This window comes from Cornus florida, unplaced genomic scaffold (genome assembly GCF_030987335.1).
Source record: "Cornus florida cultivar Cherokee Brave unplaced genomic scaffold, ASM3098733v1 CherokeeBrave_3.0.0_Hap2_Chr06, whole genome shotgun sequence".
Taxonomy (NCBI): Eukaryota; Viridiplantae; Streptophyta; class Magnoliopsida; order Cornales; family Cornaceae; genus Cornus; species Cornus florida.
The window spans coordinates 33868725-33940813 of record NW_026775576.1 but is presented as its reverse complement, the minus strand read 5'-3'; the positions used below and the strand labels follow the sequence as shown (position 1 = coordinate 33940813).

General features: G+C 35.4%; 2 protein-coding genes across 6 annotated transcripts; one reads left to right on the top strand and one right to left on the bottom strand.

Annotated features, from left to right (window-relative positions):
• The first annotated feature begins 24902 nt into the window (after positions 1-24902).
• LOC132311306 (receptor-like protein kinase FERONIA) lies at positions 24903-29456 on the top strand. The gene is made up of 2 exons (XM_059809179.1): positions 24903-28713; positions 28956-29456. Exons 1-2 carry the CDS (start codon positions 25060-25062, stop codon positions 29094-29096), a joined length of 3795 nt encoding a protein of 1264 aa, XP_059665162.1. The 5' UTR covers positions 24903-25059; the 3' UTR covers positions 29097-29456.
• Positions 29457-30083: 627 nt separating this feature from the next.
• Positions 30084-60966, bottom strand: LOC132311307 (nucleolar complex-associated protein 2). Of its 5 annotated transcripts, none has more exons than XM_059809184.1 (12): positions 60904-60966; positions 60634-60758; positions 59296-59367; positions 58617-59189; positions 57831-58133; positions 44336-44665; positions 44055-44261; positions 43784-43870; positions 42571-42665; positions 42341-42466; positions 41938-42221; positions 30084-30201 (listed from the first exon to the last, which is right to left on the bottom strand). In XM_059809184.1, exons 1-11 carry the CDS (start codon positions 60920-60922, stop codon positions 41942-41944), a joined length of 2217 nt encoding a protein of 738 aa, XP_059665167.1. In that variant the 5' UTR covers positions 60923-60966; the 3' UTR covers positions 30084-30201; positions 41938-41941. The 5 variants fall into 5 exon arrangements, with proteins under 5 accessions (XP_059665167.1, XP_059665164.1, XP_059665166.1 ...); XM_059809181.1 differs by lacking the exon at positions 30084-30201 and adding an exon at positions 31835-32275; XM_059809183.1 differs by lacking the exon at positions 30084-30201 and adding an exon at positions 31835-32272.
• Between the last annotated feature and the right edge of the window lie 11123 nt (positions 60967-72089).

Here is a 72089-nt window from a genome sequence, read left to right as displayed (position 1 = left end):
CATTGGTTTGGACTACTTCTGCACTATTGTCACAATATAGCTCGATAGGCAGGCTAGTATGCTCCACAACCTCTAAATCAGTGAGATCAAACCAATAGGCTTATATTGCCACCTTTAAGGCTGCAATATGTTCCACCTGCAGGTTTGAGTCAACAGTTGAAATCTGTTTGACAATCTACCAACTGATTTCCCTTCCATTAAGTGAACATACACTAAGTCATGAACCTCATAGTATCTACTTCTGATTGAAAATCAGAACTAGCATACCTGACTAGGACCATATCATCACATCCATAAATGGGTATGATATCATTGATTCTCCTTAGGTACTTAATGATATTTTTCACAATAGACCAGTTGTCAAGTCCAGTATTGGACTGATCTCTACTGACTATCCCTACCATGTAGCGGATGTCCTGTTTGGTATAGACCATGGCATATATGAGACTCTCATATGCTGAAACATATTGTTCCAGTCTCATTTGCTCAATCTCCTCTGCTAGTCTTGAAAAACTACTTACTAGAGAGAGCGATCCATATCAATAAAGCAAGAACTCATTCTTTGAGTTATGCATACCAAACCTGGTCAAAACTTTGTCAATGTAGGATTATTAAGATAAGCCTATTTTCCTTTTAACCTGATCTTGCAAAAGCTTGATCCTAGGAATATAGCTTACATCTTGAAAATCCTTCATTTAAAAGTAATTGAACAACTACCTTATAATTGATGACAAAACTTCCACGTCATTATAAATGAGTAGGATGTCATCAATATATAGAATTAAGAAAAATATTAACATTCCCTTGTATACTCATGATTTATTCACTAAGAAATCTTCTGGTATCTTTTTGTAGATTAACTTGCCTTCCATAGGAATCACCCTACTAGAAAGTTCTACAAGATCCCAGAATTTATTAGAATACATAGATTCCAACTCTGATTTCATAGTAACTCACCAAAACGATCTGTATCCACATCAGTTCACGCTTCCGTGTAGCTTACTGGGTCCAACTCATGTTTAACAGGGATGTCCATAATGGTCTCACCTAAAAACATGATTCTGTCGAATTGGATGACAATCCTCCCACTACATCAATGTACCGATGCAAGAATCTGTGTAGTAGATGATGCTAACGCATCAATAGGGAATTCATATATTATTCTCAATCTCTATAATAAGTGTGTTCACATGTGGTACACCTGGTACTCATACCAAATTCTCTAACATTATGCTACTAGGTATGTGATTCATAATATGATTCTCCTATAGATAAACAGCGAGTGAAAACAATCAACTTTTATCTTTGAGATCATAAAATAATCCATCCTAGTGACATTTAGAGTAGCTATCAAATCTAGCATGCCTATGATCTGCTTCCAACTTACTTGTCCATATCAAGCGCACATGTGCAAGACTACCCCATATGTGCATATGATTCAAACTAATATTTAGTCAAAAACACAGCTCAACGGTATCCTTGAGACAGACTAAGATGGAATGCAGTTCATAATGCGCATCGATGTCATTAACGCTAAACTCTTAAATGAAAGAGATAATGTGGCATTACTGATCATAGATCTAACCATGTTAAGTGGAATTCTGTTATTCCTATTTGACACCTAAATTAATTTAGCGTCAATTGCGGAAAACTGGTACACAACACCCTCATTGACCATATAGTCTTTGCACTATCCCAAGAAATACTCAAATACTCGATCAGATCGAAAGTGTCTTGATAAGTTTACCTAATCTGAGCTCCACATCAGTCTTGACCCTCTCAGAATATACCAAAAGTATAAGACTTGTGTCGCAACAGGTAAATTTATCCAGAACGTGAGTAATCGTGATTGGATGTTCATAAGACTACACGTGTACGTGTGTACCGACTCCAATTGTTCTTTATGTCTATTTCATTTGGCTGATTAAGCCCTTAGAGTTATCTATCCTTCAAAACAAGATTCACAAGTTTGGTTTAGGCTCCTCTGCCTCACTAGGTAATAAACCTTCTTTAACCAATCTTTAAATCTCATTTTGATTGATTACAACCCAAAAATAGACACCAAAAATACAATGAGTCAGGAATAACAAATTTTCTCTTAACATTCAATCTAGAAGATGCAACATTAGTTTCTACATCCTGCAAATCTTAAGAGCTTGTGATTATAGTATATTAACCATCTTTCAATACACCAGAAGCAATCACATATCTATTCAATTTTATAAAACCAGTTTTACAAAATAACGATCTAGTTTTTATAAGCCAAAAGTGAAATAAGAATGAGATTGCGTTTCACTTCTGTGCATAAAGATAGTTCTCTAATACTAATATCCTCATACTCTCTAATTTCAGATGTAATACTCCCACTGACTTAGTTACAACCTTGGCATCAGGTCAAAAGATAAATATATACCCATATCATCAAGGCTTCTGGATTCCTGAAATCCTTACAATAAATTGCAAACATGTTTAGTGGCTCCAGAATCTATCCATCAGGAATTAATAGATACAACCACATAACATGGCTCAATGATTAAATATATATTTTCCTATGCCACGTCATTGCTTAGACAGTTTGTCCTTTAGTGTCTTAGTTAACGGCAAAAGAAACAGTTTCATTCGCCCTCAACATACACTGCCTTATTCCCTTTAACCTTTTAGATACCTATGTTTTGTGCTAGCCTAGTCCTATTATCATCCTTCTTCTTTGCTTTGCCCATCCACTTGGGCCTAGAAGAAGATGGTATAGACTAGGTTAGATTGATAGGAACGCCCATACTCTTGATTATCCCTTCTTCTGTTACCAATTCTATAAGAATATCAGCGAGTGTGAACTCAAACTGATTCCTTATTTAGTTCACTCTAACAGAGTCGAATGAGTTTGGTAACAAGGCAATAATCATGTCAACTTGAAACTTACCACCCAAGTCAGCCTTATTGATCTCCAGCTAATTTTTAAATAATAAACAATCATTTTCCAAAATTTGATTTCAAACTGGAGTTCATCAGGCTATCTTGATGGTATTTAAATTTGACACAGTACTTAGGCATATGCTCTATCTAATCTCACCAAAATATCTCATTGACATTTAATATGATGCTTGAAGAAAATAAAATAATACAAATGTTAGCTTTGGAGTATATTCGAGCTAAACTCTAGAATATTGCACCAAGTCATATCATTTGCCTTATCTAATTTATTAAAAGCATTAATGTCAAATTTGGTATCTCAAAGTAAAAGAGATAGGTATAGGAGTAATAAACACATTTTGTACCCTTACGTTGTGAATAAAATATCTAAGTTCATTTTCCAGTCATTATAAATAAGGTCCAATATCATAGAATATGTAAGCAAGTAGATAAACTGGATTAGACATAATTAATCTGAATATAAATGCATTCATACAATATGCAAGGTGAATTATTAATTCTGTCATGCATATTTAAAATTAAAATGAGTTTGTTAACCACATAATATAATAAATCTCAATCAAACAAGAGATCATTATCATTATTGGTGAACAATCCCTTTTAATTAATGCGGGTCCCTCAACTCTGTAGCATAATAAATCAACCAATCAATATGTCAATAACTTATCCTGTTGGAGGAGTTCATTATTACTATTGTTGAGATTCATTTACTATTAGGTGAGCACTTCCATTAAAATAGTATGTGGGTCCCTTAACCACTGCATGAAAAATCGGATAACCAATACACCAATAACTTATTCGGTTGGCGAAGTTCATTATTGCTATTGGCGGGCAAATCCCATCATCTCCATATCTCTTAAAACAATGCCTTGTCTATCTATATGAAATGACTCCCGATTATGTTTAGCCTTTCTAAAATCACCTAGTGTAGACCACTCCGTTGGGGAGCTAACACTATTGATTTTAGATTGAGTGTATAACATTATTAATGCTCTAATGAAAAATAAAACATTAAATATGTTGTCATTATAATCTAGACTCTTTAAATCATGCGTAGGGCCTTATTTTTAAAGATCTAATTACAATGAACATTTAATATTTTTATTTTCATGAGACAACCATTCTTGTAATATTAAGACTCTTCAAATCATGCGTGGGGCCTTATTTTTGAAGATCTAATTACAATGGTTTTAATAACGAAGGCCATGGGGCAATGTATAAAAATCCCCGCTCCCACTCAATTTTTAATCATTCATAATTAGGGTTTTCATTTTATTCATTTACATGATATAATGCATGCAAAACGTCTTGATTTTAATCCAATTAAATTTAGAAAATATTTGGACTTTAAACGATTCACTAATATTTAACTTGAGGCACACTTCAAAAATAATTTATAAAAATAATTTTTCGTTTCCCAATAAGTGCCCTCTAATTAATTAGTAATCAAATCCAATTAATTTTCATAATTTAACTAATATAAATCAAGCCATTTAAATAAATATCATGGATCCAATGCATGAACAATAATAATTAGCAATTAATTATTTCATGCATCTCATACAACAATAAATGACAGATAAAGCAAATAAAATGGCCAATGGAATCAGCTTTTAACATTTAATTGCTCTAATCACTGCGCGAAGATCTTCCATCAGCTTGCAAACACCCACATAAGGTTGGTACGCACCTATAGAAGCAAAACACGGCTTGGAACGCGACTGGAGGGCCCCACACGCGCTCACACGCGCCTGGGGCATGCTGCAGGTGAAGCCACGCGCTCCCACGCGCTGGCACGTGCCTGGGGCGCGTGGGACGCGCCCCCACGCGCTGGCACGCGCATGGGGCGCGTGGGACGCGTCTCCACGCGCCTGCACGCGCGTGGAGGCCATACACATTTGGCTGGCGCGTGCAATGCACGCGCCAGCAGATGTCACCTCCTGGCGCGTGTTCCTCACGCGCCAGGCTCACCCCAGATGCACTACACTTGATTCTAGCCTCCTCCGACGTCTCTTCTCGCCGCCGGTGATGCTCCGGCCACCGGAAAAACGCCGAAAAATCCAGAAAAATTAATAAAAATTTCCAGAAATTAAATTAGGCCTTAAAAAATTCCAGAAAAATTCCGAAAAATTGCTAAAAAATCCCAGAAAATTTCTGAAGCCTAATTTAACCCTCTTGGACCTTCTTGAAGCTTCATAGCATCCTTTGACGAAGATTACATGGCTTTAAAAATATTTACAATTTGAAATACAATGGAAAAAATTAAATTACATCATTGAACTTTCAAACGGCTAAATCAAAGCCTTAATTACATTCATCCAAAGATAAAATTACATTAATTTAACCTATAAGCTTCATCCATGGCCCAACCATACATCATCATTCATTCACAATCATTCATACATCATTATGTATCAATATATATCAACATATTAAATCATACATCAACATACATCAATAAAAATATATATGAATATAATTTTGGATCCATGAATGATGATTTTCATAAAATCATGATCTCTAATAATGAATCAAACCATGCTCTGATACCACTGTTGGGAAACGTGCTAGTTTTAAAAATTTTCCGAGGGATTTAAATTCATAGATCTTGATTCATTACATAGAGACAAGTTTCATGCAAAAATAAAACATGATGTATCATTCAATTAAAAGATTGAATACTTACATCAAGGTTTGAGTAAACCTTAGATCTCTCCTCTAAAGTGAATGTTCTCACTTATTGTAGATCCCTTTTGCTAGACACCTTTTCCATGGATCTCCATCTTCTTTGCCTTTAGGAATCACTCATATGCCTCCATGAATGACCTTGGAAAACTAGGCTTGTGGGAGCCTCCATTAGATGAGAACATAAACCCTAATTTTCTAGAGAGAGAAAATTTATTCCTTTTTTTCTTCTCATCAAAATCACACCCTAAAATATACATAGACCATGTATATTTATAGGCAACATAAAAATAAAGAAAAGGAAACAACAAATCCTTCTCCATCTCTAATTCATATGTCTCAAATCTAATATGATTCCAATATCAAGTTGGGCTATGAGTGAGAATCCATTGGGCCTATTATTTTATTGGCTACAATGAATTAATAATTGGCCCGGTCCATGGACCCAATTCAATTAATTCATAAATTAATTTCTACTCCACTAAAAGAAATTAATTGAATTCCAATTAAATAATAAATAACCTCTAAGTCAATATTGCACTTTGACCCCTCTATGCATAATTAGTTATCGGATAAATATAGCCATCAATCCGACTACTTAATTAATATATTTATTTTGGTACCTTTGATTATTTCTGGCTCGATCACAATAAAACATTTGTTTGACAAAAATAATAATTTAAATAAATAAATATATAATAAATCATTTTGTCTAAAAACACACGAAGGCCTTCGAATTTACTTTGTGATCAACCATAATCAATACAAAATAAATACAAGTAGCAATGATGCAAATATTGAAAATATAACCCTCTAACTATTAATTACATAACTACCCAAAGTGTCGGTCTAAGGATCCCGAAGAATCCGCCGAACAAATCAAAGTAATTATTAATTAATAAAAGAGTCTATACTTTTTTCATGCTTAAGAGTCAAATGCCATGACGGTGATAGGGAGTAATTGCATACGACGGCTCTCGCAATATATCTCAACCTAACGCGGATCCAGTTCAAGTCTTCATTAATTATGAGTCCATCCATAATTACCGACTATGAACAATTTATAATTACTATTTATATATCATGCATTGATTGTCATCACATACATATATATAAATATTTCTTGTAATTAACTGGACACTATCAATTTCATAGTGAATTGAAACATAATACATTGAATTCACCAATTATATAAATCATAAATATTTCAGATATGTCAGGAACATATGTCAATACAATCCAGATAGGAATTTGCTATGCCAGGGCATATAAATCCCAACAGCTCCCACTTGCCCTCATAGCCAATTCAAATTGCACCTAACTTCAATGTTATCCAGATGATGATCAAAATTATTGATCAATCACACCTTTGATAATGGATCAACAAAGTTGAAACGTGCAAGTTTTAAAAACTTTTTGAGGGATTTTGATTCATAGATCTTGATTCATCACATAGAGACAAGTTTTATGCAAAAATAAAAATAAAATATGATGTATTATTCAACTAAAAGATTGAATACTTACATCAAGGTTTGAGTAAACCTCAGATCTCTCCTCTAAAGTGAATGTTCTCACTTATTGTAGATCCCTTTTGCTAGACATCTTTTCCATGGATCTCCATCTTCTTAGTAATGGTCTTGCCTTTAGGAATCACTCATAAACCTCCTTGAATGACCTTGGAAAACTAGGCTTGTGGGAGCCTCCATTAGATGAGAACATAAACCCTAATTTTCTAGAGAGAGAAAATTTATTCCTTATTCCTTCTCATAAAAATCACACCCTAAAATATACATAGACCATGTATATTTATAGGCAACATAAAAAATAAAGAAAAGGAAACAACAAATCCTTCTCCATCTCTAATTCATATGTCTCAAATCTAATATGATTCCAATATCAAGTTGGGCTATGAGTGAGAATCCATTGGGCCTATTATTTTATTGGCTACAATGAATTAATAATTGGCCCGGTCCATGGACCCAATTCAATTAATTCATAAATTAATTTCTACTCCACTAAAAGAAATTAATTGAACTCCAATTAAATAATAAATAACCTCTAAGTCAATATTGCACTTTGACCCCTCTATGCATAATTAGTTATCGGATAAATATAGCCATCAATCCGACTACTTAATTAATATATTTATTTTGGTACCTTTGATTATTTCTGGCTCGATCACAATAAAACATTTGTTTGACAAAAATAATAATTTAAATAAATAAATATATAATAAATCATTTTGTCTAAAAACACACGAAGGCCTTCGAATTTGCTTTGTGATCAACCATAATCAATACAAAATAAATACAAGTAGCAATGATGCAAATATTGAAAATATAACCCTCTAACTATTAATTACATAACTACCCAAAGTGTCGGTCTAAGGATCCCGAAGAATCCGCCGAACAAATCAAAGTAATTATTAATTAATAAAAGAGTCTATATTTTTCTCATGCTTAAGAGTCAAATGCCATGACGGTGATAGGGAGTAATTGCATACGACGGCTCTCGCAATATATCTCAACCTAACGCGGATCCAGTTCAAGTCTTAATTAATTATGAGTCCATCCATAATTACCGACTATGAATAATTTATAATTACTATTTATATATCATGCATTGATTGTCATCACATACATATATATAAATATTTCTTGTAATTAACTGGACACTATCAATTTCATAGTGAATCGAAACATAATACATTGAATTCACCAATTATATAAATCATAAATATTTCAGATATATCAGGAACATATGTCAATACAATCCAGATAGGAATTTGCTATGCCAGGGCATATAAATCCCAACAGCTCCCACTTGCCCTCATAGCCAATTCAAATTGCACCTAACTCCAATGTTATCCAGATGATGATCAAAATTATTGATCAATGACACCTTTGATAATGGATCAACAAAGTTGTGTTCCAATGCAATGTTCTAGCTATAAGTACATTTTCTTGCCGGACAATATCATGTAGAACATGATACTTCCTATCAGTGTATTTTGTTCATCTATGGAACCTTGGGTAATTGGTTTGGACTACTTCTGCACTATTGTCGCAATATAGCTCGATAAGCAAGCTAGTATGCTCCACAACCTCTAAATCAGTGAGATCAAACCAATAGGCTTATATTGCCACTTTTAAGGCTGCAATATACACCACCTGCAGGTTTGAGTCAACAGTTGAAATCTGCTTGACAATCTACCAACTGATTTCCCTTCCATTAAGTGAACATACACTAAGTCATGAACCTCATAGTATCTACTTCTGATTGAAAATCAGAACTAGCATACCTGACTAGGACCATATCATTACATCCATAAATGAATATGATATCATTGGTTCTCCTTATGTACTTAATGATATTTTTCACAATAGACCAGTTGTCAAGTCCAGTATTGGACTGATCTCTACTGACTATCCCTACTATGTAGCGGATGTCCTGTTTGGTATAGACCATGGCATATATGAGACTCTCATATGCCGAAACATATTGTTCCAGTCTCATTTGCTCAATCTCCTCTGCTAGTCTTGAAAAACTACTTACTAGAGAGAGCGATCCATATCAATAAAGCAAGAACTCATTCTTTGAGTTATGCATACCAAACCTGGTCACAACTTTATCAATGTAGGATTATTAAGATAAGCCTATTTTCCTTTTAACCTGATCTTGCAAAAGCTTGATCCTAGGAATATAGCTTACATCTTGAAAATCCTTCATTTAAAAGTAATTGAACAACTACCTTATAATTGATGACAAAACTTCCACGTCATTATAAATGAGTAGGATGTCATCAATATATAGAATTAAGAGAAATAATGACATTCCCTTGTACACTCATGATTTATTCACTAAGAAATCTTCTGGTATCTTTTTGTAGATTAACTTGCCTTCCATAGGAATCACCCTACTAGAAAGTTCTATAAGATCCCAGAATTTATTAGAATACATAGATTCCAACTCTGATTTCATAGTAACTCACCAAAACGATCTGTATCCACATCGGTTCACGCTTCCGTGTAGCTTACTGGGTCCAACTCATGTTTAACAGGGATGTCCATAATGGTCTCACCTAAAAACATGATTCTGTCGAATTGGATGATAATCCTCCCACTACATCAATGTACCGATGCAAGAATCTGTGTAGTAGATGATGCTAACGCATCAATAGGGAATTCATATATTATTCTCAATCTCTATAATAAGTGTGTTCACATGTGGTACATCTGGTACTCATACCAAATTCTCTAACATTATTCTACTAGGTATGTGATTCATAATATGATTCTCCTATAGATAAACAGTGAGTGAAAACAATCAACTTTTATCTTTGAGATCATAAAATAATCCATCCTAGTGACATTTAGAGTAGCTATCAAATCTAGATGCCTATGATCTGATTCCAACTTACTTGTCCATATCAAACGCACGTGTGCAAGACTACCCCATATGTGCATATGATTCAAACTAATATTTAGTCAAAAACACAGCTCAACGGTATCCTTAAGACAGACTAAGATGGAATGCAGTTCATAATGCGCATCTATGTCATTAACGCTAAACTCTTAAATGAAAGAGATAATGTGGCATTACTGATCATAGATCTAACCATGTTAAGTGGAATTCTGTTATTCCTATTTGACACCTAAATTAATTTAGCGTCAATTGCGAAAAACTGGTACACAACACCCTCATTGACCATATAGTCTTTGCACTATCCCAAGAAATACTCAAATACTCGATCAGATCGAAGTGTCTTGATAAGTTTACCTAATCTGAGCTCCACATCAGTCTTGACCCTCTCGGAATATACCAAAAGTATAAGACTTGTGTCGCAACAGGTAAATTTATCCAAAACGTGAGTAATCTTGATTGGATGTTCATAAGACTACACGTGTACGTGTGTACCGACTCCAATTGTTCTTTATGTCTATTTCATTTGGCTGATTAAGCCCTTAGAGTTATCTATCCTTCAAAACAAGATTCACAAGTTTGGTTTAGGCTCCTCTGCCTCACTAGGTAATAAACCTTCTTTAACCAATCTTTAAATCTCATTTTGATTGATTACAACCCAAAAATAGACACCAAAAATACAATGAGTCAGGAATAACAAATTTTCTCTTAACATTCAATCTAGAAGATGCAACATTAGTTTCTACATCCTGCAAATCTTAAGAGCTTGTGATTATAGTATATTAACCATCTTTCAATACACCAGAAGCAATCACATATCTATTCAATTTTATAAAACCAGTTTTACAAAATAACGATCTAGTTTTTTATAAGCCAAAAGTGAAATAAGAATGAGATTGCGTTTCACTTCTGTGCATAAAGATAGTTCTCTAATACTAATATCCTCATACTCTCTAATTTCAGATGTAATACTCCCACTGACTTAGTTACAACCTTGGCATCAGGTCAAAAGATAAATATATACCCATATCATCAAGGCTTCTGGATTCCTGAAATCCTTACAATAAATTGCAAACATGTTTAGTGGCTCCAAAATCTATCCATCAGGAATCAATAGATACAACCACATAACATGGCTCAATGATTAAATATATATTTTCCTATGGCACGTCATTGCTTAGACAGTTTGTCCTTTAGTGTCTTAGTTAACGGCAAAAGAAACAGTTTCATTCGCCCTCAACATACACTGCCTTATTCCCTTTAACCTTTTAGATACCTATGTTTTGTGCTAGCCTAGTCCTATTATCATCCTTCTTCTTTGCTTTGCCCATCCACTTGGGCCTAGAAGAAGATGGTATAGACTAGGTTAGATTGATAGGAACGCCCATACTCTTGATTATCCCTTCTTCTGTTACCAATTCTATAAGAATATCAGCGAGTGTGAACTCAAACTGATTCCTTATTTAGTTCACTCTAACAGAGTCGAATGAGTTTGGTAACAAGGCAATAATCATGTCAACTTGAAACTTACCACCCAAGTCAGCCTTATTGATCTCCAGCTAATTTTTAAATAATAAACAATCATTTTCCAAAATTTGATTTCAAACTGGAGTTCATCAGGCTATCTTGATGGTATTTAAATTTGACACAGTACTTAGGCATATGCTCTATCTAATCTCACCAAAATATCTCATTGACATTTAATATGATGCTTGAAGAAAATAAAATAATACAAATGTTAGCTTTGGAGTATATTCGAGCTAAACTCTAGAATATTGCACCAAGTCATATCATTTGTCTTATCTAATTTATTAAAAGCATTAATGTCAAATTTGGTATCTCAAAGTAAAAGAGATAGGTATAGGAGTAATAAACACATTTTGTACCCTTACGTTGTGAATGAAATATCTAAGTTCATTTTCCAGTCATTATAAATAAGGTCCAATATCATAGAATATGTAAGCAAGTAGATAAACTGGATTAGACATAATTAATCTGAATATAAATGCATTCATACAATATGCAAGGTGAATTATTAATTCTGTCATGCATATTTAAAATTAAAATGAGTTTGTTAACCACATAATATAATAAATCTCAATCGAACAAGAGACCATTATCATTATTGGTGAACAATCCCTTTTAATTAATGCGGGTCCCTCAACTCTGTAGCATAATAAATCAACCAATCATTATGTCAATAACTTATCCTGTTGGAGGAGTTCATTATTACTATTGTTGAGATTCATTTACTATTAGGTGAGCACTTCCATTAAAATAGTATGTGGGTCCCTTAACCACTGCATGAAAAATCAGATAACCAATACACCAATAACTTATTCGGTTGGCGAAGTTCATTATTGCTATTGGCGGGCAAATCCCATCATCTCCATATCTCTTAAGACAATGCCTTGTCTATCTATATGAAATGACTCCCGATTATGTTTAGCCTTTCTAAAATCACCTAGTGTAGACCACTCCGTTGGGGAGCTAACACTATTGATTTTAGATTGAGTGTATAACATTATTAATGCTCTAATGAAAAATAAAACATTAAATATGTTGTCATTATAATCTAGACTCTTTAAATCATGCGTAGGGCCTTATTTTTAAAGATCTAATTACAATGAACATTTAATATTTTTATTTTCATGAGGCAACCATTCTTGTAATATTAAGACTCTTCAAATCATGCGTGGGGCCTTATTTTTGAAGATCTAATTACAATGGTTTTAATAACGAAGGCCATGGGGCAATGTATAAAAATCCCCGCTCCCACTCAATTTTTAATCATTCATAATTAGGGTTTTCATTTTATTCATTTACATGATATAATGCATGCAAAACGTCTTGATTTTAATCCAATTAAATTTAGAAAATATTTGGACTTTAAACGATTCACTAATATTTAACTTGAGGCACACTTCAAAAATAATTTATAAAAATAATTTTTCGTTTCCCAATAAGTGCCCTCTAATTAATTAGTAATCAAATCCAATTAATTTTCATAATTTAACTAATATAAATCAAGCCATTTAAATAAATATCATGGATCCAATGCATGAACAATAATAATTAGCAATTAATTATTTCATGCATCACATACAACAATAAATGACAGATAAAGCAAATTAAATGGCCAATGGATGCAGCTTTTAACATTTAATTACTCTAAGTATTGCGCGAGGATCTTCCATCAGCTTGCAAACACCCGCAGGAGGTTGATACGCGCTAGGAGAAGCAAAACACTGCTTGGAACGCGACTGGAGGGCCCCACACGCGCTCACACGCGCCTGGGGCATGCTGCAGGTGAAGCCACGCGCCCCCACGCGCTGGCACGCGCCTGGGACGCGTGGGACGCGCCCCCACGCGCTGGCACGCGCGTGGGACGCGCCTGCACGCGCGTGGAGGCCATACACACTTGGCTGGCGCGTGCAATGCACGCGCCAGCATATGTCACCTCCTGGCGCGTGTTCCTCACGCGCCAGGCTCACCCCACTGCTGCCACACCTGATTCTAGCCTCCTCCGACGTCTCTTCTCGCCGCCGGTGATGCTCCGGCCACCGGAAAAACGCCGAAAAATCCAGAAAAATTAATAAAAATTTCCAGAAATTAAATTAGGCCTTAAAAAATTCCAGAAAAATTCCGAAAAATTGCTAAAAAATCCCAGAAAATTTCTGAAGCCTAATTTAACCCTCTTGGACCTTCTTGAAGCTTCATAGCATCCTTTGATGAATATTACATGGCTTTAAAAATATTTACAACTTGAAATACAATGGGAAAAATAAATTACATCATTGAACTTTCAAACGGCTAAATCAAAGCCTTAATTACATTCATCCAAAGATAAAATTACATGTAATATTCCTATAAGCTTCATCCATGGCCCAATCATACATCATCATTCATTCACAATTATTCATACATCATCATGTATCAATATATATCAACATATTAAATCATACATCAACATACATCAATAAAAATATATATGAATATAATTTTGGATCCATGAATGATGATTTTCATAAAATCATGATCTCTAGTAATGAATCAAACCATGCTCTGATACCACTGTTGGGAAACGTGCAAGTTTTAAAAACTTTTTGAGGGATTTTGATTCATAGATCTTGATTCATCACATAGAGACAAGTTTTATGCAAAAATAAAAATAAAATATGATGTATTATTCAACTAAAAGATTGAATACTTACATCAAGGTTTGAGTAAACCTCAGATCTCTCCTCTAAAGTGAATGTTCTCACTTATTGTAGATCCCTTTTGCTAGACATCTTTTCCATGGATCTCCATCTTCTTCGTAATGGTCTTGCCTTTAGGAATCACTCATAAACCTCCTTGAATGACCTTGGAAAACTAGGCTTGTGGGAGCCTCCATTAGATGAGAACATAAACCCTAATTTTCTAGAGAGAGAAAATTTATTCCTTATTCCTTCTCATAAAAATCACACCCTAAAATATACATAGACCATGTATATTTATAGGCAACATAAAAAATAAAGAAAAGGAAACAACAAATCCTTCTCCATCTCTAATTCATATGTCTCAAATCTAATATGATTCCAATATCAAGTTGGGCTATGAGTGAGAATCCATTGGGCCTATTATTTTATTGGCTACAATGAATTAATAATTGGCCCGGTCCATGGACCCAATTCAATTAATTCATAAATTAATTTCTACTCCACTAAAAGAAATTAATTGAACTCCAATTAAATAATAAATAACCTCTAAGTCAATATTGCACTTTGACCCCTCTATGCATAATTAGTTATCGGATAAATATAGCCATCAATCCGACTACTTAATTAATATATTTATTTTGGTACCTTTGATTATTTCTGGCTCGATCACAATAAAACATTTGTTTGACAAAAATAATAATTTAAATAAATAAATATATAATAAATCATTTTGTCTAAAAACACACGAAGGCCTTCGAATTTGCTTTGTGATCAACCATAATCAATACAAAATAAATACAAGTAGCAATGATGCAAATATTGAAAATATAACCCTCTAACTATTAATTACATAACTACCCAAAGTGTCGGTCTAAGGATCCCGAAGAATCCGCCGAACAAATCAAAGTAATTATTAATTAATAAAAGAGTCTATATTTTTCTCATGCTTAAGAGTCAAATGCCATGACGGTGATAGGGAGTAATTGCATACGACGGCTCTCGCAATATATCTCAACCTAACGCGGATCCAGTTCAAGTCTTAATTAATTATGAGTCCATCCATAATTACCGACTATGAACAATTTATAATTACTATTTATATATCATGCATTGATTGTCATCACATACATATATATAAATATTTCTTGTAATTAACTGGACACTATCAATTTCATAGTGAATCGAAACATAATACATTGAATTCACCAATTATATAAATCATAAATATTTCAGATATATCAGGAACATATGTCAATACAATCCAGATAGGAATTTGCTATGCCAGGGCATATAAATCCCAACAGTTTATATGTTGTATATCGTGTTTTAGCATCGTTTTGTATACCTGAGTATGTATACTTATATGTTGTTGTTCGTTTCAATTGCATGAGTAGCTTAGGATGATCCCTGAGTCTCACTTATGACATAGACGTTAGGAAGCATGATCCTTGAATTGCTTCATGTAAATGTAATAACCTTATAAAATGCTAGGTCGATGCATGCTCATTTCCTACGAGTAGCTTTATGTTACTCACCCTGAAGTTACTGGGGATTTGTTTCAGGTATGAAGACTTGGTTCGTGATGCTCATCATTCCTTGGATGACTTGTAACTTATGACTTAGAGGACACTTATCCACGTACTAGAGCCAAACCCTAGCCATCAAATACTTGCTTGGTCTAGCGACCGCATGTCTTCGTCTTTCCACTATTTGATTTCGCGTTTAATTCCAAGTTGTTAATCATGGATTACTTGTAGCTTGAAATTTGATACTTGCTTTGGGTATTTGAATCTTGTTTAGTATACTTGAACTTGTATACTTATTCCATAAGTTTAAGTAGCATTTAGTATACTTGTGTTATGTACTTGATATACGAGATTCCACATTAAATGTATACTTGTGTGAATATACTTAGACATTGCATGACTTGTCTTAATATAGTTTAGTATACTTGGAAATGTATGCTTATATGTTGTATATCGTGTTTTAGCATCGTTTTGTATACCTGAGTATGTATACTTATATGTTGTTGTTCGTTTCAATTGCATGAGTAGCTTAGGATGATCCCTGAGTCTCACTTATGACATAGACGTTGGGTAGCATGATCCCTGAATTGCTTCATGTAAATGTAATAACCTTATAAAATGCTAGGTCGATGCATGCTCATTTCCTACGAGTAGCTTTATGTTACTCACCCTGAAGTTACTGGGGATTTTTTTCAAGTATGAAGACTTGGTTCGTGATACTCATCATTCCTTGGATGACTTGTAGCTTTTAAGTTTCCATTTCATGCAAATGTTAGCATGAAATATCATTTTGCAGCCTTATACGTCAAAACTTGTATTTTTTTATTCCATACATGTAATGTGTACATGAGTACACTCTTTACAATGTATTTGACATGTATAAAATGAGGCCATAGGCCAATGGTATCTAGTTTGTATCCTATGTAACTTTCAATTTCATGAAATATTATAAAAATATTGAAAAATAACAAATCTTTGCTTCACTATGTTTGCATCGGGTGTGAGAATTCCATTTTTATTCTTTCATAGGGTCTCATTAATCATGTATGAAGTGTGGCCAAGGGCCAAACGGTAATTTGAAACCATTTGTTAATTTTGGTTTTCAAATTTCCTATTTCTTATTCATTTTCGCCTTTTTGGCCGTCGGGGGGTTGAATTTTGCATCAGCGGTATTTTTGAGCCGTGGACCATTGTAGTGCATCCTATTAGGTAAGTTACGTTTGCGTGCAGGATCGTTTTCAAGTTTAGAGTCATATTTCACAAAAATGAGTACTCTATGGATTTACTTTTGAGTTTTTAAGCCTCTACTGATCTAGGGGCATTTTGGCCATTTCACAGTATTTTTTTTTCATTTTCTCTTATGCTGCCGGGTAGAAAATTTGATTTCGGGAGGGGTTTCTTTTCTTTTTTGTGTTTTTCCAAAAAAATTTGTTTGATGGCCCGTTTTTGCTCTCAGTTGCAGACAGATCCTGTAGCAAGCTAGCAGCTTTTTGACCCTCTTGACATCTTCTGATCTAGGGGCATTTTGAGTATTTCAAAATGAGTTTTTTTTTTCATTTCCTTCCGCGTAGTTGGGTAGAAAACTCGATTTTAAGGGGGGGGTTTCTTCTTTGTATTTTTCCAAAAAAATTCGTTTCGGCTTCCGTTTCAAGCCTCAGTTTTGGGCAGATCAAAAAATGTGTTGCAGCAGCCAAGGACTGCCACCAGCCATGCCCTTGGGCACTGCATAGGGCACTCATGCCCCCGCGCATGGGCTCCGGGAGCGCATGGGGCTGCCATGGCCTTCGTCGCGCCACCGCGACGTCTCAACTTCAAACCTCGTTTCTCCCTCGTCCGGACTCCAAATCGAGTGAACTTTTTTTAGAACTTGACTAATTTTTCACTGTCTTTCCAACGGTGTGCTCGGTTGCACCCGAATCTTTCTGGATAATTACTAGTTTACCCTTTTAGCCTTAGGTGCTCGTTTTTCTTCGTCTTGCCATTTCTCCTTCGTCCGGATTTCGAATCATGCGATTCTTGAGTCCATCTTGATTAGTTTTTTGTTGCCTTTCCAGCGATGTGCTCGGTGGCACCCGAATCCATAATTTTAAAAATGACTATTTTGCCCCTGGGGGCTTAATTGTTAATTTTTTTGATCTTAACTTCCGCATTTGATTCCTTTGAGTTCCGTGACCTCATGGAAGGTCATCAAAGTGTCTTAGAGGTGTGTTGTGCCTTGGGAGACCGTTATTTTGTTTCTTACTTCCGCATCTGGATCTGCTATCGGGTCAATCTTCGGTTCATCACAGGACGCACTGGTTTGAAAAACCAAAGTCGTCACATTACAAAGTTCTTCAACAAACACATTTTATCATTGTATGTCATTTCTGTTTTTTGGTAATAAATTGCTACTTACTTCTTGAGATATATAAATAATAAAGTTCCAAACTAGTTTGAATAAAGCTATGATCCATTTTAGTTCCACTCCACAGATCCAGTTTGAAGAGAAATGTGTTAATTTATCTAATTAATGATAATTTTTTCTGATGATTAACATTGCTCGAATTCCAGGCGTTACCAAATACCAAGCTTACTGCCCTAACAGCGGACACATGTCCATTATAAGGACATAGCAAAGAGATTGCAAAGAGATAAGGTTAGCATTTGGCAATACGATAAGGTGACACGATTTTTTAAAGATAAGGCTTCCAAATTTGATTTGTATATTATTAATTTTTTATTTTTTAAAAATAAGTTGATGCATTTTAGAAATCTATATGTTCGTAAGAGTTTGCAATTTACAATGTATACGAGCCTTATATGAGCTTTGTGTTCACGAACACAAACGAGCTTAAAATGAGCTCATGTTCACGAGCTTATACGAGCCGAGTTCAACACTGTTCGGGCTCGGCTCGTTTAGCAAACGAGCCTAAAAATTGAGCTCGAGCTTGGCTCGTTTGGTTAACGAAAGAGTCTGAGCCGAGCCCTTAGCGAGCCGAATCTGAATTGTTCATAAACAGCTCGGTTCATTTTTAGTCCTACTGGAGACATATGTAGATGTACTATTGGAGCAGAACAAAGTTTCACATGATCCAATAAGTTTCCCCGAGTCCTCATAAGAGCCAAGTGGGTGTGTGAGTTTGTTGCTGCTAAGTTAAAAAATGAAATTAAAAAAAATTGACAAAGCATTAAAGATGGAAAGAAATTGATATATAAAGACTGAGAATTTTTTTATTTTTATTTTTATTTTTAGCGTAAACATAAACACCCATGATCACATGATGTCCTTAATGGGACTCAAACTGTAAAATCTCTTTACTAATTAAGTTTAAGTTATAGGAAAATGCATATATTGATTTGAGAACTTAGTTTTTATGTGGAATTAAAATAACATGGTCCAATGAGTTAATTGAAATCCATGCTAGCAGGGATTATGCTAGAAATAAATTATGTAATAAAATTTGTGTCCCACCATAATTTACCCACAATACACGCATCATTTAAGCATTAAGCATACGATTCGAAAATAAGATCTAAAGAATTTATCTCTCAAATTCTTATCAACACCTCTATGCCTTTTATTTCAATTTGGATCCCTTAAATCTTTTCGGTTAAATTTCTATGAATATACATAAACCTGGTATGTCATGGGCGTAGTAGTCGGTCAATGGCTAATTAATATAAGGCTGCTTCTGCGAAAAAGAGACGATCGAGGAGGTCCTAATTTCCAAATCAAGTGGGTCTACATGTGGACTAAAGATACAAAGTGCTGCCAAAAAACTAGTATGTGTGGTCTTCCTAATCTTTGTTGTTTTTGGTGGAAAATCTGCCACTGACTTTTCCAAGTCGTCTAAGTCTTCGTTCCATTGGCCCAGTAAAAGGGACCCACAACATTATTTTGCGATAATAATTTAATTTAATTATATTTGTCGCAAAAGACCGATTCTACCCTATGACGAAATAAATCTGTATCGGTTATATTTTTTGAGCGCAGCTTATTGAAATTATTTAAGTTGAATATTGTAAGATGGATGATCAATTGCCACAATTTTTTTTATTTTTTGGTGGGCACATTTTAAAGAGAAATTTGGTAGGGCTGGTAATGAAAAAGCAAGTTCGGTACATTATTGTCCAAGTATTTCATATAATGTCTCACATTATTGTTGTAAAACTCAAGTTCGATACACTATTGTCCAATTATGAAAAATCAAGTTCGGTAAATTTGAATATTGTAAGATGGATGATCAATTACCACACATTATTGTTGTCCGGGTTAGTCACTTAAAGGGGTAATTCAGTCCTTTTAATATTGTAAGGACATTATTGTTCAAGTATTTCATAAACTGTCTCACATGACAAACGCATGCCCAATTAATGGCCATAAATGGATGGACGTTTGCTGGGGTAATCTGCAACAAATTTTAATAATTGAAGGGATTTCTTGCAGGTTTGTCGATAGTTTAAGAGGTTTATTGCATTTTACCGGTAAAAAAAAAATAGTCAAGTGATTATTATTAACAAAAAAGAACACACATTAACAAGACATCGGCTTACTGTATACATGGATGTGCTTACTGTATGCATGGATGAAAAAAATAGGGCTTAATGTGCTTACTATTTCAAGATATCTGCTTGTGCAATGAAGTTTGATAGTGATGTAAAAGAATACTCCCTTCCAAGCCTGCCAAAGACTTCCGAAAGTCTTCTTTCTACGTTTTTAATACACCTTGACAAGTCTACACAACACACACGTTAAGCTTCTCTCTCTCAGCTTTGGAACAGTCTCTTTGATTCTGATGATTAACATTGCTCGAATTCCAGGCGTTACCAAATACCAAGCTTACTGCCCTAACAGCGGACACATGTCCATTATAAGGACATAGCAAAGAGATTGTAAAGAGATAAGGTTAGCATTTGGCAATACGATAAGGTGACACGATTTTTTAAAGATAAGGCTTCCAAATTTGATTTGTATATTATTAATTTTTTATTTTTTAAAAATAAGTTGATGCATTTTAGAAATCTATATGTTCGTAAGAGTTTGCAATTTACAATGTATACGAGCCTTATATGAGCTTTGTGTTCACGAACACAAACGAGCTTAAAATGAGCTCATGTTCACGAGCTTATACGAGCCGAGTTCAACACTGTTCGGGCTCGGCTCGTTTAGTAAACGAGCCTAAAAATTGAGCTCGAGCTTGGCTCGTTTGGTTAACGAAGGAGTCTGAGCCGAGCCCTTAGCGAGCCGAATCTGAATTGTTCATAAACAGCTCGGTTCATTTTTAGTCCTACTGGAGACATATGTAGATGTACTATTGGAGCAGAACAAAGTTTCACATGATCCAATAAGTTTCCCCGAGTCCTCATAAGAGCCAAGTGGGTGTGTGAGTTTGTTGCTGCTAAGTTAAAAAATGAAATTAAAAAAAATTGACAAAGCATTAAAGATGGAAAGAAATTGATATATAAAGACTGAGAATTTTTTTATTTTTATTTTTATTTTTAGCGTAAACATAAACACCCATGATCACATGATGTCCTTAATGGGACTCAAACTGTAAAATCTCTTTACTAATTAAGTTTAAGGTATAGGAAAATGCATATATTGATTTGAGAACTTAGTTTTTATGTGGAATTAAAATAACATGGTCCAATGAGTTAATTGAAATCCATGCTTGCAGGGATTATGCTAGAAATAAATTATGTAATAAAATTTGTGTCCCACCATAATTTACCCACAATACACGCATCATTTAAATATTAAGCATACGATTCGAAAATAAGATCTAAAGAATTTATCTCTCAAATTCTTATCAACACCGCTATGCCTTTTATTTCAATTTGGATCCCTTAAATCTTTTCGGTTAAATTTCTATGAATATACATAAACCTGGTATGTCATGGGCGTAGTAGTCAGTCAATGGCTAATTAATATAAGGCTGCTTCTGCGAAAAAGAGATGATGGAGGAGGTCCTAATTTCCAAATCAAGTGGGTCTACATGTGGACTAAAGATACAAAGTGCTGCCAAAAAACTAGTATGTATGGTCTTCCTAATCTTTGTTGTTTTTGGTGGAAAATCTGCCACTGACTTTTCCAAGTCGTCTAAGTCTTCGTTCCATTGGCCCAGTAAAAGGGACCCACAACATTATTTTGCGATAATAATTTAATTTAATTATATTTGTCGCAAAAGACCGATTCTACCCTATGACGAAATAAATCTGTATCGGTTATATTTTTTGAGTGCAGCTTATTGAAATTATTTAAGTTGAATATTGTAAGATGGATGATCAATTGCCACCATTTTTTTTATTTTTTGGTGGGCACATTTTAAAGAGAAATTTGGTAGGGCTGGTAATGAAAAAGCAAGTTCGGTACATTATTGTCCAAGTATTTCATATAATGTCTAACATTATTGTTGTAAAACTCAAGTTCGATACACTATTGTCCAATTATGAAAAATCAAGTTCGGTAAATTTGAATATTGTAAGATGGATGATCAATTACCACACATTATTGTTGTCCGGGTTAGTCACTTAAAGGGGTAATTCAGTCCTTTTAATATTGTAAGGACATTATTGTTCAAGTATTTCATAAACTGTCTCACATGACAAACGCATGCCCAATTAATGGCCATAAATGGATGGACGTTTGCTGGGGTAATCTGCAACAAATTTTAATAATTGAAGGGTTTTCTTGCAGGTTTGTGGATAGTTTAAGAGGTTTATTGCATTTTACCGGTAAAAAAAAAATAGTCAAGTGATTATTATTAACAAAAAAGAACACACATTAACAAGACATCGGCTTACTGTATACATGGATGTGCTTACTGTATGCATGGATGAAAAAAATAGGGCTTAATGTGCTTACTATTTCAAGATATCTGCTTGTGCAATGAAGTTTGATAGTGATGTAAAAGAATACTCCCTTCCAAGCCTGCCAAAGACTTCCGAAAGTCTTCTTTCTACGTTTTTAATACACCTTGACAAGTCTACACAACACACACGTTAAGCTTCTCTCTCTCAGCTTTGGAACAGTCTCTTTGATTCTGATGATTAACATTGCTCGAATTCCAGGCGTTACCAAATACCAAGGTTACTGCCCTAACAGCGGACACATGTCCATTATAAGGACATAGCAAAGAGATTGTAAAGAGATAAGGTTAGCATTTGGCAATACGATAAGGTGACACGATTTTTTAAAGATAAGGCTTCCAAATTTGATTTGTATATTATTAATTTTTTATTTTTTAAAAATAAGTTGATGCATTTTAGAAATCTATATGTTCGTAAGAGTTTGCAATTTACAATGTATACGAGCCTTATATGAGCTTTGTGTTCACGAACACAAACGAGCTTAAAATGAGCTCATGTTCACGAGCTTATACGAGCCGAGTTCAACACTGTTCGGGCTCGGCTCGTTAGTAAACGAGCCTAAAAATTGAGCTCGAGCTTGGCTCGTTTGGTTAACGAAGGAGTCTGAGCCGAGCCCTTAGCGAGCCGAATCTGAATTGTTCATAAACAGCTCGGTTCATTTTTAGTCCTACTGGAGACATATGTAGATGTACTATTGGAGCAGAACAAAGTTTCACATGATCCAATAAGTTTCCCCGAGTCCTCATAAGAGCCAAGTGGGTGTGTGAGTTTGTTGCTGCTAAGTTAAAAAATGAAATTAAAAAAAATTGACAAAGCATTAAAGATGGAAAGAAATTGATATATAAAGACTGAGAATTTTTTTATTTTTATTTTTATTTTTAGCGTAAACATAAACACCCATGATCACATGATGTCCTTAATGGGACTCAAACTGTAAAATCTCTTTACTAATTAAGTTTAAGGTATAGGAAAATGCATATATTGATTTGAGAACTTAGTTTTTATGTGGAATTAAAATAACATGGTCCAATGAGTTAATTGAAATCCATGCTTGCAGGGATTATGCTAGAAATAAATTATGTAATAAAATTTGTGTCCCACCATAATTTACCCACAATACACGCATCATTTAAATATTAAGCATACGATTCGAAAATAAGATCTAAAGAATTTATCTCTCAAATTCTTATCAACACCGCTATGCCTTTTATTTCAATTTGGATCCCTTAAATCTTTTCGGTTAAATTTCTATGAATATACATAAACCTGGTATGTCATGGGCGTAGTAGTCAGTAAATGGCTAATTAATATAAGGCTGCTTCTGCGAAAAAGAGACGATCGAGGAGGTCCTAGTTTCCAAATCAAGTGGGTCTACATGTGGACTAAAGATACAAAGTGCTGCCAAAAAACTAGTATGTATGGTCTTCCTAATCTTTGTTGTTTTTGGTGGAAAATCTGCCACTGACTTTTCCAAGTCGTCTAAGTCTTCGTTCCATTGGCCCAGTAAAAGGGACCCACAACATTATTTTGCGATAATAATTTAATTTAATTATATTTGTCGCAAAAGACCGATTCTACCCTATGACGAAATAAATCTGTATCGGTTATATTTTTTGAGTGCAGCTTATTGAAATTATTTAAGTTGAATATTGTAAGATGGATGATCAATTGCCACCATTTTTTTTATTTTTTGGTGGGCACATTTTAAAGAGAAATTTGGTAGGGCTGGTAATGAAAAAGCAAGTTCGGTACATTATTGTCCAAGTATTTCATATAATGTCTCACATTATTGTTGTAAAACTCAAGTTCGATACACTATTGTCCAATTATGAAAAATCAAGTTCGGTAAATTTGAATATTGTAAGATGGATGATCAATTACCACACATTATTGTTGTCCGGGTTAGTCACTTAAAGGGGTAATTCAGTCCTTTTAATATTGTAAGGACATTATTGTTCAAGTATTTCATAAACTGTCTCACATGACAAACGCATGCCCAATTAATGGCCATAAATGGATGGACGTTTGCTGGGGTAATCTGCAACAAATTTTAATAATTGAAGGAATTTCTTGCAGGTTTGTCGATAGTTTAAGAGGTTTATTGCATTTTACCGGTAAAAAAAAAATAGTCAAGTGATTATTATTAACAAAAAAGAACACACATTAACAAGACATCGGCTTACTGTATACATGGATGTGCTTACTGTATGCTTGGATGAAAAAAATAGGGCTTAATGTGCTTACTATTTCAAGATATCTGCTTGTGCAATGAAGTTTGATAGTGATGTAAAAGAATACTCCCTTCCAAGCCTGCCAAAGACTTCCGAAAGTCTTCTCTCTACTTTTTAATACACCTTGACAAGGCTACACAACACACACGTTAAGCTTCTCTCTCTCAGCTTTGGAACAGTCTCTTTGATTCTGCCCAGAGCACCCAAAAAACCATGTACCTTTTTCATCTTAGAATCATTATCAGTGTTTATCTCGTCCACCATCTGTTATTCACAGGCGGCACCGGTGATTCGCATGTCCACTATTACTCGGTAGATGACATCGCCATTAACTGTGGCTCCGCTGGTAGTTCATCTGGTTTTGATGGCCGGGAATGGATCGGAGATATAGGATCAACATTTACTTCCCCAAAAGAAGCAAAACCCATATCAATAAGTTCATCAACAACAGTCCACCAATCACCTTTTGCCGATTCTATTCCCTACATGACCGCCCGGATCTCTCGTGCTCAGTTCACCTATACATTTCGACTCAGCCCAGGTCAAAAATTCATTCGCCTACACTTCTATCCAGCTTCATACACTGGTTTTGCAAGATCCAAGGCACTTTTTCATGTTAAAGCAGGTCCTTTCACCCTCCTCAACAACTTCAGCCCTTCCCTTACTGCTGATGCTTTCGGTGTAAGTTATTTTGCCAAAGAGTTTTGTGTCAACTTAGAAGAAAATCAAGTTTTCAACATAACCATTTCTCCGTCTAAAAGCACTAGTTCTTCAAATGATGATGATGTTTATGCTTTTATCAACGGAATTGAGATCGTCTCCATGCCTACCGGTCTTTATTACACTCCCGATGGTCATTTGGGTGCATATATGGTTGGCAACAAGTTTCGATTCGGTATCGATAACGGGACTGCGTTAGAGATGGTTTACCGCTTAAATGTCGGAGGGAGATCCATTTTGTCGGTAGAAGATTTGGGCATGTTCCGTATGTGGTATGAAGACAAGAAATACTTGCTACAATCAAGTCTTTTACGAGTCACTACAAGCAAGATGATCACATACACAAGCATACCCACATATATAGCACCATCTAAAGTTTATCAAACAGCTTGGTCAGTAAATTCGAACCAACAAACAAACCAAGCTTACAATTTCACATGGAAACTACCGGTCGATTTGGGATTCAGATATCTGGTTAGGCTCCATTTTTGTGAGCTTGAACCCATGATCACTCATGGCAGTCAAAAACAGTTTGATCTGCTAATGAACAATAAGGTCGTTGAGAATGATGCAAATGCTATCAATTGGAGTGGTGGAAATGGGGTTGCAATATACAGGGACTATGCGGTCGTGATGGAAGGAGACCGGATGGAGAGCCAGCGTGATCTAATCATAACGTTGCAGCTCAAGTATGTGTCAAGCACTAAAAGAATTGAGGCGACCCTAAAAGGTATTGAGATCTTTAAGTTGACTAACCCGGACAACAATCTCGCCAGCAGTGCGAATAATGTTTCCACGACACATGCTTCGATACCTAGAATCCCAAAACTCCGAAGATTGGTTTTGGCTTTTGGCAGTATAAATGTGATTGGAACAGGTGCAATTCTCATACTCACTCTATTGAATTTCATTGTTTACCATTTAAGTCTTTCAGAATCGAAGTCTAGCAAAATTAACAACTCATCATCATTGGATGAGAAAGAGTTGCACCGACGGTTCTCACTTGTTGAGATCCAGTTTGCCACCAACAACTTTGATGATGGACTAATCATCGGTAAAGGTGGATTTGGTAATGTGTACCAAGGGATGATAGATAGAACAAGATGTGTTGCCATAAAGCGGTTGAATCCGCAATCCAAACAAGGGGCTCATGAGTTTTGGGCTGAGATCAACGTCCTTTCCGAGCTTCGGCACAATCATCTCGTCTCTCTAATTGGCTACTGTGATGATTGTCGAGAGATGATCCTGGTTTATGAGTACATGACCCATGGGACCCTTGCTGACCATCTCCACAAAGCTAGTAGAAATGGTAGTGGTGACTCTCCTCTTTCCTGGGAGCAACGACTCAACATCTGTATCGGTGCTGCACGTGGGTTGGACTTTCTGCATACGAGTAGCGGTGGCCACCATGGAATCATACACCGTGATGTGAAGAGCTCAAATATTTTGTTGGATGAAAATTGGGTAGCTAAGATTTCTGATTTTGGGTTGTCAAAAATGGACACTGCGAATGCATCGCGCACCCACATTAGCACCAACGTAAAAGGCACATTTGGGTATTTGGATCCAAAGTATTTCATGACTCGAAGACTGACTAAGAAATCAGACGTATATGCGTTTGGTGTGGTACTGTTCGAAGTGTTGTGTGGGAGGAGGGCTGTGGATTTAACACTTGCGGATGAGCAGCATAGTCTAGCCATATGGGCCCCAAAATGTATCCGAAAAGGAACAATTGATCAGGTCGTTGATCCCAGTGTGAAGGAGCAAATCTCGGGTCGTTGTTTACGAAGGTTTGTTGAAATTGCCAACAAATGCTTGCATGATCAACCAAATGAACGACCTACAATGGCTGAAATAGTGGCGAGACTTGATTTAATTATATTGGAGTTGCATAGGAGGGATAACTCTTACACAGAGCAAGAGATTATCGATGTTGGTGGGACTTGCAACGAGCATGTTGAAGAGAGTATTTCATCGGAGGACTCTTCTTTAACATCTAGGCATTACAGTCTACCGCCAAAACGGGGCGTGGTCAGCTTAAGAATACTGAATTCCACAAACAAAAGGATTACTTTCACGGACCATGGTCAGGGTGGCGGTTTTGGGACTTGCTTTGGCATAGAAGACCATTTTCAGTGCCAAAACGGACCATGGTCAGGGTGGCGATTTTGGGACTCGCTTTGGCATAGAAGACGACCTTCACTGCCAAAAGTAAATTGTCATCGCTTCTCACTGGCAAAGATTGAAGCCGCCACGAACAACTTCAGTGATTGCTTCCTAATCGGAAAGGGTGGTTTTAGGACTGTTTATGTGGGTTCCATCCAAGACTTGAAGAAGGTTGCTATCAGTCGATGGAATAAGAAAATAAATGCAGCGTATGATAGTTTTTGCAGGGAGTTGGAGGTGCAGTCCCAACTTCGATGCATCAACATCGTGCCCTTGGTTGGGTACTGCTATGATGGGGACGAGATGATCCTAGTGCACGAATACATGGTAAATGGGAGCCTTTCCGATCATCTTCACAATACCAGCAATAATAATCAATGTCTCTCATGGAAGCAGAGGCTCCAAATCTGCATCGGTGTGGCACAAGGACTGAACTACCTTCACAGATGTGTGGAGCAGACAATTGTCCATCTTGACATTAAGCCGTCCAACATTTTCTTGGATCAAAACTGGGTTGCAAAGATTTCAGATTTCGAGTTAAGCAAGTTGGCTCCCAAGGGCGGCTCATTATCCACCTCTCGAATTTGTGGTACATATGGCTATATGGCTCCAGAGTATGCGATGAGAGGACAAGTGTCCGGAAAATCTGATGTTTTCAGTTTTGGCATCATGGTGCTCGAAGTTTTGTCGGGAAGGAAAGTAAATTCTCATACAGATTCTACAGATTTTTGGCAGGATGAGAGGACTCCTCGAAGGAGGACTCTGAGGGAGTGCATAAAAGCAGGGTCATTTGAGCAGATCATTGATCCAAATCTCATTGGGAATACAATATCGCCTCTTTGCTTGAGCGTGTTTGTGAAGATTGCAAGGAAATGCATATCTGAGAGAGAAACTGAACGCCCTCAAATGAATGATGTTGTGCACATACTCAAGCATGCTCTGAAACTGCAGGAAATTGCTGATGGTGCATTGTTTAATGAGGTAATGAATTGCTCTCTCTATTTTCTACCTAAACAATGCACTTCTGTCTTTTCACTTGTAAGCAAATGTTATTCAAATCGAAATCTGATTGGGAGATGGCTTATAATTTAATACCAAATTTTATGGGTTTTTTTTTTTTTTTTTTTCAAATATATATATGTATCTCCTTCAACTACATGCAACATTAGCAATTTACATAATTTTTAAGTATTCTATTAAGTATTTTTCACTCATCTCCGCAGGAAAGAGTAGAAGGAACCAACATTAATGCATATGAGCTTTCTGACTCCATTAATCATTCTTCATCACATCTGCAAGACACCGACTGGATTACTCCTGACGCACCAGATTTGCAAAACATTGAGCTCTCTGGCCCACGCTAAATACTTTATGTTCTTGTGAAACTTGATAAAGGTTGGATTCCATTATTTAATATATATATATATATATATATATATATATATATATAGAGAGAGAGAGAGAGAGAGAGAGAGAGAGAATTCTAAAATACATATATATATATATATATATATATATATATATGCCATCAGCAAAAGTTTGTACCTGTACACTATTCTAGTGTAACAGAGCTCTGAAGAACTTCGATGTTAATTTCTTCAAGAGAAGCACATGAGTCGTTGAGTCTCTTACATTTTACACTAGATTAGAAGCAGATGTTTCTTCAAGAGAAGCACAATATTTCTGATTTTAAAGCATATGAAACTGTCTAGACATTTTTGGCACATCCAAATTGGCAATACTCGAGCATGCTCTGAAACTGCAGGAAATTGCTGATGGTGCATTGTTTAATGAGGTAACCAATTGCTCGCTCTCTCTGTATTTTCTACCTAAACAATGCACTTTTGTATCCTAAACATACTTAAACGACTTCCATTATTAGTATCAAACCAATAACAATTCATAATCTTCTATGATACCTGGGCTCCCGGGGGAGATTTAAGAAAAATTACCAACTTGACCCTTAGCCCAAGTCTCATACTACTCTCCTCAATACATAATCTTACGAAAAAATTACCGCCTGCCTGCCATTTACTCATTGTTATGTTGATTAAAGATTAGTAAATTAAAGAGAAGCTCGAAATTATGCTTTTTGTCGGTGATTATATCAAATCTATATAGGTCAAATGAGAACACCAATGTATTTTCTTAATTCACATCCATCAAACATTAGGCATGAAGAAAAAACTCAACAATTACACAATCCATATTCTATTTCTTAGGCTATGGTTTGGTTATTACTTCTTAGTAAGTAAAGGCAATGCTCACCCATATAATCAGAACAAGAAATTTTACAGTCATCCAAGCAGGGCTACATATATAGCCAAACATTGGACACCTTTTAAAAACTGGACTCTAAACTGTTGAAATCTGTCGACAACATTCTATAGTATGACAAATATCCTCCCTAGTGGAATAGTAGTTCCTGTCCCGTCGGGATGCACATTACATAAAGTAGAACCACTTTACCTGCAAAGTTGCAGTCAGCAAAGAATAGATGAATGCAAAGCTCAACCACCATGCTGAGTCAAACTTGGAGCATAACCAAGAGGACTGAATTTCAGATTCCAAAACCAGTAATTCACTATTGTGGACCGATCAGTTTTGAGCACAATAAGATGATGAGACAAAAGGCTACAGGGAATTAACAATATTATCATGTACTATAGTTGTTAAAGGCTCAAGGCGCACAAAAGCGCAAATGCCTCCTGGAGCTCGCCGCGCGCCCGACTGAAGTAAGGCGCACGTTGAAAAAAAACAAAACAAAACCCACCCAATAAAGTATGAAGATGCAATAGTATATATAAAGATGCAATAATGTTTGGATGCTGCATTAATTGATAGAAAATTTGAGTTCATCTTGCAAAAATCACACGGATGAGCTATTATTACTTTTAAGTCAAATCAAATTTAATTTTCATTAAGCACAAATAAAACGTTTTTGCAAGCTGCAAGCACCATGTTTGGATGCATTAAATAGAAATTATGAATTTATCTTGCAAAAACCACAAGGATCAAGGATGTGCTATATTTTCAAATCAAATCAATCTAATTTTCTATAAGCACCATGATTGATTCTATTTTTCAAATCATTTTTAGGCAAGTGATTGATTGATTAGGTATATCTCTATTATCTGTTTTAACAAGGAGTAAACAAAATCAATCAGGCGCATCATCAAACACATGCAAGGCAGTAAGGCACTAATCTACAGAAACAACAACTAAGCCACAAAAACCTCAAAAAAAACAGAGGACCAACATCATCTAGATTCTAGACAAGCATAAAAATAAATAAAAAAATCTGCCAAAGGCAAAAGGAAAGAACTCAAAGAACTGAAAGAAGAGAGAGCCGAGAGAGGAAGAAGAAGAAGAAGAGAAAAAAAAAATCTGACATTCTGACGAGAGATTCAGAGAGAAGAGAGAAAAGAGAGAAGAAGAGAGAGGAGGAGGAGAGAAGAAGAAGAGAAGGAGAGAGAGAAGGAGAACTTACCGGCAGATCCGAGAGGACCGAGACTGAGAGATCCGGCAGATCCGAGAGCTTCGCAGATATCGCCTTCGCTGCCGGCAGATCTGTCTCTTCTTTCCACTTTTGTTTTTGGTTTTCTTTTTATTTTTTTGTTTTGTAACTTGTAAGTTTTGTAATAAACAAATAAAAAGTAATAAACAAAAAATAAATATTAATAAACAATACAAAACCAAAAAAATAACAAAACAATTAAAAAAATTCCCTTTTTCAAGCAGGCGCGCCTTTTGTGCACCTGTTATACAAAGGCGGCCGCCCTATTGAACCCCAGTGCCTTAAGCCATTGGAGGCGACATGGTGGCGCCTGGAGGCGGCTTGTGCCTCCGGCGCCTTTAACAACTATGTCATGTACTGCGATTTTCCTGAGAAATGTGTCCAATTTTTTGTGCAAATCACTCATTCAAAAGATAACTAAATCATTCCTAATAAAACAAATGAATTGCTCATTTCAGTAAGGTAGACAAGTCACGGTTTAAGTCAGCACATTTTTCATGCAAACTCATTGATGTTTAAAAACTAAATGAACAAAAAAAATAAATAAATAAATAAATAAAAATAAAAAAAATAAAAAACCTATACACACTTATGCAACTGTGATATTTGTTTCACTCAAAACACACACAATATCAATATCATTTGCTGCAACCAATCAATCATAAACAAAAAAGTGACGCAATCAATCAATCATTGCTTCCAAATAATTCCTAATGAATGTCATTCTCATTTCATGGCCTTAAATTATCCCTTAATCAAGTAAACACAAAAGAAAGGTAACAGAGATTATATTTAAGAAACCTGGACAAAAGCATGCATGCCCGGACTGCAGAGAAACTGTGCCACATATATCCCACGTATATCAAGTAGTAAGTACGCTTGGGATATAAACTGAGTTCGCTGAAAGGAACTGTAATGTCTCCATAATGACTGAAGAAAATGAATGAATATGCTCATGGTTGTGCATTCATTTTTATCTTCTTTCCTTCCTTCTCTTTGTAGTTCATAAATACCAAACTCAGGCTGCTGAAGAGATGGGGAAAAGCATTATACAATGTAGTCATTGTAAGGAATGAATTACCCTATTTTTTATATGTACAAAGACTTGGAAAGAGACAGACATTGACAGCAACCAGACTTAAAAGGAGCAAATTAGGTTTTAGTGACTAAAATTATAAAAAATTGTGTTACATTGACCTTAAACTAAAATATATATATATATATATATATATATATATATATATATGTATATATATATATATATATATATGTATATGTATATGTAAACAGCAACAAGACTTAAAGGGGAGAGAGGTAGAAAAAAGTGCTTTAATTAGAGTAACCAGATATGATAGAAATGTGCTTTTGGAGTGTAGTGTGATTGATGTACACAAAACCAATTGAATGAGAAATATATATAGGAAATTGTGCTTTAAAGTGTAGCATGTTTTATGGTATCACAATGGTGAAAAAAAAGGAAGTGTCTTAAAGGTTCACAATCCCAATTCTCACTGAGAGGATAAAAAATGGAGACAATTAAATATAGACCATCTCTAACTCAGGAATTAATTTAAGACATAAAAATCCAACACTTCAATTAACAAACAAGAAAGAAGTGTTTTAAAGGTTCACAACCCCAAATCTTACTTTCCAAAGCAACCAACATCACATAAGGAAATATAAAACACCACACACTAGAAAATAAACAATCTCATGGGACACAATGGAAGTGTTAATACAAGTGAAATTAATTTCCTTTCTATCAACAGTTTAATATACAACTGAGATACCTAAATTGCAGAACACATAGATAGATGGATGGATATATAAAAATGTTATCATTTGTCATTGAATTAGATCTAGCAATTGTCAGACAGCCTTAGACCCGCCATTTCTTAGACAAAGAAAAGATGGATCGAAAGCAGCACTACAACATTTCTTTAACAATACATATACATATGCACGCACACACATACCGATAGATACATACGTGCATATACAGACACACAGCAAGACAGGAGTTTTAGTTTATATTCCCATTTCTTCTTTTTAACCGTCTTTCTAAAAATCGAATGCATTGAAAGATGCACCAACGATATTAAAAACAAGAGGTTAACATCCAAAACACATTAGGCCTCATAAAGTGACAAAGTTCAACGGCAGCCAAAAAGCAAAATTAATGCCAGTGGGCCTGTTAGAACAAAATTTAACCACCATGCATATTTTCTGTGATTGTCAAAAGAAAAAAAAAAAAAAAAAAAAAAAAAGTATATAAGAGGAAGAACATAGATTGCGAGAGATAACCAACCTACAAAATAAACAACTGCCTGAAGGATTAAAGGATTAAATGTACGTAATCTTATCACAGGTAAACAAAGCTAAAACAGAGCAAAACCAGAGGAGCTACATCTGGTTATAAAGCAAAATATCTTAAAAGTCATTCCTCAAGATAATAAATACCCACCAATAAACACATCCTAGACTTACCAATAATCATACAAGATCAATTCAAACAGGTAAAAAATAACAATAACATTAATAATAATCTGCTTCATGAGCATTGGTGGTAATTGGGTAGAAATTATTATACAAACCATACATATGTATATATTTTAGGGAAAATAGTACTTGTGTTAAAATTCAGCTGTCATATGATAGAAATAATTAATGGTCAATCCAGCTCATGCTCATAAGATTAAAATGTATACAAAGTATATTCTGAATGGGGTTTTAATCATTGAAATCATTTCCATCTAACAACTCTCAAACAAGATTTTCGAAAAAGCAAACGTTTATAAGCATCTTTATATAGAGTCAGCAGAAGCCCAAAATTAATATCTAAAAACACATATTATAATATACAAAAATAAACACCCACATATCTCTATATATAAGTGTGTGTGTGTAGAGAGAGAGATTAGAAACTGCTACCAAAACAGAAGAGAGAACAGGGGCAAAGAATCGGAAAATGAAATAACTGCAGTCTTCTGAGTTCCAGAGGACGAAATCTGGATACCACCAACGAATGTGAATGTGATTTTGAATGATATCAAAAGGGTTAAGAGTTAGATAGAGAGAACATATATATATATATACACACACAGACATATACAAGTATATCGACCTTATACCTTCAAGTTTTCTTCTAGGGTTCCACAGTGGCGAGGAAGAGTGTTCGAGGTGTTAAGAGAGGAAGATGCGAGGTGAGGTCATCTGGTCTGAGGTGGAGTCAGAGGTCGACGATTCAATTCAATCAGGTTATACGGCTAAGTTATTTTTGTTATGTTTTGATTAAAAAATAATAATAATAAATTACTTAAGTTTTGGGTTAACCAAACACCAAAAAATAAAAATAAAAAATATTTTCTAAAAAATATTTTACTTGCAAACAAACGGAGCCTCAAATCCAAATCTAATGGGGAGATGCTTATAATACCATTTGGTGAACTGGGATAAGATGTGCTCCCCGCTTCACAAGGGGGGCTTGGGCATTCAGAAATTGAATTTGTTCTACAATGCTTTGTTGGGCAAATGGCTTTGGAGATTTGGAGGGGAGAGGCCTCGCCTTTGGAGGAGGGTCATTGCTTGTCGACATGGGGAGGGCGATGGTGGGTGACTGTCTAGGGAAGGGAGAGGTCCAGCGGGGATGGGCACTTGGACGTGTGTCCGGAAGGGGTGGGTTGAGGTTTCCAAACGTATCCGATTCAGAGTTCGGGCGCGAGCCACATCAGGTTTTGGGAGGATTGCTGGTGTGGGGACTTAGCTTTGTCTCGTAGGTTTCCTCGGTTATTCAGGATCTCTTCAAGAAGACATGCTTTGGTTGCTGACAATTATCTGCTTGATAGCGAAAGGTTGACTTGGGAGGTGCATTTTCATAGATAGTTTCATGATTGGGAGCTGAGGGAGGTTGCAGAGTTCTTAGCCTTGCTCTATAGCCAGGTGGTGGAGGGGGCGGGAATGGATGAGATGGTGTTGGAGGTTACTCCAAGAGGGGTGTTTTTTTTTTTTCCCAATAAGTAAGAGTTTTATAGAAAGCGTTCAAAAGGGGAACGCGTCCCCAATACAAAAACATAAATAAAAAATAAAAATAAAAAAGGAGCGCTAAGACCCCAATGTAGCCAAGAAATCTATCATGGCCTCAGGAGCACAACAATGTCTACCCGAGCCCCAAAAGCATAAAGAGCTAATAAAGGAAAACTTGAGAGCACCAATTGAAGATTCCTCACCCTCAAAGGTTCTTCTATTACGCTCCCTCCACAAACACCACCAAAGACACAAAGGTGCCATCTTCCAAGGACCCCTGGCATGAGAACCCACACAACTCCCTTTCCAAGCCTCCATCAAACCTTTCGTGGATCCAGGCATGACCCAAGTAACCCCAAAAAGTCCCAAAAGAAGAATCCAACAGTCAAAAGCCACTGGACAATGCAACAGAAGATGATTCACTGACTCGCCATTACGCTTACACATGTAGCACCGGTTGACAATGATTAACTTTCTCCTCCTCAAATTGTCAATCGTCAAAATCTTACCCCACACCGCAGTCCACGTAAAGAATGCCACTTTAAGCGGCACATTAGATTTCCACACCGTCTTCCACAGAAACCCCCCAGTTGTACCAGAAAGACAACCAAAAAAAGATCTCACGCAAAACGTGCCCCGAGAAGAAGGAATCTAAACCAAAGCATCCCTTCCTTCACCACGAATCACCTAACGGTACAAGAGTTCCAGAAAACTGTACACCTCTACCAGCTCCCAGTCCTGGACAGATCTGCGAAAACAAACTTCCCAGATTAACCTTCTGTTATCAAGCCTATAACAGTCAGTAGCCTGTCTATCCACAGCAATCTGAAACAGTCTCGGAAACAAACGAGCAAGAGTATGATCAACACACCACCAACCCTCCCAAAAACTAATCTCCCTTCCATCCTGAACTCTAAATCTAATATGTTTAGAAAATTCATTCCATCCTTTCCGAATAAATTTCCAAACCCCCACCCCTCCAAGAATCAAAACCAAACATGAAACCCACCCCTTGGCCTCTTCCCCAAAACAACCAACCAAAACTCTCCTCCATAACCTATGCCGCTCCACTCCAAACCTCCACAACCACTTCCCTAGCAAAGCCCTATTGAAAGGGCCAATTCTCCTAATACCTAGGCCCCTAGACTGAATAGGCTTACACACCTGCTCCCACCTGACGAGGTGAAATTTAAACTCCTATCCAGATCCTCCCCACAGAAAGTTCGTCTGAAGTCTCTCAATTGAATCAGCAACCGAGGACGGAATCTGGAACAGTGTAAGATAATAAGTAGGGATATTCGATAAAGTGCTCTTCAACAGAGTAATCCTCCCACCTTTCGAAAGATACTGCTTCTTCCACCCTGGAAGCCTCCTCTCCACCCTATCAACCACTGGATTCCAAACACCCACTGTCCTAGAAGAGACCCCCAACGGCATGCCCAAATAGGAAATCGGAAGAGAACATACCCCACAACCAAGAACCGAAGCCAACCTATCCATATTTGGTACCTTCCCCACTAGAATCAAAGCACTCTTCCCCACATTAACTTTCAAACCCGAAACTGCTTGAAAGCAAATCAACACCGCTCTCAAGTAACATAGCTGGGACTCCACCGCCTCGCAGAAAACCAGAGTATCATCCGCAAAAAGCAAATGAGAAATAACCAACCCTTGACCCTCCCTACCCCACCCTGAAACCCTTAATGAAACCCAACTCCACGGCCCTCCCCATCAACCTACTGAGAGCCTCCATCACAATAATGAACAAGAACGGGGACAATGGATCCCCCTGTCTCAATCCCCTTGAGCTGCTGAAAAAACTGGTCGGAGACCCATTCACCAAAACTAAGAATCTCGCTGAAGAAATACAAAACTCAATCCATCTCCTCCATCTCAGCCCAAAGCCCAATCTCTCCGTCATATAAAGAAGGAAACTTCAACTCACATGATCATAAGCTTTTTCCTTATCGAACTTACACAAAACCCCCGGAATACCACTCCTCAACCTAGCATCCACACACTCACTAGCAATGAGTATTGAGTCTAGGATCTGGCGTCCACCTATGAAAGCATTATGCATCTCCGAGATAACATCATCCAAAACGTCTCTCAATCTCAAAGCAAGAACTTTAGCTATCAATTTGTAAATGCAACCCAACAAACTAATAGGTCTAAAGTCCTTCACATCAGATGCACTCCCTTTCTTCCGAATAAGAGCAATAAAAGAAGCATTCAGGGATTTCTCAAACCTCCCCTGCATATAGAAAGCATGGAATGTGCCCATCACATCACCCCTAACCACATCCCAACTCTCCAAAAGGAAACGCATTGTAAAACCATCCGGGCTTGGAGCTTTATCTCCATTACAGGTCCTTAACGCCTTCAACACTTCTTCTTCGGAAAACGGTATCTCCAACCCCTCTCTAGAGGTAACAGAAATCGAATCAAACTCAAGGCCATCCAAACGAGGCCTCCACACACCCGGCTCAGAGAACAAGTCCTGGTAAAAACCAGCAATCCCTCTATGTACATCCTCCTCCCTAACCAGAAACTCCCCATTAACAGAAATCCTCCCAATATGATTACTGCTCCTATTGGCATTAGCAAGTCGATGAAAAAAGTTGGTATTTTTGTCACCCTCCTTAAGCCATAAAGCCCTAGATTTCTGTCTCCATGAAATATCTTCCGAATAGGCGATCTCAGCAAGCTCTGCTTGGCACACAGCCCTCCTATACCTCTCTGACCCTCATCAAGACCACTCATACCTTCCCTCCAATCAATGTCTGCCAAAGCTCTGCCTTTCCTCCATTCCAAGTTCCCATACACCTCCTTATTCCACTTTTTAAGCTCCAGCTTTAACGCCCTAAGCTTCCTAGCAAGGATAAAACTTTGATTACCTGTCACAAAGCACCCCTCCCACCAAGATCTCACACATTCCTGAAAATTCTCCACCCTAAGCCACATATTCTCAAATCAAAACGGGGTAATCCTCGACCTCAAACCACCACAGTTTAACACTAGGGATATGATCTGACGTCAATCTAGCCAAAGCTACCTGAACCACATCCGGGAACTTCTCCTCCCAAGAGGGGTGTTTGAGGTTAGAGCTTTTTTATCACAGCCTTTCAGAGATCCTAGGTCTACCCCTTTCCGTGGAAGAAATTTTGGAAGTCAAAAGCCCCATTGAAGGTGGCATTCTTTAAGTGGGGAGCCGCTTACGGAAGTATTCTTACCCTTGACAATCTCAGGAGGAGACAACAGATTGTGGTTAACTGGTGTTGTATGTGTAAGAAGATGGAGGAGTCCGTGAATCATCTTCTTCTGCACTGCCCAGTGGCTAGAGACGTTTGGGCTATGTTTTTTATTGTGTTTAGCATGTCTTGGCCCTCTTGGGTGTTCCCAAGATCCACAGTTGAGTTGATTGAGGCTTGGAGAGGGTGTCTAGGGAAGAGCCAAGCCAGGGATGTTTGGAGGGCCACTCCCCTTTGTTTATGGTGGGGCTTGTGGTGTGAGAGAAATAGGAGATCCTTCAAGGGTGAGGAGACACCTGTTTGGTCTCTCAAATACAAGATATTGTATTCTTTATTTTTTTTGGGTTAATGGGCGCAATTGTAAATCTTTGGGACATCTTTTGGATTTTGTGGATAGCTTAAAGCTATAGTAGTCGCCTTTGGCGTCTTGTGTATTCTTTTGGGAGCGTTCCCCTCTTGAGCGCCTTTTATGAAATCTTACTTATCAAAAAAATAAGTCCACTAAAATTTTTTATGTAGTTTACTACTAGTTTGATATAATTTCTATAGCAAAGAATGGTCTAGGACAATTCAACCAAATAGGTTGGATTATCCAACTTGTTCATTATTTGACTTGAACATTTCTTTTATGCATACATTTTAAAATAATGACAATTAATTCTAAAATATTGTTCTAAACCTTATACTAAAAGTATCACAAATTTTCTTTAAAGCAATCCTCAGTTTCTGACAATTGGTATACACACCAAAAATTTTATGGATTTTTTTTAATAAATATATATTATATGTAACTTCCTCAACTACAAGTAACATTTAGCAATTTACATAAATTTTAAAGTATTCTACTAGGTATGTTCGCTCATCTTCACCGCAGGGAGGAGTAAAAGGAACCAACTTTAGTTCAGATGAGTTATCCTCGTCCGATTGGCATCCTGACTCCATTAATCATTCTTCATCACATTTGCAAGACATTGAGCTCTCTGGCCTTAGTGGCCTATGTTGAATAACTTATGTTCTTTTAAAACCAAATATAGATTGGATTCCATTTTTAAGATATATATATATAATTATATATACACACTGAAACAATGTAATACTATTTATTGTTCTTTTTCCTTCCTTGAATATCTTTTACTGAAATTTTCATTTATGGATAAAAAATTAGTAGTTTATTATAATGTACCACTGAAAGCAATTCTTCCCATGAACTTGAGTTCCTAAAAGCTCAGATCCAAAGGTGCAAACCTCTGGTTAATTAAGCTCGTTCAAGATGACTATTGCAGAAATTGATTCATCTGTGACATCTACCCATCACATGATTCCAAGCAACAGATTCGCTGAACAACTCTTGGGTAAACTAAACTTTTTGATTACCTTCCTCGCGTATGTATAAGACCGAATCCATTCAATTTCTAACCCTGTAAAATGATAATCAAATCACAATATACTCAACTCGATTTATGGCTCTCTCTTTGAGTAACTTCAAGGCCTACAAAAATCTTCTTTCTTAGCTTTTGAGGGAGTTCAATTACCTATCTCCAATCTTTCTGACAATATTTTTCTGTTGAAAGTTTGGAGATACCATTGATTGATCATTTGATTTGATTTTTGGGGATATTAAATTTTCAGGAATATTAATTCCTAAATGAATTTTCTGGTACAAGCAGCAATTTGATCATAAGTTAATTTTCACGAAAAGAATTGGAACTTATCGAGCTAAGGAATGGCAGTAAAAAATAATCATCCATGACTTTAAATGGTGAAGAAATATTTTCCATGACAAATCTCGAATGGGAAGCTCTAACAAACTTTCATTCCAGTCTGAAGGGTTCTTAGAGGTGAAATTTCCCAATGATGTACAGATCAATGCATAGCCATGGAGATTTGCTGGTCAATCTTTGTTTTCTATTGAGTACTAAACAATGTAACTTTTTCCCTATTTGTTTTCTATTGAGTACTAAAACCATTATAAGTGATTTTGAGTACCCATGATTTTAATTATGAAATTGTTATAAAGCATTTCATTTGACAGAACAAGACTCATGCAAATTGTAACCACAACTCAACAGTAAACCACAAATAAGAATATAGTAATATATGAAACAACAACAACAACCAAAAAAAAAAATTTGTTTCTTAAATGTATTTTTTGTAGATACATTACTACCTTAAACATTTTTTTTATCAAGAGATAAGTAAAGCATGGAATGCAAGTTTCACAACACAGAATGAAATGAAAAGTAAAATATAAGTATGACAGCTTACATTATATATAGAAGAAAATGAAAAAGGGAAGCAATAGTCAAGCAGGAGGACCAAAATTTTTTTTTTTTTTCAATGAATAGCAGGAGGACAATTTATTTAATATACAAACATATCTTTCTAATTCCTCCAGTAACAAAACATTCACTGAACAAGAGTGGCATTGTTGAGACACAATGGGGACCTATTTGACAAGAATTCCAGGTCTATATTGACAAAGTGGATTAGAACATACAATTGCATAAAACCCTCTCCACTTTCAATTTTGGCTCAATTCCTCCTCCAAAAAAATTTGACCTAAATCCCCCGGAATATCCACTTTGTTATTTTCTCCAGTAGCCTACATTTCTAGAGTTGTTCATAGTATCTACTCAAATTAAGCAAACATTCATCCTCTCATGCCATTACAAACTTCAAAAATAAACACAGCTTTTTTACTGTAATATTGAACTTTGCTGTCCCTTTTATAAGCTCCAGAGCTAAATGACGGTAATCCATTTTCCTAAAAGGCATTTCAGCTCAGCTTCACAATCAATCAATTAAAACAAATTCTATAGACATGAACAATCAATCCACATACATAAACATGTGCATATCTGCAAGTGTAAATTTGTACTCAATTAACCAAGTTTACACAGTAAGGTTTCATTGATTAGAAAATTGAGTGCATGAGGAACAAAAACAGTACATCATATCTTCACCATCTAATTCAAACCTAAGAAGAATGAATGTGCTATGACCTAGAACAACCAATTGGCTTAAGAAGAGTTGTTCAACTCCCCTCTCCCCCAGATCTAATTGAATTTAGTTTACTCTTGACGTATCAGAGTATTGAGTAACAGTCTTTGTGCCACAATTGGTATTTGAGCAAATCGATTGTGAATTTTCAACTATCAAAAACAAAACAAAAAACAAAATTGTGTTGAAACCAATTGAAGAAAACGCAGAGCTAATTTGGGTGCAGAACCAGAATATATATATATATGATATTTTTTTCCCTCTCATAATTTTGAGGTTAAAGTATAATCAGCTTGACAAAATTGGAATCATCAAGAAACTCAGATCATAAACATTTTGCACAACATACTAACACGAAACCAATGTAACATGAATGATAATATCAAAGACAAATAATTCAACATAATAACATGCCTTATCAATTTGCTCTCTTCCTCTTCTTTGACTTCTTTGTATGAAATTGTGTTTCCTTTTTAGGCAACTTTGCAGACGGTTTCCGCTTCTTGCTCTTCAGTTTTTGTGGCACTGGCTCTGCTTTGACATCTTCCCCTGCTGAGGAGGTGTCACTCGCAGAACCATCTTCATCTGAACTAAGGATCAAGTCCTCCACAACATCTTCATCGAAAGCTGTATCTTTCGGTAGTTCCTTTGGTATCTTCTTCTTTTTCTTCTCTTTCTTGTCTCTAGGATGTTTGGTCCTGCAATGATATAACTTGGTTCAGACAAACAACAACAAATGCAACAGAAGATAAGCACAACAGGTGTGTGGGTGTGGGTGTGGGTGTGGGTGTATGAGAGAGCAATTTAGTTATCATACTTGGAATCACTTCCTGGTAACCAAGAGGAACTAAAGACAGCAGCACCTTCCTCATCCCTAGTATCATCATCATCGTTTTCTGGTATCTTATTCCCAAAGACAGACGAGTGTTCACCCACAATTACACTGGAAATTGCATGTCCATAGCAAAGTGGCAACTTTAACAAATCAATCCAAATATAATAAATTAAAATCTCAATAAATATATATCAGATAGCATGTTTATGAACCTGGATTCCCTCAATGAGATATTTCTTTGTTGTGCTCTTTGACGCAAAGTTGCAGCATATTGCGACAGAGGGCTAGTCCCTGACTTCTTCTCATCCTATAGCGGAATAGAGTAAGGTTAATCAGCTTCTACAAGACAAAGAATCAAGCAAAATGTAAGAATAAAGTTAGCAACGAGAGATGCATGAATAATAAAAGATTATATCAAGCATATCTTTTGGTTTGACACATCAACTTGATCCACATCACGTGTACACTTCAAAACGTGTAAAGCACCCATCTGTAGACCAGCACTATTCAGATACGATTCCGGATGTGTTGGACACACATACAATTAATTGGACACTTCCTTGCACGTCTGTCGCACAAAAGCAACAGCTCAAAAGATCTTGACTGATTAGGAATTTCCCAAACATACTCCATCAGTATGTTCTCATTCAACATGGATAATAAGCAAAGTTTCCATTAAGGAAAGTCAAGTCACATAGACACTATAATTCACGCCATGTCCTAATGTTAAACATTTCCAGAATAACTTAATCTGACCCTAGATAGACATGTACAAACACTCAACAGCTTTACCTCGGTCCACGTAGCAAAAACCCATTGACTGATTAGGAATTTTCCCAAACATACTCCATCAATATGTTATAATTCAACATGGATAATAAGCAAAGTTTCCATTAAGGAAAGTCATGTCACATAGACACTATAATTCACGCCATGTCCTAGCGTTAAACATTTGCAGAATAAATTAATCTGACCCTAGACAGACATGTATAAGCACTAAACGGTTTTACCTCGGTCCACATAGCATAAAACCCATGTAATTGCATTTTGCACCACCCACAGATTATGCACTACCATAGTAACCTCAGCTTTCAAGCTCATCTAAAAGTTCACTAGCTCGAAATGATTGTCGTAAGCAACTAAATCATAACTATAAGTACAAAACAGCAGAAACAATCCCAATTTTGTTTCAGCACACTGTTTAGTCAACCATAAGTCTGTAAATTGGTCGACTCCAAGGGTTCCAGTCCATTTTAACCCACAGATTGGACTAACTGTTTTAATTTAAAACAACAAAATAAAAATACAATATCAGTTAATAACAAAGTCAATCACAGCGAGGAAGGAGACATGGAAAAAAATATTTAAAAAATAAATAATAAAAAATAAAAAAAGAAGAAGGAGAGGAAACATGGATGTGCCGACCTCAAGAAAAGATGTAGCTGCAGGATCATTTGGTAGAAATGAAACTGACAAGCGCTTTTTATTTGTAAACTCAGAATTGGCCTCAATCTGTGACATGGAACAGCAGACAGATTAGCGATACACCATGAGCCTAATTACATGTGAAAAAATGATTGATTTAACTACAGGATAGCTAAATAAAGAGAAAAGCCATGTCTTTTTTTTTTTTTTTTTTTACACATCTCTTGTTCAACCAAGCTTTAGCAAGTGATTGTCAGTCTTAAAGAAATACCTGACGAATTAGCTGCCTCATTTCTCGACGGAACCTCTCAATTTTTGTCGATTTGCAGAAATTACGAAGCCGCACAAGAGGAATAAAAGACAACTCGAAGAAAGCAACAGAATAGCTCCATTGAGCTAAATGTTCTGTGAGCTCCTCAACCACAGAAAAAACACATGGCTCTTGAAACTCGCGTGTCTTTAAGGTTGCTTTCCTTACCTGCCATATGCAAAATTTACCAAATTCACATAACTTGCAAAAATAATAAACAAAAAGACAACCACTGGTAGTACCTTCAGTACGGTACGCAAATCAACAGCTTTGTCAAGACGTCCAGTAAGGGGTCTATTCAGTTCTTTCATCTCCAGCATGTCTAAAAGGAGCATAGAAACAGGTATAAATGTACTGGTGGAAGCAGCAATTCGATTGAGCATCCTAGCACAACGCAATCTGAGGGGCAAGTATTCAGCAGTAGGTACTAAACGAGCTACCCCAGAAATTATTTGAGTCAATGGGTAAGCAAGAGGTATAAAATCAGCTTCTGAACTATATGAACAGATGGCTCCAGTCCAAAGCTCAAGGCAATTCATATACTTCCATTCATAAACCTTTCTGAATGCTTCCTATAGAACAGTCAGGTCAGTATGACAAATAAGTGAAAAAAACTGGGAATCAGGTCTTTAAGAAGCAAGGAACAAATGTTAATTTAAATCAGGTAAACAATATTTTGTATGTCTTTGGGCTACTTATCCAGCTTTTCTTACATGGCATTGAAAACTAAAGCTGCATGGTAGCAGCTTTGAAACTAAAGCCTACATCAGTAGACTAATTAGTGCAAGATAAAAATTTCAACAACACTGAAAATAGAGACAAATACCTAAAAACAATTCGAGGGAGGAGAAGAGTTGAGACTCTCTCTCACTAAATTTTCTCTCTAAAATTGTTGCAAGTAACCATGTTATTCAATTTTCCTTGCAAATTCCTCTCTGATTCCTTCTTGTTTCTCTTCATGATTACCAATTTGTACTTGAATTTAGTTAGTTTCGTGATCTGTTCTAATTGTTCCGCTAATTTGGGTGTACATTTACGATTGGTTTAGAATTTGGATTGATAAATCGCCGGCGTTTGCTTTCCCGGGAAATTTCTGTGTCTGATTCTAAAACCTCTCTCCCCTTGGAGATATGGAGTCGAACGATACTGAAGTAGAGGAAGTTTCTGTGCTTGGTGATGTTGGGGATGAGCCCTGCACTGAATCTGTTCGAATGTTTGTTTGTCCTGAAGAGGATGATAGCAAGATCAAAGAGGATACACATATGGAGGACATTGAAGGTGAATGTGTGGAGAAATCGAAACTAAATCAGGAGTACAACGAGATGGTTGCTCTGAGGAATGATCTGTGTGATTCAACAGGAGAATATGGAATTGTGATCTTTTGCTTCAAGGCAATTGGAAGAAAATTATGGTAATTGTGGAGGCCACGGAGGTGGTTGATTTGGTGCTCGTGGTGGGTGGAATGATGGTAGAGGTCGCGGATATTATGGTAGTGGTGGTTTAAAAAAACCATGGTGGTGTTTTCAATGGTCATGGTGGTGGTTTTAATGGCAGAAGTTGTACTCAGAGTGATTCTGGTACTGTTGGTGGAAGTTTTAAAGGAGAAGATGCAGCAACCATGAATTCCATTCTGCAATGTGGGGTGGTGTGTGCAGTTGAACCATATTGGGGCTGTGCATGAGATCCAGGATTGGTGAGCGCTTGGGGGAAATGATGAGGTGACAACAGGCAAAACAGTATACGATCCAACGGTGGAAGATGATATTTGTCTAAATAAATCAGTTACGTTTAAAGGTGAAATGCTCTCTGGTTGGTACTTTGTGGATAGGAAGCTGCCGTATTACACTGTTAATACCATTGCTCAGAAAATTGGGGCAAACAGGGCTTGATTAAGGTGTTGGAAACAGATAAAGGTTTCTTCTTCTTCAAATTTACAGATGAACAGTGTAGGGATGCTATTTTTGAGCAAGGGCCGTGGCACTTCTTGGATAGGCACGTTGTGCTTAAGAAATGGCATGAAGGTATGGAATTGCATAAAGATAAGCTAGAGAAAATACCGATTTGGGTAAAGTTGTGTAATATTCCATTGGAATACTGGACTCCCCTTGGTTTGTGCTATATTGCTACTGCGATTGGGAAACCACTTCACACTGATTTGTTGAGCCTCTATAAGAAAAGGGTGACTTATGCTCGAGTGTGTGTAGAAATGGGTACTGATAAGGAGCTCATTTCTGAATTTAAGCTTTCTATTAAGAATGGCATGATGATCCCAATCTTTGCAGAATGTCAATGGAAGCCTTCGGGTGTGTGATTTGTGTCACAGTTTTGGGCATACTCATAGTAATTGTAATCTGAAGAATCGCAGAGGGGATGTTGTTGGGCTAGAACACAGTACTAATGTAACTCAGAATCGTCAATCAGTGGGTAATCAGACTCAGGAATGGAACATGGTTACTAAGAAGAGTGATGCTAGAATTGCTCTGAATTCAAGTGCTGAAAAAGCTGTTACCAGAACGGATAAAGGTAAAGAAATTAATGAAGAGGAATCAGTAAAAATAAAGGTGGATAATGTTGAGGATGAGGTTAGTAGCCAGTTGAATGTGGCATCGACATCCAGAATTTTACCTCAGAAATCTGATAAAACTCTTGAGTAAGGAAGTCCCAAGCATTTCTAAGTACTTGAAGATCCTGTTGATGATTCTTTTGAAGTGATGAATGATGAAACGTCGGAAACAGAGCATGTTCAGGTGTCAAACTCATCTTTTCTGACTAGTACATCTTTAATTGGTGATAACCAAACTGTTGTCTTTGAATATTGGAAAGCAAAAAAATATTAGTGATGAAGAAAGGATGAAGAATATATCATATGGATTTAGGGAGCCCAAACGAGGGATGTGACAACTTCTCCTAAACAGAATTGATTTTGCTTTCATGTTCTTCTTTCCTTGTGAAAAATGGCTGCTGGAATGTGAGGGATTTAAGTCACCACAAAAAACAGATTGAGGTTAGGAATCTCATTAGAAAACTTAATTTGCCTTTGTGTTGTTTTGTGGAAACCAAGGTCAGAGTCTATAATGTAGCTAACGTCTAAATGCCATTGCTACTGGTAGTCTGGTAGGGATATGGTTCAAAATTATGACTGCTCTAATTTGGGTAGAATTTGGGTATGCTGGGATGCTCAGAAGGGCGTTGAATTGGTCAGACCAAGTCATCAATTGCACTATCTACTTTAAACAGCTGGGAACTAGTTGTTTAGGTAGTTTTGTGTGCACTTCTAGTTTTGGAAGTCTGTCTGGCGTTCTAAGGCTCCTCTCAAGGTGGCTTTCTTTGTGTGGACTTCGGTTCTGGGAAGGATCTTAACCCAGGATAATTTGAGAAGAAGAAGCCAGGTGGTGGTCAATTATTGTTATATGTGTCTTTGTGATGAGGAATCAGTGGATCACCTTCTCATTCATTGCTCTTTGGCTAGAGAGTGTTGGGATTTGATGCTTCGCTTATTTGGTTTTTCTTGGGTTATGCTAGGATCCACTAGAGGGTTGATTGAGGCGTGAAGAGGTTGCCCTGTGGGGGCTCATTGTCAGGATGTGTGGAGGGCTACGCCGCTTTGTGTGTGGTGGTGTATTTGGCTTGACAGAAATAGGAGATATTTTGAAGGAAAGGCGATGTCAATTTCGGTGCTTTTATTCTCGATTCTTTCCACTCTTTTTTGTTGGGTTTCAAGGAGAGATCATAGTTCGATGGAGGAGATTGTTGACTTTTTGGCCTCCTTGAAGGCTTGAGGCCTTTGTGGTCTTTTGTATTTTTCTTGGGATCCACTCCCCTTTAGAGCGTTTTTTAATAAAATTTTTATTTATCAAAAAAAATAAAAAAATTTGTACAGATGGAAACAAACTAAGAGCACAATTTTATTTTAAGTTTTTCCATGACTAAAAATTAGCGCATTAAAGTTCTATCAATAGTATGGTGTCAGAGAGAGTCATCGTAGTAATTGCCTATGTATACATACAATACAAAAACCAACTATGTACTTGTAATAGTTGTTAAAGGCTCAAGGCGCACTAAGGCGCCAAAGGGCTCAAGGCGCACTAAGGCGCCAAAGGCCTTCTGGAGCCTAAGCGCAAGGCGCAAGCTTGATTGAAGTAAGGCGCTTGTATATAGTAATACATATTAGAACATATATTATTATATATATTCATAATCAAGCAATAATTGCATTTAATGTAAGTAGTGAACTATAAATTTATGAATTTTGTCAAATATTTCTAAAGGTTAAACAATACGATATATGATATAGAACCTTTTAATTTAGTAATCATTAAGTAAAAAAGAAATTGATATGAATAAATGATTAAAAGACATCTTCAATGATACCATAGGCTTCTTGATGGATCTGTCGGCAAGTTGTAAAACCACCGACGTCGGTTTCAAGTCTCCTAAGCCTAATTTGACATACACCGAGTATGGAAGAAGGTTAACACTAACTCCTAGGTCTAGAAGGGCTCGATTAATGACATGGTCACCAATGATGCAAGAAGTAGTAGGTGAACCGGGGTCCTTAAACTTTGGAAGAGTGTTATATTGCAAAATTAAGCTTACTTGCTCGGTTAAGACCACTTTCCTAGGTGCTTGGCTTTTGTTCTTCCGTTTTTGGGTGCATAAGTCTTTTAAGAACTTGGCATAAGCCGGAATTTGCTTAATTGCATCCAAAAGTGGAAGATTGACTTTCACTTGCCTAAACACATCCATAATTTCATTTGCTTTGGCCTTTTGCTTGTCATTTGAAATGGATCCTTTTAAGGCATCCGAAAATGGAGCTTTTGGTTCAAAAATCTTTTCAAAATTTTTCTTTGGAGTCTCTTCAACACAAGAAGTTTTGAAATCATGATGCAAATCTTTCTTTTCAAAATCACTTATCAACACATTCTCATTTGAAAAATCATGCATATGCAATGAAGGAGGAATAGGATGTGAAACGGGACAGGTGTCAACTTTGGGTTGAACCAGTTCACTCTCTTCATTGGACATACCCACTTGGTTGTCCACAATTGTGATACCCCCGAATTTCCGGATGCGGGTTGGCCAGGCCGACGCCCGATAACCCGAGGATATCAAATCAATTAGCAATAATCGAACACAGAATACAATTAAAACTAATGAGATAAATAAAATTTGCTGAAATGAAAACTAAAATGATAATCCAATAATTGAAACCTCAGAATAATTAATTCCATTGATAAATAAACTATTTTATTACAACTGATCCTCCACGAATACAAATCGTTCTCCAAATTATACAACTCGGGAATCCATCTAGTGGACCCCTAAAATACCCCACTGAACTCAGATGACTGGAATAAAACCAAAGCCTAAAACAGGAAACAAAGTCCTACAGCATCGGTGGAGTGAATGACTGTATCTGCTCAGCACGATCTAGCTCTACCGCTGGAACTAACGAACACCTGTAAAAATAAGAGTGGGTCAGGCCCACATGCAAATTCTTCTCTAACTACAATCCACATAGTGACCCGATACGCAGATACACCCTAGATATCTCAACAATAGCTATCTAGTCCGTACATATATATATATATCCACACTAAGGGACATTCACTGAACTATAGCAGGGGTCCCAACCTGAATAGAAGGCAACATGCGAAAACGCACCCAAATGTGGGCATGAGTACCTAGACCTAACAGGGTACACCTCAACTACTATAGCCAGCTACGCATCCACTGCATATACGCACCCTAACCAACGAGTCTGAGACTCAAGCTCATCTCGTGGTACCATAAACATATATATAAAGTCCGTCCAGAACCAGGGTATGTAGTTCAAATATTTATTGAACTGACATACAATAAACCAGCTAGTTAGTCTCTCAACTTATTCAGTTGATATGACTTAACTATCATCCATTAATCCAGGAAGCCACTCAACTTAGTTGCAGTTGATTTGACTTAACACAATTAGGATTCAATATTTTTAAATCCATTCCTTTAATCCGTTAGGTTAGGTTTAGGCGTTTTGAGCTAAACCGTCCCCAGTATGTCACCGTCCCATACCAGTGCATACAATCCTCCATATCCATGTAATTGACAGAATATACTTATTCAGCAATTGAAATCCAAAACCATGTAATTTACAACATATAAATAACCGTATAGCAGATTAATATCCAAAACCAAAAGCCAGGTAATTGCAGAATAGTTTATACAATACTGCAGCAATTACAGTTCAAAACCACAATCCAATTTCTTATAAAATAATATATAAGATTCCACTATTAACATCCAAACCATGTAAATTACAACATATAAATAACAGTATAGCAATTTACAATCCAAAACCATCTCAAAGAATTGCAGAAGACTTTTTTTATAGTTTCAGCAATTTAAATCCAAGAGTTAAACCATGTATTTGCAGGAAACGGTTTAAAGGCTCAACAACTAGCATCCAAAGCATGCGTAGATTACATCTAATGTATCAATGACTCTATCATGCATTAAAATAAGTTCTTTTCAATCATGTTATAGTCCAATAAAATTGCTAAATTAATTCAAGCAATTTAATTCTCTCCATCCGGTAACAGCGTGCTAAGTTGTATACTAGTATACGGTTTAATCTTTTAGCACAAAGCCACAATATGCTACAAGTCAAATTTTGTTAATTAAAAGTCTCCATCATACATCTAAATTTTAATTTTGAATCATATTGTAGCACCTTAAACTGTCAAATTGAAATTAGGCAATTTAACTTCCTTTCGGTAGTTAACCGCGCGCAAGTTGTTAATTAGCGCACTGTTAATTCCATTAATACAAAGAGGGTATTTTATGCAATCTAAGACTTTGATTATATGTCAAATTAATTATTGAAAAGCCCATTAGAATTTTTAAAACTGTTCAGGAACCCCATGTGCTCAAAACAGTAGCTAAAAATGTCCTGTACGCACAAAACAAGGAAAGAGCCAGCTTTAGAAAAATGGAGCAGGCTCAATGCAGCATAGAGCCGGCTCTAAACCACCTTGGAGCCGGCTCTAAACAGGTGGGAGCCGGCTCTTGGCTCTTTCCTTGTTTTGTGCGTACAGGACATTTTTAGCTACTGTTTTGAGCACTTGGGGTTCCTAAACAGTTTTAAAAATTCTAATGGGCTTTTCAATAATTAATTTGACATATAATCAAAGTCTTAGATTGCATAAAATACCCTCTTTGTATTAATGGAATTAACAGTGCGCTAATTAACAACTTGCGCGCGGTTAACTACCGGAAGGAAGTTAAATTGCCTAATTTCAATTTGACAGTTTAAGATGCTACAATATGATTCAAAATTAAAATTTAGATGTATGATGGAGACTTTTAATTAACAAAATTTGACTTGTAGCGTATTGTGGCTTTGTGCTAAAAAATTAAACCGTATACTAGTATACAACTTAGTACGCTGTTACCGGATGGAGAGAATTAAATTGCTTGAATTAATTTAGCAATTTTATTGGACTATAACATGATTGAAAAGAACTTATTTTAATGCATGATAGGGTCATTGATACATTAGATGTAATCTACGCATGCTTTGGATGCTAGTTGTTGAGCTTTTAAACCGTTTCCTGCAAATACATGGTTTAACTCTTGGATTTAAATTGCTGAAACTATAAAAAAAGTCTTCTGCAATTCTTTGAGATGGTTTTGGATTGTAAATTGCTATACTGTTATTTATATGTTGTAATTTACATGGTTTGGATGTTAATAGTGGAATCTTATATATTATTCTACAAGAAATTGGATTGTGGTTTTGAACTGTAATTGCTGCAGTATTGTATAAACTATTCTGCAATTACCTGGCTTTTGGTTTTGGATATTAATCTGCTATACGTTTATTTATATGTTGTAAATTACATGGTTTTGGATTTCAATTGCTGAATAAGTATATTCTGTCAATTACATGGATATGGAGGATTGTATGCACCGGTATGGGATGGTGACATACTGGGGACGGTTTAGCTCAAAACGCCTAAACCTAACCTAACGGATTAAAGGAATGGATTTAAAAATATTGAATCCTAATTGTGTTAAGTCAAATCAACTGCAACTAAGTTGAGTGGCTTCCTGGATTAATGGATGATAGTTAAGTCATATCAACTGAATAAGTTGAGAGACTAACTAGCTGGTTTATTGTATGTCAGTTCAATAAATATTTGAACTACATACCCTGGTTCTGGACGGACTTTATATATATGTTTATGGTACCACGAGATGAGCTTGAGTCTCAGACTCGTTGGTTAGGGTGCGTATATGCAGTGGATGCGTAGCTGGCTATAGTAGTTGAGGTGTACCCTGTTAGGTCTAGGTACTCATGCCCACATTTGGGTGCGTTTTCGCATGTTGCCTTCTATTCAGGTTAGGACCCCTGCTATAGTTCAGTGAATGTCCCTTAGTGTGGATATATATATATATGTACGGACTAGATAGCTATTGTTGAGATATCTAGGGTGTATCTGCGTATCGGGTCACTGTGTGGATTGTAGTTAGAGAAGAATTTGCATGTGGGCCTGACCCACTTTTATTTTTACAGGTGTTCGTTAGTTCCAGTGGTAGAGCTAGATCGTGCTGAGCAGATACAGTCATTCACTCCACCGATGTTGTAGGACTTTGTTTCCTGTTTTAGGCTTTGGTTTTATTCCAGTCATCTGAGTTCAGTAGGGTATTTTAGGGGTCCACTAGATGGATTCCCGAGTTGTATAATTTGGAGAACGATTTGTATTCGTGGAGGATCAGTTGTAATAAAATAGTTTATTTATCAATGGAATTAATTATTCTGAGGTTTCAATTATTGGATTATCATTTTAGTTTTCATTTCAGCAAATTTTATTTATCTCATTTGTTTTAATTGTATTCTGTGTTCGATTATTGCTAATTGATTTGATATCCTCGGGTTATCGGGCATGGGCCTGACCAACCCGCATCCGGAAATTCGGGGATATCACAGTTGGTATCAGAGCAACATGCTTAAAGAACTGAAAATTGAAACGAGACATGTAGAAATTGTAACCGTTTTGATTTCAACACAACCAGATCATTAATATAACATATATTAAACATGTAAATTCCAGTTACTGATTGATTAAACCCTAGAGATTATCTAGGTGCACAGAACACGAGCCAAAGAGAAGGAGAAAGAGAAGAACTTGCCTGTAGTTTTGGTCTCAAAACTGTTTTGTTGTCTTCCTAATTTCCGGCAACCACTGACCATCTTCAAGCCTCCTATGGTTTTGGTTTAAGCCACCACAACTCTCCCTTGGCCCTCTCTATTCTCCTCCTAAGTTTTGTTCTATTTTCTCTCGCTCAGTTCTCTCAAAACTCTCTGTATTTTCACTGTGCCGTGAATAGGGTTATCAAACCCTAGGGACGTATAAGTTATATATTTATAACTAATTCTAACCCCAAAGTCCATAAAACCCTAAACTTAAAACCCAATTAATTATGTGGGCAAGCCCATAAAAATACTAAAACCCTAAAAGATAATTCATACACTTAATCTAATTAAACAGTTACGTTCATGCAAGAAAATAATTAATAATACAATTAAAGTAACTACAACAACCAAAAATACAATTAATTTAATTAAAATATATTTAACCAAATAAGGCAATTCAAATACAAGACTAACAGTTTAAAACAAATAAAACAATTAAACATTTAAACAACTAGTCACATAAAAATACAATAAAGATAATTGAAATTCCAATTTTATCCTTTTTAAAATTAGGGGTATTACAACAATCTTCCCACTTCTCAAGGTTGTCACCGCATTGACATGCTCTATTGTGTGACCTTCCGATGAGGAATGAATCTCCACAACACATTATTGCTTTAGTGGGGCATTCAAAGGCATTTTCCCTTTCTCTCTAGCATTTAAAGTGCTAGCTATTTGCCCTACTTGGGTTTCTAACTTTGCAATGGATTAAGAATAAGAATGAAACAATTGAGTGTTAGCCCCTAAAGTGCCTAAAGCGGTTAAAACTTTTTCTTCAAAAGCGGGACTTCTATAATTTCCTTGAGAATAAGATGGTTGATTAGGAAAATGAGAATTAGAGAATTGATTTTCTTGTGATTGAAATGATCTAAATCCTTGGAAACCTTGGCTTTGCATTGGAGGTGGAATGTATTTCCCTTGGAAACTGCCTTGGGGAGGGTTTGACCCTTCCCCTTGGTTTTTCCAAGAAAAGTTCGGATGATTCCTCCAACTTGGATTGTAATGATTGCCATAAGGATTGTTCCCTTGATTAACAAATGTTGCATTGACTTGTTCATGATGCTCATTTTGCACATGTCCATGGGGACAATTGGAAGTAGAATGTAAAACACTTGAACAAGTCATACATGTCTCATTAGATGCATGATGGGAATGGTTAAGGATGGAAGATACTTGATTTGCCGAGTTTTGGTTGATCCAGAATTGATCAAACCTTTGAGATAAGGATTTCATCTCGGCGGCTATTTCATTGGAATGGTAGACTTGATGTAAGCCAACACTCTTCCTTCACTGTTTTAATGAGTAAAGATTGGATCTTTGGATGAAAATACCTCAATCAAGGTACCTTTTAAGTCACTGGAGCTTTTTTGTAGAGACCGGTTCCTTTTTCCAATTTTTTTTATTTTCTTTTTTCGTTCTTTGTCGCTGACAGTGTTCCTCTTATAAAATATAAAACTTATCACATTGTGATTGTTTTACTCAGCAACTTGTACATTTACATTTGACTCCGTTAAGCAACTTTTTTAACTTTTACCTTTACTTAACTTTTTAACTTTTACATTTACTTTTACTCCAACTACTTGCTTTTCAAATAAATAATAAATGTTACAAGATTGTCTTGCTTTTATTTCAAAATACCATCCTACCCTCATATAAATACATAAATGGCCTATATTTTACAACCCTATATAACAATTATAACTGTGTCCCGTCCAACTTTTGGACCCTTTTTAGCCGAGTCCCCGTATCCAATAATTTCAAAGATGAAAGGATATGACTTCTAGACACACACCCGTATCCAAGTCCGTGTAACATAGTTCTGGTCTACAGCCTAATCTCTCCAAAAAAAATCTTTATTCTGTTCAGGGATTGATGAGCCAGTGGTTAAACAATTACTGACAGCAATTCAGTTTCAAAGAGCAAAATTACCCGTTAGATACCTTAGTGTGCCTCTACTTTCTGGAAAACTCAAGTCAGAATAGGGCTAAGTCTTGGAGCAGTAGGTATCTGTCTTTTGCTGGTAGAATGCAAGTTATCTCTGCTGTTTTATTTTCCATACAACTTTATTGTGTTTCAGTGTTTAAACTTCCCAAGAGAATTTTAAAGAAGATAAATGAGATCCTCAGAAAATTCTTATGGAAAGGCTCTAGTCTTGAGGCAGGGGGAAATAAGACATGATCTACATTCCTAAAAAAGAGGGTGGGTTGGGAATCAAGAACTTGGAAGACTGGAATAAAGCTGCTATGACCAGGCATATTTGGAACCTAATTCAACCTCAATCTGATTCTTTACAGATTCAATGGGTGAAAAATCAGAGAAATGGTGAATATAAATAAGGAGTTGGAGGGTTCAGTAAAATGGCTCTCTGCAAATGGTGAATTTACAATCAAATTTTCCTGGGATAAATTCAGGAACTGAGCTGCAAAGCTTCCTTGGTCTGACATTATATGGTTCTCAGGACATAATCCTCGGAACTTTTTCATAGCCTGGCTTGTCATGCAAAATAAGCTGCTGACTCAGAAAAGAATGATAAATATGGTCCTAACTAACACTGCAAACCGTGTATTTTGCAGAACACATGATGAAGATAGGAACCATCTATTTTTTTAATGTGATTTTTCTGGGAGGATATGGTCTTTTATCTCAAACAAATGTGCTTTGAATTGGCCCAATTTCCACCGGTCAGATCTTATTAATTGGCAGACATAGCTGATAGCCCTAAAAGGTAAATCACTGATTGCTGTCATCAACAGGTTGGCTTTTACTACTGTTAACAAACCATCTACTCTGAAAGCTTAAGCTGTTAGAGACGGTATAACTTAAATATTTAAATCCTTCAGCACACCCCCTCAAGTGTGGCCTTCTTTTCGTCCAACACGTGTTTCAATTTTAGATTAGGGTGACGGTGCGGTTTGAACACAGGACCTACCCTGCTATTATACCATTTTAACAACCATATACTCCAAAGGCTTAAGCTGTTAGAGAGGGTGTAACTTTAATATTTAAACCATTCACAACTACTACTGTATATGCACCATGGAGGGAAAGAAATGAGAGAATATACACAATTATTTACAAAGATGCTCCGTTCATACAGAAGAGTATAATGGAATCAGTTAGATTGAGAACAGCCTTTTTAAAAAGGGTAGAAAATGATGCTGCAAGCAGATGGATATTTAGTGAATGGGGTATACCAGATCAGTTTTTGCTTTAAAGATGATGATTATTCTAATGCAAATATTGGTGATTTCTAACATCATTTGCTGCTACATATTAGACTGCTATTCCTGTTTGCGTATGGACAGTATTTGCTACCTGTTTTATGTTAAATATAAGTAAGCAGCAGAAGTTTTTGTGTACATCTAAGAAGCACGGAAAAGGATACAGGACACGGATATGACACGACAAGGACACAGCAACACGGCAAATCCTAAAAAATTAGGACACGGACACGGCGGGGACACGGTGAATTAATAATAAATATATATTTATATATATTTATATATACATATATATGATGTTTTAATTTTATTTTTTATCAACCTAATAATGAAAAAAAAAAAATTGTGCTATACTGTGAAAAAGAAAGAATGATAGAAAGAGGGTTAAGAAAGAGATGAAAACAAAAAAAAAAAACAAAGATGATTACGGTTTTGTTAGAAAAAGAGTTAGGGCTTAGTTAGTAAGAATCCATGGAAGAGAATAAGTACATGGAAACAAGAAGAAAAAGAGATACAAAAAGAATTTTGTTGTGCAATGAAAAACCAAGAAGTATCTAGGGTTTGTGAAGAATAGGGGCTTGTCCCTAGTGTCTTCCTGCTGCTCCTGCTTGTTGATTGTAGCTGGTTTTTTACTTTGGTATATTTGTTGTAATCACTCTGGAGAATTAGCTGTTGTAACTATCAATTCTGGAATTGATATAGTTGTCTACTGTAACTATTGTTGTGCAGTTTGTTATGTTATTGTGGTTAGTAGGGAGGTTTTTGTTGTATTTTTGTATTGCTATCCCCTGTTTTGGTTTCTTAATGTGTGGTCGATTTGGGGGTTCCACATAGTGTGTTATGTTCCTTGAGGTATGCCACAAGTAAATTGTAAGACATTTTTTTTTTCCCTAAATGATTGGAAATTTTTTATAAATATGGCAATAGAGTACAATTACAAAAGAGGATAAACCTCACAACCTACCCACCTTTAAGAGAAAGGAAGGAAGACACTAGGGACAAGCCCCTATCCTTGAAAATTGTAAGACATTTTTACCAACTTGTTTTGTGGAAATGATTAGGCACTACTTGCCTACCCAAAAAAAGCACTGGAAACATAGTTGCACAGTGTAGAAAATAATGAAATGTCAAAATGATCACTGTTCATTTTAGAATTTAAAGGCAAATAATTCACTCTCAATTAAAACCTTAAAATCATGAAGGATCATACGGTTCATACCTACAAGGCGATGAAAAACTTAATTTTATTACATAGTAATAATATCATACCTTAGTTTTCATAGTAAGTGCTTCCTGTAAAATCATTGCCAATTGTCGTATGAAAACAAAGGCATGCTGATATGCTGCTGGAAGGTCCACCCCAATGAGTTCAGTGACACAATTCCCAAGAAACTGAATGTGCTGTAATTTTGTTGCATTCACAGATTTGCAGCTCATGACGTAGGTTTTGTACATCCCTTTGAAGCACTCATCTATGCAATCAGAACCAAGCCGAACGCACAAGTCTCTTATAAATAAAAAGGAGACAACTGGGAGTGCACCTCCCCCTGTACCCCAGAAATGAAAAGCAACCTGACAAGGCCAAAATTTTGTTTTTTATTACCAATTTATACATAAACAAAAAAATTCTACTGACTTCTACAAACTAAACTGCATGGCAGGAATAAAATGCATGCCCATAAATTATTCCACTATAAATTGTTAAAATTAAGACTGTTCAAGCAATTTGATTTTGGCAGTAGAGATCTCTGCAAAATGCATTGACAGTAGTGATCTCTGCAAAATGCATTGACAGAAGGGTCCAGGACCACTTCCTGCAATCGCATATGAATTACAGTAAAAGTAGAAGCCTTGGTCCACTAGTGGAGGCTGTGGAGCAATAAACAAATAAATTGTACAGGTTCAGGTTAAACACAACAAATAAAAAGAATCTGTGCCTCATATATGTCCATTCAGCATATTGAAAGACAATGCTTTTCCTAGAAAAGCAACATAAATTACCTGTATCAACTAAAACACTGCAACTGAATCCAAATATTTAAAAACTCTGATTACCTTAATATACTTCCTTAAGAAGCTAGGAAAAGCAGCCAAAAATATAGTTGAATATCTTAGACGCCGCAATGTAAATGATATCATCTCTGTGTCAGTCATTTGGTTTAAAACATGTAAAGAATTTCCGAAATATGATTTCACCAAGTGGTTGTATTTCTTCCACTGTTTTGTGTTCATCAGATCTACTATCATCTCCTTCTTTCCTCCAGAAGGTGGCAGTTTCAACAATCCTCGAAGAATTCCATCCATTTCGTTTAAAACGGATAACATTACTTTATTGAAGACACTGCTAGACATGACACTAAACTTCGTTGAAGAGTCATTCTCATCATCATCATCACCATAATGGCAGGCAATGCGAAAAGCTTTCAAAAGAGATCGAATTGCACCTACTTTTCCATTTTCTTGAATTGAATTGCACCATGAATCAACCATCGCACTAGTTATAACATTTTTAGAAGATTTCTCTTCCTTTTTTGCAGTCTTGGCTAGGAATTTCACATCATGTGTATCAGTTTCTTCATCCTTATCCTCTTGCGTCTCTTCATCACCCATGTCAGTTTCAACATTCTCCTGCACAATATGAAACAAACATTTAAGAGCCATTCAAATAACTAAAAATTAAGAGGCCATTCCGACTAGCATACCGATTACAAGCATTAAGAAGCTGCATACTCACATCAATATCTTCATCATCGAATTCCAAAAGCTCCTTGTCATGCTCTTTCAAGAATTGATAGAACTCTGGGTCCTACAACAACAACAGAAAAAAAATTAAAAAAATAAAAATAAATAAAAACTTCTCAACAATTGTTGGACAAAGCAATTGAATATCAAACAGTTTTAGCAGTTTCATTTGATTAAAAAGTGTTCCTCCAAGGTAAAACAAATATGAATTCTTTTATATATATATATTACATTAACCACCACTATGTTAAACCAAAAATTCAAAAATCAAGCAGCTTAAGTGTAAGTATTACACTGTGCAATGGGACCACTATTTCATAAATATTCAATGACCGTTGAAATTTCATGCTATTAATAATTTTATTCGTCAGTCAGATGCAATTGCAAAATTTCTTCTTTAATTATTGTATTATTTTTATAAGGTTGATCTTGTCCTTTGATCATCTTAGAATTTTTGTTCTGTTTTTCAGTTACAGTGCACCCGGAAGGTTCTCATAACTTATCATGGAAAATTCAGCCTTATTCACTTATATTTTATTTTTCACTTTGAAGTTAGAAGACAAACGCGTAACTGCATATGCATACAACTAATAAATTTTGGACAATCTTCCTGCCCAACAATTGCATAACAGAAGAAAAGACTTTAAAATATATATATATATCTATATATATATATATATATATATCACAAGCAAAATTTCTTCTTTAATTATTGTATTATTTTTATAAGGTTGATCTTGTCCTTTGATCATCTTAGAATTTTTGTTCTGTTTTTCAGTTACAGTGCACCCGGAAGGTTCTCATAACTTATCATGGAAAATTCAGCCTTATTCACTTATATTTTATTTTTCACTTTGAAGTTAGAAGACAAACGCGTAACTGCATATGCATACAACTAATAAATTTTGGACAATCTTCCTGCCCAACAATTGCATAACAGAAGAAAAGACTTTAAAATATATATATATATATATATATATATATATATATATATATATATATATATCACAAGTAAGACATCTATGTAGTTTGCAAGTAATATGGCAATACAAAATTAGGAAATCACTAAATATAATGGGTCTGTGTTTGCTTGAACTTTCGGCAAAAACAAAAGTAAATAAAAAAATTATCGCCAACCATTGATAAGCATATTTACAGGTTCGCTAAAGCTATCAGGCCCGTGCCACCATATTCATAGGCATCCGATGATCTCTCACCAAGCAAATACCAAAGTCAATGCTATGTTAACCCATGGAAGTTTCTCTGCCATCCTCAATCCCTCCATTATATATATATGTGTGTGTGCGCCCGCGCATGTATAACCACTAACCTTTTCTTGAAGTCTCTGCAATTGGTGAATGTGCTGTGTCGCATTTCCCTTTGACTTGGACAACGGAGTAGTTAAATTGTCTTCACCCAACTCTTCACTAGCAATTTCATTTTTCAGCTTCTTGACTGATAACGGCATCGACAAATCAATAAAATTAGCCAAATCATTCATACAGAGTAAAGCCAGGAAGAAAGTAAAGCACAAACAACAAAGAGAACATAAAACCCTAACCCTAATTGAAAAGATTAGGAGGGAAGAAGAGAAGCAAACCTTTGCCCTTCGCACCCATGGTGATTGTACGAAGCTGAAGCTTCTCCTGCAACTGCTAAAAACCCTACTAGTTGGTTTACGGATGTGGGCCGATTTGGGCCAGAAATGAAGATCAAGGTGGCCCAAGGATGGGCCATCAATTAAGTGTTCTGTCGATACATGGACCAGCCCAATAACCACCTAAAATAAGAAAAATCAATATCCAATGCAAAAGATAAAAAAATGAAACTTAGTAAGGGCCTAAAAAGTAGATGGGCAGTGGCTGTTTTATTTTAAAAAGCCAAACATGGATGGGTTGCATTGGTTTGGACTGGGTTTAGTTTTCTTTATTTGTCGGAAGGCTTGGGCTGGGCTTAGTTGTGAACTACGAAAAATAAATGACTTTAAAAAAAACATTGTTTGTGGTGCGCTTGAAATTATATTTATCAAATAATAAAATTATATACGAATGTTCTCGAACTCAAAACGACCATATAAACAAGTCTCTTACCAAATGTGTTTAGGAACTAACGAGTAAAGCTGTTGTTTATTAATCGAGTTCGTAAATTTTGCTCAAAGTTTGGTTTGTTTACTTAGATAAATGGACACGAGTCGAGCCCGAGTCGGAACTATACACAAATTGAAATTCGGTTAAGAGAAAACCTGAAATGATTATATATATATATATATATATATCCTTGAAATTTGTATGATTTCATTTTAAAGTATATTAACATGATTTGTTTATGACGTGTACTCAAATGAACTATCATAAGATGTATTTCATCACGATAGTCTTATTTTTATTTTCTCTTTTTTATTATTGGTGTTTGGGAAAAATAAACCTAACTTACTTTGATCAGCGGTCAGACCTCTTCGGTAATCAATGATAATATTTCATTATTAGAGGTAACGATTTCCGTGAATAAAAATGATGACAAATCTCATCAAGGATAAGATCTCTATGGGATAAGTTTCATGTGATAAGGATGATGAAATTCCCTTATCAATTATCAAGAATAAGGGAAGCGACGATAAATAGGACGACGATTCGGGAATAAGATACGACGAAAAAATTATTATTAAATCACTGCCTTCCTTTTTAGACCTCCGGTGACTAACTTGATCGTCGGAGAGCTCTTGGCAAACACCACACCGGTGCTGTGAAGGTTCATCGATTTTTTCATCTTTTCCTTGCAGATAAACGGTGTTGTATCGAACCGTGCGGATTTCACCCTCAACAATTGGTATTTGGATAACTATGCAAAATATATATATATATATATATATTTATTTATTTATTTATTTATTTATTTATTTATTTTGGAGAAAATATCTAGCATTTATCATTCCCTTTTGCTTCTTCCCCAATTTGTAAGTATAGAGAAAATATATTTTTATTTCAATAGAAAAATATATTTACACAATTTTTTTCCCAATTAGGCTAATATTCACTCGAGGAAAGGTTATACCAGCTACTCAATAATATATTTCCTTTTCTGTTACTTCAAGTTTTTTTTTAGACTTCATTTGGCTAGCGTGAAGTAACGAGAAAGAAAAAGCAACCGAAAATTTTTAATTCTGTTGAGAGTTTAGTTAGACACAAAGATTTTTTTTTTTTTTTTTTTTTAAGGAAAATAGGATTCCTGGCATTAATTTTATTGTCCAAAATATGGTCTAACTATACCCCATATTATAGTATTATTTATTTAAATATTATCTGAAAATATAATGTGTATATATATATAATTATTATAATAATCTATATATATAATTTCTTATAATATATAGTTTAATATAATATAATAAAACTATAAAATAAAAGAACCTGATTAAAAGTTGAGGCTATAATTTGATTTTATATCCTTAAGACAAATTTGTCCCGTTGTGGTGCTAACGGACTCAGTGGCGTCTATCTCCCAGGATACAACGACTTGTCTTTCTTCAGTAGTAGCACTGCAAACCAAAAGAAAAGGCGAACTGGCTTAGTGTAGTACTCTCTGACTCGAACTCAGACTCGAAGTCATTGACTAAGGCTCGAACCCAAATACTAGAGCTCGAACCCATAAACTAAAGAGAGAAGGCTGAATTTTGGTGTGATTTACAAATTATCCAAAGGGGGGTATTTATAGGTAGCAAGGTACTTTTCAGGTGGGTGCAACCATGGGTTATTATGGTTCAGAAAAAGGTACAACCCTTTGGAAAAAAAACTAAAAAGTGGTTTTTTAATTTAAATTCAAAAAACTAATTTTAATTTAAATTCGAATACCAACCACCCATTTGTGAAACCCATTTAAATAAGCCCAGCCCAAAAACAGGCCCAATCCAAAATTCCAAAAAAGAATAACCAGACTTTACAATTAGGCCCAAGCCTAAGCTTGACTTATTTAAACTTCAATTGGTTTCAACATTTTTTTCCATTTAGACTTATCAAACACCTCACTTTGGATCTAATATCTTATTCACTCGAAAACGGATTTGAGAAAGTAAATATACCATATTCATTTCCTTGTGAAGAGGAACGCGTTCGTTTATAAATTTTGTAAAAAATTCTTAGCGGAATCTATTCCAATTCTAATCCAAAATTTATATTTTTAATACCCCGTTTCCAACAAATTTTTCACAAAACATTTCTTGCATAAAACACAAAAAATTGTACTTTCTTGCCAAAGTACTTTTATATGTTAGTTTCCTATTCAACCCCAAGTCAATTTGTCCATCTAGTTGTTTACGTGTTAAGTACCGACTAAAAATCAAACACTTAACCATTTCTCAATCTACAAATCAAGGACAATCCTCAATTAACGATCATTCGGAACACAAAACTTGTAACCACGACAAAAGAAAATAAATAATAATAATAATAATAATAATTATAATCTATATTTTACTATTTCTTTGCTAAAATAAATTATTAAATATAAAAAGTATTCATATAAAACAAATTTATTAAAAAAAAATTGTATTTGAAATAAGAAGGGTATTTTGATAAGTAGAATCATTTTCTTTTCATTTTCATGTTATTCAAATTAACAAAATAATATTTTCTCACAACTTTCTTCAAAAAAATTCTTACTAACCAAATGCATGATAAAAGCTTGATTTTCCTTTCTTTCACTTCACTTTCTTTTACTTTCACTTTTATCAAATATTTTTCATTATCCTTTCAGTCCTTAATTATTTTGAAACCAAAGATGATTTAAGCCATATCTCCTTTTCTGTTCCTTTAAATTCTTTCAATATAAATTTAAGCCTTGTTTGTTTAAACATTTTGGATCTAGAATCTGTTACAATATTGTAACGACCCAGTCATTTGCATTCCTTTCCTTTTTCCTGAAATTTTACAAATAAATTTTTTTCGTTTAATTTTCTTTTCTGAGCTCTGTTTCATGTCGCTTAGTGTCATCTCGAGTGCTCAGAATTGGTTTCTGAGACTCTTTCATGTGAATTGACAACTTCCTTTGAGGACCGAGTCATTTTCGCATTTTTCGTTTTTCGGACACTATGCGTTATTTCGTCTTTTCCCTATTCTGTCATTTTCCCTATTTCGTCTTATCTCCGTTTGTCAGTTTTTGGCACAATCTCACTTCTCATGCTCGGAGTTGGTTTTTGACTTCACGTGCCTTCATTTTGAGTGGTTTCCTCGAAATATGTATCTTTACTTTTGCAAGAAAGTACTCTGGTCGCTCCTAGTGTCCACAGGGGCATAGATGCACAATTCTTCAGAATCATTTTCATTTTTTGGGGTATTTTTCGTAAATATCTTTTGAAGATATTTTATTTCAGGGGCATCTAAGAAAATATCTTTTGGAAGATATTTTCATTTTGGGGCAATTTCGCAGTTAACCCTTTTTGTAGGGGCCATTGTGCAATTAACGAAAGTTATTGCAAAAATGTCTCGTCTGGAGTCTGGATCCTCGTACGGGATTCATTTTCACTTTTCGTTGACTCGTAAATTCATAAAATTTCCTTCTGGTCATTTTTCTCCAGTTTCAGAGTTTCTGGACCCGGTTGTCGCCAAACTTGTTCGGGCATAACTTTCTGCTCGGGACTCAATTTTTGACACCGTTTCTTCCGTTGTTCATATTTTCTTATTTTAAATCTTTTTTGTTCACGGAGTTTTGCCATTTGAGCGCGTTTGCTCAAAATCCACTTTTCCGGACCTGGCGGGGCACTTTTTGAGATTTCTATAAATATGTTACCCTAATTTTTAAAATCAGATTTTCAGACCTTCTTCCTCCTCTTGGCTGGCAGCCATGGGAGCCCAAGGGGCTGCCTTCACTCTTTCTTCTCCTCCACTTGATTTCCTTGGTAGAAATCCTTCGGTCTTAGCATTTGTTGTTTGTCTCGTCGTTCTCTACCATTACCCCTTATTAGAAACCATTTTTGGCCAAGTTTTGAGTTTGGATTTGAGGCCAAGTTTGGATTTTCATGGGGCTTCTTGGGTATTCATATAGATCGTGTTGTCCCCGACAAAACCCTTCGGTTTCGGTGGATTCGGAACACTTTTTTTTCGGTGAGCCTTTGAAGTTTTCATCTCAAATTGAGGTAAGAGGTGTTATAGGTTTAATTCTTGTTATATAACATGCTATTGATACTTATACAACTTGATTGCATGCTTAAATATGAAATCTAAAGATTTTATTATTTAATTTTCTTGTATTGGATTTGATTTTCCCGATTGCTTATGACTTGTTTTAAACATGTAGCATGGTAATATAATACTCTATAATACGGTCATTGACATATATTAAATTGAGGGAATTTGAACAAATATTAAAGATTTTATTTAATATTTATCTTAGGTGAAAGATTAATTCACATGACCTTAACTAACTTAAAATCAATATGTGTTAGCATATTAAATTAGGCCTTAGCATGCTCTCCAACATAGTTGAATTTGAAAGTGATTGGAGGTGTTTTGAAAGTTAGTAATTATTAATTAATTTAATTAATTAATTTGCCCCGATTGCACTATTCACTCTATTTGAATTCCGACTTAATATTCTTGATTTACATGCCATATAACTTCACATATATTTGATTTAGAATATTCGGTTAGGTTTTGAAACCTTTTATTTAATTAAATTTCATATTTAAAATTTAATCCTCATGGTGATATACAACTTGGAATTGTATTGTGGCATGCTAAAAAATTAAGCTTAGGTATAGTTGTTCACATATATTAAATTAGGATTAATTGCATGAGAATTGCAACTTTTAATTTATATTTAACTTTAGTGAAAGTTTAATTCACATGGTCTTAAATTAAATGAAATAAACTTGTAATGTGATATTACATTAGTTCTTGGCATGTTTTCCAATATAGGTTAATTTGAGAGCATTTGGTTAAGTTTGAAAAATTTAGAGATTTTAATTAAAAGAATTAATTAAAATCTATTTTGTGGTCCCATTAGCTTAATTAAGATTTTAACTTGATATTTGTATTGGTCATAACTTGTTTACTAGTATATATTAATTGTGGACAATTTGAAGTTGCTTTAGAACCTTGGTAATTAAATTAGCATGATTTAATTAGAGTTCTACTTTGTTGTTCTAATAACCTAATTGAGTTTTAGAATGGATGACCATGCCATGTTCTTTAATATGTATTAATTTGAGGTTATTTGGAATTGAATTAGAATCTAGGGAATTTAATTATTTTTATTTAATTAAATTCTATCGAATTGAACCATGGATTTAATTGTATTTGAAAATCATTTCTATATCAAAATCCTGGACATGGACTTGTTGTATATTCATTTGGTTATATTTTGAGTATTGGATAACATAGTTGCTATGTTTATACTCATGAGAATATGTTTTCCTTATTGAATATATTGTTGCCTTGTGTAATGATTTGCACATTTCGTATTTAACGTCATTCATGCATAGCGTGTAACGAATCATACACTGAAGATTCGACATTCATCACATCATATTAGTTGTGGACTTAGAGCATGTATTATATAGGTTTCCAAATTTGGTTTTGCTTGGTAGATAGTTGATTATCTTGCATATTCCTGTTGATATATGTGTTGTTGCACAACTTGTTGATTTTGGAAACTTGAGGATGTCGTTGTTTGACTATGCCTAGGACGTGGTTCTAGTACAGGGGATAGTCCCTCTCTATGGTCTAGTGCGCACATAGAGAGGTAACCCATGGGCTAGTAACCCTAAAGTAACTATGTTATCGATCTGATCCAGCGTGACGTCCGAGTATCCACTTTGTTTGATTTCGCATTTCATTTTCAAGTTGATAACTAGATGATGTTGTAACTTGTTGTTTCTTATTTGTCGTTCTATTAAAAGTTACAGGATGTTAACTTTGCGAAATTGTGCTTTATGCGTTGTATTGGAAGTTCCAATGTTGGTTAAATTGCATCGATATTGAAAATCGTGTTTTGACGTTCTAATAAAGCTTAGGATTGATCCGATTGATTCATTTATAACATAGACGTTGGGTGGCATGAACCACTATTGTTATTTTGTACTTTAGATTCTAAGTTGATAGCTTTGAGAACTTAAACATTGTTGCATTGTATAACATGCTCTTTTGTTGTTGAATTACATGAATAATGTGATTCTTGTTAACTTGTATTCAAATATGTTTTTGTCATGTTGTATGGATTACTCTAGACCTAGTTCAATTGTATTGAAAATGCAATTCATGTTAATCTATGCTCAAGCATTCTTCTTGTCGTGTTCTTTGGATTATCCCAACCATGATTCGTTTCATACATGTATGTATATCATGATTCTTATTGCTTAGACTCTAAGATAGTTTAGGATGCTCCCTGAGTCTCATTTGGACATAGACGTTAGGTGGCATGAGCCCCTTTAACATGTTTCACCTTGAGGTGATAAATTTGTAAAATGCTAGGCCGATGCATGCTCATCTCCTACGAGTAGCTTTATGTTACTCACCCCTACGATACTGGGGCATATTTCAGGTACGAAAACTTGGTTCGTGACGCCTAGCATTCCTTGGATGTCGTGTAGCTTTCAAGTTTCCATTTCATGCAAATGTTAGCATGAAATGTCATTTTGTAAACTTATATGTCAAAATATGTATATTTGATTCCATGTATGTAATGTGTACTTAAGTACACTTCTTTCAATGTATTTGATATGTATGAGATGAAACCGGAGGCCAATGACCATTATATTGTATTCTATGCACTTTTTTTAATTTCATGAAATATTATGAAAATCTTGAAAAATCGCAAGTCATTGCTTCACCATGGTTGCATCGGGTATGGGAATTCTATTTTCATTCTTTCATAGAGTCTTATTAATCTTGTATGAAGTGTGGCCAAGGGCCAAATGGTCATTTGACTCCATTTTACATTTTTGGATTCCATGTTTTCCATTCCAAGTCCATTTTTGCCTTTTTACCCGTTGGGGGGTCGGATTTTGCATCGGCTATATTTTTAAGCCATGGACCATTGTAGCGCATCTAAATAGGTAAGTTACGTTTACGTGCATAGTCGTTTCCAGGCAAAATCTCATCGTTTGTGTTTTGAGCTTCCTATGAACTCATTTTGAAGTTTTGTTGCATAATCTGATTTTAGGGCACTTTGGGGTTTTCCTTCGGGAAATAAATTCCGTTCTTGATATGGTCACTTAGAAAACATGATTTTAGGGGGGGTTTCTTCTTCGTGTTTTTCCAGAAAATGTCGTCTTGGTACCGAAAATCCCGTGCAAAGTTCGGTTTTTCTGCTATGCTATAGCAGCTTTTTTTATAACTTCTTGCCCTTTCCTGATCTAGGGGCATTCTGGGTACTTCATAGTGTTTCTTTTTCGTTTTCGTCTACAATCCGGGTAGAAAACGTGATTTTAGGGGGGGTTTTTTCTTCGTGTTTCTACAAAAAAAAAATCATCTTGATGCCGAAAACAACTCGCAGATCTGGAAAATCTGGCCGTTCCAAGTTTTTCCCGGAAAAAGTGCTGATCTAAGGGGCATTTCGGGTATTTCACTTGTAAAATAAAATCTTCTCTTGACATGGTCATGTAGAAAACATAATTTGGGAGGGGGGGTTTGTTCACAACTTTTTGCCAAAAAATATCATTTAAGCCCTCAAAATCCCATTTGAATTCGGAAAATGTGTGTAGGCCCTGCTCATACTTGAAACCCAGAAAGTCTAATTTTTTGAAACTTTGAGGCTTCATATCTTCATCATCCGAACTCCAAATCAAGTGATTTTTGAGTCTAAGTTTATTAGTTTTTACTGGTCTATATAACAGTATGCACAGTTGCATCAAATTATATCTGAAAAGACCATTTTACCCCTTGTAAAGTACCCTTGCCGCACTGATTTTAAACCCAAAAGTTGGTTTTTATGAAACTTTGACGTTTCATATCTTCTTCGTCCGGACTCCGAATCAAGTGATTCTTGAGTTTAGATTCATTAATTTTTCCCTGTCTATCTAACAGTATGCTCAGTTGAATCCAATTTTGTCTGAAAAGACCTTTTTACCCCTTACGAAGTACCCTTGCTGCATTGATTTCAAACCCAAAAATGTGATTTTTATGAAACTTTGGAGTTTCATATTTTCTTCATCCGGACTCCGAATCAAGTGATTCTTGGGTCTAATTTGATTAAATTTTTGTTGTCTTTCTAGTGGTGTGCTCAGTAGCATCCGATTTTATATTTTCAAAAATGACCATTTTGCCCTTGGGGGCCTGTTCGGTCTTTTTCTGATCATTCGTTCCCGCATTAGTTCTTATTGAGTTCCATGACCTCATGGAAGGTCACTTTGATTTCTTAGAGTCTTGTTTTCTATTTTCGCTTCCGCATTCGGATCCGTTATTGGGTCAACTTTCGGTTCATCACAGGACACGCTGGCCTAAAAACCAGGGTCGTCACAAATATATTGTAGCATTCACCAATATATATATATATATATATATATATATATATATATATATATATAAGGAGTTTAAAAGAAATAAATTATAAATAGAAAGTATGAAATCTAAATGTCTTTATCTTAGTTTTCTTACCCAACTTACACAACATATATAGAGAGAGATGAAGAAATGTTCAACGTCGCACAATTCTGGTAACGGATATTACTCTCACACTCCGAGCACTCTCTCGCTCTTATTCTTACTTTGTGTGTGACTTATATGTGACTTATAATGCATCTTGGAATTTCAATAGAAGATTTTAGTGCTATATTGGGCAAAAATGACTATCCTTCATCCAATCATAATTGGGCCAGCCTAATCATAGTTTTTGGCCTAGCTGTGTTGTCTGCTCAACAGGATGTCCCATCCCAAGAATGACAAGCCCAAGCGCAACTCGATTGAGAGGGTATGAGCTAGGGCTGTAACTTGGGCCGGCCCAACCCGAATTTACCCGAGCCCAGCCTGCATTTTTATGGGCTTGGACAATGATTTGTTGTTCTAGGCCTGGGCTTGGGCTAAGCTTATTGAGCCCGAATTCAATTCGGGCCGGGCTTGGGTAGATATGTTATGAAGCCCGAAGCACAACTCGAAGCCGCCCGAAATGCTAAAGCCCGTTCAACCCGCTGAAAGAACTCGAACATCAAGCCCGACCTCATAAGCCCGCCCAACCTATCACAAAAATATAAGAAACTATTGGGTTTAAAGAGAATTGAACTCTGGACCTTTTAGAGGAAAGAATCAAGTATTACCATTTTTGCTCCAACAGTCCTTGTGAAATCTTTTGCTTAGTAAAATATATAAAATATACATAATATAAAATTATAAGGAAGGCCATATTCGTAGTCATTTTTCTACACTTACACTACAATCTTAAATAAAATGTCAATTATAACCTTAACTTTATAATTAAATAATTAATACTTTTTAAATGTCACAATAACCCTTTCAAATTTCCTCTCCTTATATCTAATATTTAATATTTTAGGTTTCTTTTGATAAAACAAAAAAATAAAATAATTTTTTTTACTGGACCAAAATATAAAATATATATATATGTGTTAAATAAATTGCCTCTTTTGATCGGACCAAAAAAAAAAAAAAAAAAAAAAAAAAAAAAAAAGTAAACATTAAAAAAAATGGAAGAAAAACACCCCAAAAATTTTTATTTATTGAAAAAATTATATCTTTTGTCAAGATTCAAAAAACATATATATATATATATATATATATATATATATATATATATATGAAAAAAGATGATTCAAAAAAAATTATCTGTATGGAATAAATTTTTTCTTTTGATAAGATCCAAAAACTAAAAAGGTTACTTCTATTGAATAAATTATTTCTTTTTATGGGACATAACAAAATTTCAAATTTTTTTTTTTCAAAATAGGAATTATTGAATATAGGAATTATTTCTTTTTCAAAAGGTTACTTCTATTGAATAAATTATCTCTTTTGATAAGATTCAAAAAAAAATAAAAAGGTTACTTTTATTGACTCTACTGAAAGTGATATTATTGATGATTTTAATATCTGACTTGCATTATTGACTCATTATTAGAGGAATTCCTCTACAAAAACTGCAATGTTTTATAATTTTTTAATACTTTGTATTTTTTTTTTTAATTTCTCTTTTGTTTTTTTGTTTATGAGTGTCAGATAGTCAGATAGATCATTAGCTTTAAATTCTTTAATCACTAATGCCTATCAAAGTAATAGATGTATATTAATGATCAAAGACTAAAGTATAAACGAAAGGGATACACAATCTAATTATATATAAAGAGACCTTATAGATATGCAATGTGATGTATACATAAAACAAATATATATATTAGTGCCTATCAGAGTAATAGATGTATATCAATGATCAAAAACACAATCTTTTACATATAAACGAAAGTGATACACAATCTAATTATATATAAAAAGTCCTTACAGATACGCAATGTAATGTATACATAAAACAAATATATATATATATATATATATATATATATATATATATATATATCAATGCCTATCAAAGTAATAGATGTATATTAATGATCAAAGACACAATCTTTTACATATAAACGAAAGGGATACACAATCAAATTATATATAAAAAGTCCCTACAGATATGCAATGTGATGTATGCATAAAACAAATATATATATATATATATAATTTGATATACATAGTGATTGAAACTTTAATAGACAACAAAAATACTAGATTAAGATAAAATCTAGAAAGAAGATTACAACTTAAATTGTCAACCTAAACCTTTCTCTCTCCCTCCCTC

What these genes read in the sequence shown, in the direction of transcription:
- LOC132311306 (XM_059809179.1), top strand. Translation starts at nt 25,060, where the DNA reads ATGTACCTTTTTCATCTTAGAATCATTATCAGTGTTTATCTCGTCCAC. An exon ending in ATGGTGCATTGTTTAATGAG is followed by an intron (nt 28,714 to 28,955) that starts GTAATGAATTGC and finishes TCATCTCCGCAG; the next exon opens with GAAAGAGTAGAAGGAACCAA.
- LOC132311307 (XM_059809184.1), bottom strand. An exon ending in ATTTGCGTACCGTACTGAAG is followed by an intron (nt 44,262 to 44,335) that starts GTACTACCAGTG and finishes TGCATATGGCAG; the next exon opens with GTAAGGAAAGCAACCTTAAA. An exon ending in CAGCTACATCTTTTCTTGAG is followed by an intron (nt 42,666 to 43,783) that starts GTCGGCACATCC and finishes ATTCCGCTATAG; the next exon opens with GATGAGAAGAAGTCAGGGAC.